Source organism: Coregonus lavaretus (genome assembly GCF_964263955.1).
Source record: "Coregonus lavaretus genome assembly, chromosome: 27".
Classification (NCBI taxonomy): Eukaryota; Metazoa; Chordata; class Actinopteri; order Salmoniformes; family Salmonidae; genus Coregonus; species Coregonus lavaretus.
Genome location: NC_140014.1, coordinates 22,731,033 through 22,791,980, shown reverse-complemented (window position 1 = coordinate 22,791,980; position 60,948 = coordinate 22,731,033). Strand labels below are relative to the sequence as shown.

The 60,948-nt window shown below is 46.5% G+C and overlaps 1 pseudogene across 1 annotated transcript; it reads left to right on the top strand.

The window, feature by feature from the left end:
• Positions 1-12,582: 12,582 nt before the first annotated feature.
• LOC311102634 (protein O-mannosyl-transferase TMEM260-like) lies at positions 12,583-49,510 on the top strand (annotated as a pseudogene). The gene is made up of 14 exons: positions 12,583-12,598; positions 12,910-12,990; positions 19,802-19,958; positions 29,908-30,055; positions 39,293-39,333; positions 40,492-40,577; positions 43,362-43,470; positions 43,580-43,751; positions 44,807-44,984; positions 45,153-45,280; positions 47,615-47,791; positions 48,669-48,722; positions 49,025-49,109; positions 49,256-49,510. The product of its transcript is annotated as a protein O-mannosyl-transferase TMEM260-like (transcript).
• Positions 49,511-60,948: the final 11,438 nt, after the last annotated feature.

Below are 60,948 nucleotides of genomic sequence, written 5' to 3'. Positions count from 1 at the left end.
AGCAGACGCTCTTATCCAGAGCGACTTACAAATTGGTGCATTCAACATATGATAGCCAGTGGGACAAGCACCTTTTTTTTTATGGGGGGGTGGGGGAAGAAGGATTACTTTTATACTATTCCAGGTATTCCTTAAATAGGTAGGGTTTCAAGTGTCTCCGGAAGGTGGTCAGTGACTCCGCTGTCCTGGCGTCGTGGGGGAGCGTGTTCCACCATTGGGGTGCCAGAGCAGTGAATAGCTTTGACTGGGCTGAGCGGGAACTGTGCTTCTGTAGAGGTAGGGGAGCTAGCAGGCCAGAGGTGGATGAACGTAGTGCCGTCATTTGGGTGTAGGGTCTGATCAGAGCCTGAAGGTAAGGAGGTGCCGTTCCTCTCACAGCTCCGTAGGCAAGCACCATGGTCTTGTAGTAGATGCGAGCCTCAACTGGAAGCCAGTGGAGTGTGCGGAGGAGCGGGGTGATGTGAGAGAACTTGGGAAGGTTGAACACCAGACGGGCTGCAGCGTTCTGGATAAGTTCTCAGTGACTTTCAACGTGGCACTGTCATAGGATGCCACCTTTCCAACAACTCCATTCGTTAAATGTCTGCCCTGCTAGAGCTGCCCTGTTCAACTGTAAGTGCTGTTATTGTGAAGTGGAAACGTCTAGGAGCAACAACTGCTCAGCCGCGAAGTGGTAGGCCACACAAGCTCACAGAACGGGACCGCCGAGTGCTGAAGCGTGTAGCATGTAAAAATCGTCTGTCCTCGGGTGGAACACATGGTCTGGGGCTGTTTTTCATGGTTCGGGCTAGGCCCCTTAGTTCCAGTGAAGGGAAATCTTAACACTATAGCATACAATTACATTCTAGATGATTCTGTGCTTCCAACTTTGTGGCAACAGTTTGGGGAAGGCCCTTTCCTGTTTCAGCATGACAATGCCCCCGTGCACAAAGCGAGGTCCATACAGAAATGGTTTGTCGAGATCGATGTGGAAGAACTAGACTGGCCTGCACAGAGCCCTGACCTCAACCCCATCGAAGACCTTTGGGATGAATTGGAACGCCGACTGCGAGCCAGGCCTAATCGCCCAACATCAGTGCCTGACCTCACTAATGCTCTTGTGGCTGAATGGAAGCAATTCCCAGAAGAGTGGAGGCTGTTAAAGCAGCAAAGGGGGGACCAACTCCATATTAATGCCCATGATTTTGGAATGAGATGTTCGATGAGCAGGTGTCCACATACTTTTGGTCATGTAGTGTATGTCACATTTGTCATTATAATTGCCCCACTCTCCCCTATTCAGCATATGCCTATTAGAACGCAAAACAGACCCAACCTCATTAAGAAGACCTTGACTTTGATTATGACCTTTGAGCTGTTATTGTGCATAGGCCTACTCTGAATGTGCATTTTTGTCATCAACTAAATTTGTTTGGCGGCAGATGGCCTTTTTTCTTCTGATTTTACCCCCACCCCCATTCTTTCTCTTCTCTGTCTCTCCCACCTTCTCCAATTTCCTATTTTGTGGCAGCTGTGGTGGATAGTCTACTCATCCCAACAAGGGGACAAATTACTTTAATTACAGAGTAATTGCAGAGTCGTGTGTTAATTAAATCTTTATCAGTTTAAGTAAGTGGATTGCTCCCACATGGAAGCCATGCTGTGACGTTCCGTCTCTCTCTCCCTCCTGTTATTTCTAAATTCTCCACACCGCAGTCCTAGACCATCTTATTTCCTTTATTCTTATACTCTCACCCCTCTCTCCCTCTCCCTGTCTAACTGCATTGTGTAGTGGGATTAGTGCCATGTTGGAGGGGTAGTTTGGACCAACTGTCAGTAGCCAGCTGCTTTTCTGAAATGCCATAACAAACATGATAGAAACCAAAGTAAGGGAGTGGCCTTCACTGCAAACTGAGATACAAGATTTATCTTCAGGTTCCTGTTGTTTTGCAAAATTGAATCCTCTTATTTTAATTGGTCTCCATTAGGTGTATTGCTCTGGGCGATTGGAACAAGGGCTCACTTTGTTGTCCTCTGTTCTCCCAACCCCATTGTGTTCCATTGTGCAAAATGTTGATTATGATTTGTTTTATCCTTTCCATCTAGCTGTCTAGTTTAGAAACATTTTGTAAACCACATGGTGCAAAGGGAAAACAGCTAGCTTTAGTCTACAACATCCTTGTCATTCAGTTGATACACAAGTGGGTTGGGACCAGCGTGTATTTGTGTCCCCTGTCAACAGACTTAGATTGAGAGTGGTACCTAATTTGCTTTTTGAATCACAACAGGATCTGTGAGAATCCTCAGTCTGAAATGGCTTTGCCACCTGCAGTGTTTAGACCACCTATCAGAACACACTAGGAAAGACTCAGTATAGGCCTAGGCCTAGTTATCACCTCTGGATGATAGAAGATGAGTTTCTCTGGTGTAGTGATACATCTCTGTGCAGTTTTTGTGTTGTTTAAATGATCACTATGCTCAGGGTGCTATATAAAAGCAGCTGCAGCAGAAAGGTATGAGGATCATATCAACAGCAAAGTATGAGGCCGACTTTCTGCTTGTTTGCATTTGATCTCTATGGATACACACAGTGTCTGAATCCTGGCAGTAGGCCTGTACTTGTAGACCGTATCATTTAGTCTGTGTGTGCAACTGTTTGGTGGGAGAATGAACAATTCTATTAGGACTGTGAAGCATATTTCACAGGGGCTTTAGTGGATTACATAGGGTTTGCAGGATACTTAAGGTAAGATTACAACATATATTTATTAAATCACAGTAAGAGGAGGGAAATCAGATCAAATAGATATCTTTTGGTAGCCATTTGTCTGTATGAGTGTGTAGTATATAAGCTGTGTATGTGCATTTGTCAATGTAAGACATATACACTGGATATTAATTATGGGCTGCACTCTGACAAGGGCAGGGAGAGCACCAGTGTCATCAGGTTGTCCTGAATACTTACCTTTGCATATACAATATTCCTCCAGGAATTGGAAAAACAACATGATCAAGTCCTCATGTAATACTATCAAGAGTGCTCTTTCCATTTTCAACATATGGATCTTTGTCACATAGAGGCCATTGATTATTCCATCCTAGTGAGACTTTAGAGCAGCTTAGAATGTGCCCAATGAACATACTGTACAAGCGAATGGTGCTATAACAAGATAGACAAAACCCCACATAATTACAGTACAGATGTCCTACTTTATCTAGGTCCCGTAACCACCACTACCATTTAAGGTGGATGCCCTTTCCCTATCACTGCACTTTACAAATTCCCCTTGCTAACACATTAACTTTCTCTCTACACACACAGGCAAAGATAATGAATGTAATACCACAGCCATTACAGAGTAGCAATATTTGCTAATATGGAAGCAGGGCATCTTTGGACAAACTGTCAATAAAAAAGCATTGCATTTTCAGCAAGCATGGGGGTAGGCCAGGGATGCTGCATAATCCCTCAGGCTCTGGGATGAGTTCTCTGAGCCACTAATGTGGCCTGCCAGCCTACCACATACTGTACAGACATGCCTCTGTACTTTGTACATGCAGTTGAATTTGTAGCTACACTACCAGCCTAGCATGGTCTGTATACAAAGATCATAAATGCAACATGAGACAAATAGAGGTGAGTTGTTATGGTGTGTTGGGCCAATTTGGGTTTCCTGGCCAACAGAGACATTTCAAATAACTAATGTTTTAAGCTAAAGAAAATGGGAAAATACAGAGTAGCAGCAGTTCTGTATTGTCCAACGATCCCCTTGGAGAATTTCTCTGTTGACAACCCTGTTGTTTGGGGGAGTACTGGAATCTGTGTGTATGTTAAATACACCACAATTCATCTGTGCAACTATACGGTCTGCCGTAAATCCCCCTTTTCTATGTGCTGGGATTTGTGAGGGTAATGGAACAGGGAGTTTAGAAGGCATGCTTCCTGGTGTGCCTGAACGCAGCCCCTCCATCCCCCATCCTCCTCATATCCCTCTGCCAGCCCAGCGGATAACCAACCGTGGATTAAGAGTGACATCACAGTGAAGAGATAGCTGAGCTGAGAGTGAAGAAGGGTGTGTGTGTGTGTGTGTGTGTGTTTAAGACTGATTAGACAGAACCATCTCTGAGTTCTTTAGGTGCTGACACCACTCCACCTCGCCAAGTGCTCAATTTACTGAGGGATCAGACTTATTTATGATAGTACTGGGATTATTAGCAGTTCAATAGGGCAATTTCTTTATTAGGGTAACCCTTCAACTTGGGAACGTGGACACTTGTGAGACATTTAAGGATGCATGTACACCTCATTTCAGTATCATTGAAAGGTACAGTATATTACTATGGCTAGTTGCGCATTAGCCCACATTTAACCTATACAGAGATGTAGCTGGACTTACAGAACAAGGGATCTAGCTATGCAGCTATAAAACATAGAGAAAGTACAGTATATAATTTACTCCCTAGAATTATGTGGCTACACTTAAATTTTTACATTTTAGTCATTTAGCAGACGCTCTTATCCAGAGCGACTTACAGTTAGTGAGTGCATACATTTTTTTTTCTTTCATACTGGCCCCCGTGGGAATCAAACCCACAACCCTGGCATTGCAAGCGCCATGCTCTACCAACTGAGCTACACAGGACTACACTTCCCTCCCAACCATGATTTAATGCCTAAAGTGAACTAAACACTTGATTATTTTAGTACATTTTATGAACAGATTTGTAGAACTGTTAAAATGAATCTGCACCATCTACATTCTACAGCTGTGAAAATATTATTTGATCTGAGAAGATGCTGACTAATTATCGTCTGCTGTATGTTACACTGTCATTGTGCATATATTAGTGGCAATGCTAATCTCTTCTCTCTCCATCATTTAACAAGAACTTAGAGCCTTTTTCAGCTTGACTGACTGTATCAACATACTCGTTAGGGAAACCATTCTTTAACACCTCACAAGGTTTAAAGGGGGCTTGGATGACCGTGACGTATAGCTTCTTTCAAAAGGCTCTAAATCCGATAAGGCGGCCGGCTATGTTTGACTTTAGGTTTACCTGGTTTGTCAACATTCTTAAGCTGGCCCGGTGTATGGGCTCCCTTGTAATGCATTGTGCTTCCTCCTCTGACTTGTACAGAGTAGTCCATCATTGAGCGTGTGATTACAAGCTCAAAATCAGGTTAAAAGGCAGGGAGTAATGGTCCCCTTTCTCAGCATATTGAGCAAGCTACAGGACAAGCTAGTCTTGTTCTATCCTTCCTTACTCAATTTCCCTAAACACCTTTGTTACAAACATCTGCAATCTTCAAATTTTATGGAGCCTTATGATTATCATAAGGGGAATTATTTAGACCACACAGAAAGAACATACCTAAATATAGGTTAAAATAACTTTTTACCTTCAGTCATACATGGCAACCAAAGTGGCTTTATCCAAATCTGATAGCCACTAATCACTCTGCAGGGACTGGTAAGGGATAAGGGAGGTGGTGGGTGATTGGTGTCTGTATTTTAGTAAAGAGTATCTACGCTATAAATGGATGTGGTTTGCTTCGTTTCACATAAAGACAATACATTTCTATACTTTTTTGCTCTAGGCTACTTTTGGTTTCCAATGATAAATAAAATGTTGATTCCACATAAGGCTTGCCTGGGCTCGATCATCAACAGGCGATAACAACCGACTGACTGACTGCAGGTGGTTGCCTTAATGGTGCCAAATTATGATCATCAACAGGTGAATGTGCGTAACGGCAGAGACAAAGACGCTATAGAAATCTGGTTCGGCATTTGATGAAGCGCTAACAAACTGACATGCCTGTCTAATTAGCCAGTTTATTCTATAGACGCTTTTAATGGTTGGGCCTTTACACATGTAGATCATCAGCAATGGCAACAGCCAAAACAACTTCCTTGTACTCGAGGCTAATGGTCGGTCGATGACACTCCTCTTTTGCCAAAATAAATATCTAATTTGTTACCTCAGGTAAATGGGGCAATGGGCTCACATCTGTGTGACTCAGTTTGGTGATTCAACCAACTTGATCTCATTCTCTTGGAGATAGGCCTCATTGGCGTATCAGGTAGGCCACAGTTGCTCGCAGATCTGCACACCCTCATCCATACCCACACATGCAGTTAGAGCCGGCCCTTGCCTTTTGGGGGCCCTAACTGACATTTTGTTTGGGGGGGGGGGCTCTCCCACCTTGTGAGCAAAACATTTTAGCGGCCCCCCTCTTGACAGCGGAGATTTTAAAAATCATGTTTTAAAGTTAATTTCCTGGAATTCTACACATTTTGCCACGGGCGGAGAGAAGATTTTTCAATGTTATAACTAATTTCATGCAATTCTACTCATTTAGCCATAGTGTGGAGAGAAATGTTTGCAGTTTTGAATATGATATCTGAGTGAGAGTGACTAACGAAATCAATGGGGGGCCCCCGGCAGTGGTGTAAAGTACTTAAGTAGTACTTTAAAGTATTTTTACTCACGCTGCATTCGGAAAGTATTCAGACCCATTGACATTTTCCACATTTTGTTACAGCCTTATTCTAAAATTGATTAAATATTTTTTTTCTCCATCAATCTACACACTACCCCATATTCACAAAGCAAAAACAGGTTTTTAGAGATTTTAGCAAATGTCTAAAAAACAACAACTGAAATATAAGATTTACATAAGTATTCAGACCCTTTCCACAGTACTTTGTTGAAGCACCTTTGGCAGCAATTGCAGTCTCGAGTCTTCTTGGGTACTTTGCTCCATTCATCTTTCCCTCGATCCTGACTAGTTACCCACTCCAATTTGCATACCACCCCAACAGATCCACAGATGATGCAATCTCTATTGCACTCCACACTGCCCTTTCACACCTGGACAAAAGGAACACCTATGTGAGAATGCTATTCATTGACTACAGCTCAGCGTTCAGCACCATAGTGCCCTTAAAAGCTCATCACTAAGCTAAGGACCCTGGGACTAAACACCTCCCTCTGCAACTGGATCCTGGACTTCCTGACAGGCCGCCCTCAGGTGGTAAGGGTAGGTAACAACACATCCGCCACGCTGATCCTCAACATGGAGGCCCATCAGGGGTGCATGCTCAGTCCCCTCCTGTACTCCCTGTTCACTCATGACTGCATGGCCAGGCACGACTCCAACACCATCATTAAGTTTGCAGATGACACAACAGTGGTAGGCCTGATCACCGACAACGACGAGACAGCCTATAGGGAGGAGGTCAGAGACCTGGCCGTGTGGTGCCAGGTTAACAACCTCTCCCTCAACGTGATCAAGACAAAGGAGATGATTGTGGACTACAGGAAAAGGAGGACCGCGCACGCCCCCATTCTCATCGATGGGGCTGTAGTGGAGCAGGTTGAGAGCTTCAAGTTCCTTGGTGTCCACATCACCAACAAACTAACATGGTCCAAGCACACCAAGACAGTCATGAAGAGGGCACGACAAAACCTATTCCCTCTCAGGAGACTGAAAATAATTAGCATGGGTCCTCAGATCCTCAAAAGGTTCTACAGCTGCACCATCGAGAGCATCCTGACTGGTTGCATCATTGCCTGGTATGGCAACTGCTTGGCCTCTGACCGCAAGGCACTACATAGGGTAGTGCATACGGCCCAGTACATCACTGGGGCCAAGCTTCCTGCCATCTAGGACCTCTATACCAGGCGGTGTCAGAGGAAGGCCCTACAAATCGTCAAAGACTCCAGCCACCTTAGTCTTAGACTGTTCTCTCTGCTACCGCACGGCAAGTGGTACCGGAGCGCCAAGTCTAGGTCCAAGAGGCTTCTAAATAGCTTCTACCAACAAGCAGTGGCGGCTCCTGAAAAAATTCTCAGGAGGGGCAATTTTTCTGATGATTTAGGTGACCTACACACATTTTAAAAAAAGATATGTCCAGCAACAACATGAAGACAGGGGCAGCATATAAGTCAATACCAGAAGCATTTATTGACTGATCTCAAAAGTGTTGGCTTACCAGGGTTGGTGGAGCCCTCAGTTTCATCTTTGCCTCGCAAAGCTAACTCAAACACTCCGCAAAACTTCACACACTGGATTAGCCAGCTGAGGATGTGGCGGTTCTTGCTAATGTCGTAGTAAATATATTTGTTATAGTGAATATGGAATATGATATGTTGAGTAAAATGTTGTGCTAAGATCTATTTAGGTCAGGAGCTGGTTATAAGTTCTGTTCCTATCCAATAACAATGGACAAAAGGGTCCTATCTTGTCAGCCTTGTCAGCAGGTGGCCAAGGACAACACCCACGCCATAGGCCTCTCAGTTCTTCCAACTCACGAGTTCTTGCTCTGAGGACACACACACACACAAACACACACACACACATCATCACTGTTAAACACACACACACACACACACATCATCACTGTTAAACACACACACACACAAAAATCCCCTCTCTTAGGCTGAACATTTGAAGACAGAGAACCCGACTCAGAGCCAATGCAACAGTGACAGTAGCCTGGAGGTGACCTCGCCCAACTCATCAGGACCAATCAGAAGATCAGAACTACTAGATTGAACCTACTTCATTTATTGCATAAAATGTCTGCACACAATGTTTCGGGGCTCTCTTCAGATAATAATAATAATAATAATAATAATATGCCATTTAGCAGACGCTTTTATCCAAAGCGACTTACAGTCATGCGTGCATACATTTTTGTGTATGGGTGGTCCCGGGGATCGAACCCACTACCTTGGCGTTACAAGCACCATGCTCTACCAGCTGAGCTACAGAAAGTGGATACTCATGGATGCGCATTGCAATTGTAAAATGTCAACACAATTGGAGACACCACGTCATTTTTGGAGACATGTTATTGACAGTAAACTATTGTAGATGCGACTGCTAACTAAATAAAACATTTTAGCTGGCTAGCTAATCATCTTAGCTAAATGTGGGGCAAACAATTCAGTTATTTACCGTTAATTTGAGGGATTGGGGTGAAAGAAATCGAGTTACATAGTGATACTTTACGATATACTGTATTGACAATATCGCAATATTTTAGCGCTAGTTGGCTGTACCTGCACCAAAACACCATTATTGTTCCTTCATAGCTTGTTCTCAATCTTTTCACATTGGGAGCCAATTAGTTTTCAGCACTTTTATTTCCATGACTGATCAAAACTCGTTCTCATGGCTTTCTGATCCCTCTGCAACAGACATATGGTGCGCAATAAAATCACAGTATCGAATCGCAATACGTATAGAATCATGAGACTCGCAATGCTGATGCATATATCTTATCGTGAGGTTCCTGGCAATTCCCAGGCCAAGTTCATTTGCCACAACAAATCTCTTCGCTAGCAAACGCGATGTCTTCTCCAAAACGACAATGTGTCTCCAGCAATGTTTACTTTTTTGATGTTCTATGGCATCTCCACTTTCCAAGCATATATGACCACATGTAATATTTTGGTAAGTGATGCAAATAGTGAACTATGTAGGGCCAGGATGTAAAATATATGTAGCTGCAGCAATTTCTCTTATCTGATATGGTAAGTAATGGTGCTTAATTTATAGCTCCCTAAGAGTTTGACGAACGGGTCCGTGAACGCGATTCCAGATATATTTACCTCTGAATAAACTGCCTTTATTACACCATATCCACATCCAGTAAACTTGTGATTATCAACACTAACCTCATCGTTGTGGCGGCGGACAGCTAGCCTGTATCCCTCGTCATCCAGTTGAGTGAGTGGCAATGTCTTTTTTCGTTCGTACCAATTTTTGGAAAATCCTCGGGTGTAGGACTTTCCGCCTTTAGTAGAAACCTGTTGAATTATTAAATTTGGTCTGGTAGGTCCTAATTGTTTCGTTGCCAATTTATCTTAATTTGTTCGCCGACAAAAAGGAACTTCTTTCAAAGACACAATCGAGTTGGACTGAAGCCTAGCCATTTTGATAGTAGTAGTGAATTGATTGAGGCTGCTACCTGGTCTTTTCTTAGTTACGTTCATTCGTGGTTACGTTATGTATGACGAAAGCGCGTAAGTGCAAGCCCACAGACACCCATAGAGAATGTATTGAAAGCTTTGAAATGTGAAAAAAATAGATTTTACATGACAGGCTATGAGAGACTTCTGGGCGATTTTCAACCTGACTGAAATCGCCCAAAAAACGGGCGGGGCCATTTGAAGCACGACTTTAGCCTGATTTGACATTTAGTGGCTGTCAGATCAGACGTGAACACTGATAACTGCTGTTGCCGTGATATAATTTTTTATAAATTTATAAAAAAAAATAATAATTTTTTTTTTATATTTTTTTTAAATAATTGATTAGAAAAAAAATCCCTTCCTTTTCCCGTTTGGCAGTGCGTCGCCCATATCGCCCTATTGAACAAGCCGTCCCTGCCAACAAGCCATGAGACTCCTGAACATCTAATCAAATGGCTACCCAGACTATTTGCTTGCCCCCCCGTTAATCAATCTTGAAAAATAGCAGGCCAGCTGTTGTTACATTTTAAATTAGATATGCAAGATGTGTGTGTTTTCGCCAAATGTTGACATTTTAACAGGATTACCAATTTGTAGCAGTCTCTGGTAAAATGTTAGTGATCACGCAAGCACTCTATTCCCTCTTGGATGTGACATAGGCTAACCCTAACCCACTTTTTCTAACAAAATCTTAATCTGTCAAACTGCAGTTCTACTGCAATTTCCTCTGTTTGTCCCCGTCCCTTGGAGAATGCTGCTGATTGGGAAAACCATGAAGTGAAATTAGCAGTGTGACTATTTGGAGGAATAACCTGTTGTGGACCATGCAATTACTTTTTGGAAGCAAGCTATTGATGTATTTTCTTACAGTAAGACATTTCATCAAAAATACTTAATAGGCACGAGCCTGTGTTGAGGAGCAATAGAATGCACGTGGGTCTGGGGTACAGATGTGTCAATGAATAGGCTACCTGGCTAGCAACCATAGTTGGCTAGGTTACGTTAGCTAGGCTGTGTTTTAAATATAAAAATAGCTACTTTGGCAAAACAATTGATATTTGTAAATAGAGGTCGGGGTGTTAGCGTTGAAACACAAAGCTAGCTAGCTAGCAAGCTACTCATTGTTTCAGTGATAGCCAGCTAGGTTAGCTTTCCGGTTAATTGTGCATGCTTGCCTACCTAGCTAGCTAGTAAACAATTCGTGTTTGTTTTCGCTATCTGACTAGCCATGGTGGTGGAGCAAAGAAGCTGAGTGCTGACTGGCGCCTGTGTCGCGGCTCGTTACCTGCCCTGCACGCAGTTTATCAGTGACTGGTGGTGACGTATCATCTACCCGTGATCTGACTAATTATACAGGTAGTACTGCCCTGGTTAAGGATAACAGTTATTCATGGTGTGTGAGCAAATAACCTTTGCATACACCTTTTCAGTGTGCATGCAGAAGTACTGTAGCTAATGTGAGTTGAGTTCCCTACGTTTTGCATTCAAATGTTCTCCACTTATCTATATAGGCTACTCCGATACATCCAGAAAGTTTCCTATTATATTCATTGTACACCTTTCTGGTAGTGACATCCCAGAGCGTTGAATCTTCTCATTATATGAGCTGCCTGGGTGCAGCGCTGTTCAGTGGCGGTTGTGCTGAATTGGCGGTGAAGTCCGTTGATGCTGTACTGTCCATGGTGCTGAATGTTTTTCATGCGTCCATGCAAACATACTGTACAAATCTATGCAGTTTTATAGGCCTACTTGATAAAATGTGCAAGTAAAATTCTATGCAATTTACTACTTAACAAATTGTGCCAAATCTGCTATTTGTGGTCAGAACGTTGTTTTGTTTCTCTTGTGCTCCCTCTGTCTCTTTAGGTGCTTACTTTTAAAAACGTTACTATCCGAGGGGATTATTTTGGCATAACGTGAAGGTTGGCAGTGCATATTCATTTGGTGATAAAGTACATTTTTCATTCTAATTATGACAATGAAGCGACAAGGAGCTGCGTCTAAAGTTGTTCAGTTATGTATTCAGCAGGCAGAGGTGTCTCTCTGCTTGCCTGCTGACTGAGACGGGGAATTACTTCAGTGTCAGGATTACTGACGCGTAGATGATCATGGATGGGGCACTGTGACATCTATTATTCACGTCTGCCACAATATTTTTGTCATGCTTTAGTGTCAAAAGTCTCCTCTCTTCCACCATTTGCATTGTTATTAACATAGTGCAGGTATATTTATTTTGATAAACTGCATTTCCTTCAAAAAACTCTCAATAAGAACAAGATCCAAACATTTCTCTCTGTAAGAAAAACGGTTTTGTGTTGTCTATTACTTTACCAAGTTGAACATTTAACCTTGATGTACAGTAGCTACTAAAATGCGTCATTATATGCATTGTTGTTGCAGAGAGCAATTAATGGTTGTTTAGTGTAGGTAGGCTGTAGTTTATATGTTGTTGCAGGGATAATTGCAGGTACTCTTGACGCATGGTAACAAATGTCAATACTAAATCCTATTTTTATTATGATTTCATGAAGTAATGCCCTGTGAAAGTAGGCTACAGACTGTGCTTAGAAAGATCATACTGGTAGGTTCAGAGACAGTGAAAGTGGACTTGGGGACATGAATGCTTTGCTCAGTAGGTTTGTGTAGTCCTGGCATACGTTCTGCAAAGGGGAAATACATTGAAACTGCATTTTGCAAGATGGAACCATTTGAAAAGCCTGGGCCAGATATGGGGGAGCAGGGGAGAGCGCAGGAGAGAAACCCTGAGTAGCCCTGCTGGTTGTGCTGCTGCAGAGCAGCCGGGGACTTTGAAAAAACGTCCAGCCCCTTCTCCACAGCATTTAGGGACGGTGCTGGATGCCCGCTCTGATAGTGCCAGCTGAACACCCTTCCCAATTCTCCAGGTCTCTGTGTCCTAATCTCTTTAGGTGTGATGCGCCCCAGAGAGGCTTGAGCGCAGCCCCGCAGGAACGCTGTTGTCTATGAATGTGGAGTGTGGAAATGACGGGGATTATGGGAAGACTGGTGTGGGTGCCCATGCTCTGCTATCACAAAGACTCTTGGCACCCGTGCTGCTACCCCGTCAACTCATATATTTTCCCATTTTAGTAATGGGGCCGTAGCAGTGCATCTCTGTGCATCTGCCACTCTGATGTTCTGCCCTTATATTTGTTAGAATTTGATGTTGGTGTGTAAAAGTGTACAATATGGAATATGTCGTTTTGTGTGAAATTGATGGAGGATGAGAGAATGATGAAAAATTATGGCAGGAAGTTCTCATGCCAGGTGAAATGGACCAATGGAAGTATTTGAGCTGTGCAGTTGAAGAGGGTTGTGGTTTCATGGCCTATTAAACTGATAAGAATAAATCAAATCAAATCAAATCAAATTTTATTGGCCACATGTGCCGAATACAACAGGTGCAGACATTACAGTGAAATGCTTACTTACAGCCCTTAACCAACAGTGCATTTATTTTAAATAAAAAAAGTAGAATACAACAAAAAAGTGTTGAGAAAAAAAGAGCAGAAGTAAAATATAATAACAGTAGGGAGGCTATATATACAGGGGGGTACCGGTGCAGAGTCAATGTGCGGGAGCACCGGCTAGTTGAGGTAGTTGAAGTAATATGTACATGTGGGTAGAGTTAAAGTGACTATAAATAAATCATTAACAGAGTAGCAGCAGCGTAAAATGATGGGGTGGGGGGGGGGGGGGGGGGGGGGGGGGCAGTGCAAATAGCCCGGGTAGCCATGATTAGCTGTTTAGGAGTCTTATGGCTTGGGGGTAGAAGCTGTTGAGAAGTCTTTTGGACCTAGACTTGGCACTCCGGTACCGCTTGCAGTGCGGTAGCAGAGAGAACAGTCTATGACTAGGGTGGCTGGAGTTTTTGACAATTTTGAGGGCCTTCCTCTGACACCGCCTGGTATAGAGGTCCTGGATGGCAGGAAGCTTGGCCCCAGTGATGTACTGGGCCATACGCACTACCCTCTGTAGTGCCTTGCGGTCGGAGGCCAAGCAGTTGCCATACCAGGCAGTGATGCAACCAGTCAGGATGCTCTCGATGGTGCAGCTGTATAATTTTTTGAGGATCTGAGGACCCATGCCAAATCTTTTCAGTCTCCTGAGGGGGAATAGGCTTTGTTGTGCCCTCTTCACGACTGTCTTGGTGTGTTTGGACCATGATAGTTCGTTGGTGATGTGGACACCAAGGAACTTGAAGCTCTCAACCTGTTCCACTACAGCCCCGTCGATGAGAATGGGGGCGTGCTCAGTCTTCTTTTTTTTCCTGTAGTCCACAATCATCTCCTTTGTCTTGGTCACGTTGAGGGAGAGGTTGTTAACCTGGCACCACATGGCCAGGTCTCTGACCTCCTCCCTATAGGCTGTCTCATCGTTGTCGGTGATCAGGCCTACCACTGTTGTGTCATCGGCAAACTTAATGATGGTGTTGGAGTCGTGCCTGGCCATGCAGTCATGGGTGAACAGGGAGTACAGGAGGGAACTGAGCACGCACCCCTGAGGGGCCCCCGTGTTGAGGATCAGTGTGGCAGATGTGTTGTTACCTACCCTTACCACCTGGGGGTGGCCCGTCAGGAAGTCCAGGATCCAGTTGCAGAGGGAGGTGTTTAGTCCCAGGATCCTTAGCTTAGTGATGAGCTTTGAGGGCACTATGGTGTTGAATGCTGAGCTGTAGTCAATGAATAGCATTCTCACGTAGGTGTTCCTCTTGTCCAGGTGGGAAAGGGCAGTGTGGAGTGCAATATAGATTGCATTATCTGTGGATCTGTTGGGGCGGTATGCAAATTGGAGTGGGTCTAGAGTTTCTGGGATAATGGTGTTGATGTGAGCCATGACCAGCCTTTCAAAGCACTTCATGGCTACAGACGTCAGTGCTACGGGTCGGTAGTCATTTAGGCAGGTTATCTTAGAGTCCTTGGGCACGGGGACTATGGTGGTCTGTTTGAAACATGTTGGTATTACAGACTCAGTCAGGGACATGTTGAAAATGTCAGTGAAGACACTTGCCAGTTGGACAGCACATGCTCGGAGTACACGTCCTGGTAATCTGTCTGGCCTTGTGAATGTTGACCTGCTTAAAAGTTTTACTCACATCGGCTACGGAGAGCGTGATCACATAGTCATCCGGAACAGCTGGTGCTCTCATGCATGCTTCAGTGTTGCTTGCCTCGAAGCGAGCATAGAAGTGGTTTAGCTCGTCTGGAAGTCTTGTGTCAGGGTGCTTCATGCGCCAGAAACTCAAACGTGATGATGCACTGTGTCACAGAGGTTAAATGCAGAAAAATTAGGAAGGCGGCCAACTGTTTGAAATTATACTGCAATGTTCTGTAATTTTGGTATTGCATCAAAACACCAGTTCTTGCAATTCAATAATTTCTGGTAATTATAGCATAGACCTGGAATAACTAACTTTTTACAACTCTATAGCCTACTGCTTTTTATTGCAGATTGACCACATTCAATACCATCAATACAATTACATATAAACATTCTCTACAATATTTGGAATGACTCTTATCCACAGTAATGCATTAGTCAAGTTATATTTCATGCAAAACCGTGATGCAAAATTACAATTCTCATTTTTAAATGTAGAAAAAATAATGTGACTGAACTTTTGCACCCCCCCCCAAAAAAAAATAATATATATAGATACAATGTATTCGGAAAGTATTCAGACCCCTTGACTTTTTCCACATTTTGTTACGTTACAGCCTTATTCTAAAATTGATTAAATCGTTTTTTCCCCTCATCTATCTACACACAATACCCCATAATGACAAAGCAAAAACAGGTTTTTAGAATTTTTAGCAAATTTATGAAAAATAAAAAACAGCAATATCACATTTACATAAGTATTCAGACCCTTTACTCAGTACTTTGTTGAAGCACCTTTGGCAGCGATTACAGCCTCTAGTCTTCTTGGGTATGACGCTACAAGCTTGGCACACCTGTATTTGGGGAGATCGGGTTCAAGTCCGGGCTCTGGCTGGGCCACTCAAGGACATTCAGAGACTTGTCCCGAAGCCACTCCTGCGTTGTCTTGGCTGTGGGCTTAGGGTCGTTGTCCTGTTGGAAGGTGAACCTTTGCCCCAGTCTGGAGCAGGTTTGTATCAAGGATCTCTCTGTACTTTGCTCTTTTCATCTTTCCCTTGGTCCTGACTAGTCTCCCAGTCCCTGCCGCTGAAAAACATCCCCACAGCATGATGCTTCCACCACCATGCGTCACCGTATGGATGGTGCCAGGTTTCCTCCAGACGTGACGCTTGGCATTCAGGCCAAAGAGTTCAATCTTGGTTTCATCAGAGCATCTTGTTTCTCATGGTCTGAGAGTCCTTTAGGTGCCTTTTTGGAAACTCCAAGTGGGCTGTCGTGCTTTTACTGAGGAGTGGCTTCCGTCTGGCCACTCTCCCATAAAGGCCTGATTGGTGGAGTGCTGCAGAGACGGTTGTCCTTCTGGAAGTTTCTCCCATCTCCACAGAGGAACTCTGGAGCTCTGTCAGTGACCTTCGGGTTCTTGGTCACCTCCCTGACCAAGGCCCTTCTCCCCCATTTGCTCAGTTTGGCCGGGCGGCCAGCTCTAGGAATAGTCTTGGTGGTTCCAAACTTCTTCGATTTAAGAATGATAGAGGCCACTGTGTTCTTGGGGACCTTCAATGCTGCAGACATTTTTGGTACCCTTCCCCAGACCTGTGCCTCGACACAATCCTGTCTCGGAGCTCTACGGACAATTCCTTCGACCTCATGGCTTGGTTTTTGCTCTGACATGCACTGTCAACTGTGGGACCTTATATAGACAGGTGTGTGCCTTTCCAAATCATGTCCAATCAATTGAATTTACCATAGGTGGACTCCAATCAAGTTGTAGAAACATCTCAAGGATGATCAATGGAATCGATCATCCGAGTCTCATAGCAAAGGGTCTGAATACTGAATAATTAAGGTATTTCAGTTTTTTATTTTAAATACATTTGCAAACATTTCTAAAAACCTGTTTTTGCTTTGTCATTATGGGGTATTGTGTGTAGATTAGTGAGGGAAAAAAGAAATGTAATACATTTTAGAATAAGGCTGTAAAGTAACAAAATGTGGAAAAACTGAAGGGGTCTGAATCCTTTCCGAATTCAGACCCATTGACTTTTATATTTGTGTGTGTATATATATTGCACCAGCAGAGGGTGTTGTGTAGGACCCACGCATTTATCAATTTAATCTGAACAGAATTTCAATTTTCATGAGTGGGAGATGCAAACATTGGGTGAAAAATCAGTGTAGTTGGAAGCGCTTTGGGTGTATTCTGGCACAAATGGGTTTGTGTCCAAAATGATCTGAGGCGTCCTTAAATAGCATTTAGTGGGTTGCATGCAGTTTACGCTGCACCCCTCACAGAGGTAGAGACAGTCAGAAACCTTGCAACCAGCTCTTGTGGCCTTAAGCTTACCTCATCATGCTCTCATTGTCACCAATACTGCCCCTGTCTCTGTTTCTGTGTCCTCTCTGGACCAAAGGAGAGGCTGGGAGTGTGGGAACAGAGAGAAAGGAATAGAAAGAGAGGAAGAGAAGGGACCTGGTGCATTGGGAGGTTGGGACTGGGAGCAATACTCTCAGATCAGCCTACGTGTGTGCCTGTGTGGCAGAGCATTGGGGAGGGAGTGTTATGGTGTGTTTGTGTGTGTAAGTGTGTGTGGCGGAGATGGGAGTAGTGTTGCTGTGTATGTGTGTGTGTGAGAAAGGGAAGGGGGGGGGGGGGTCAGGGGAGAAGCGAGAGATGAAGAGAATGAGCGTGCTGCTTTAGGAAATGTCACACTGGGAAGATTTGCAGGATTTGATCCAAGCAAATTAATGCAAAACCCCAGTGCAAGTATTTGATTTGGGGAAAACTTTGGAGCAGACTTGTCTCTTAATAATAATGATTAGGTTTACATTCATTTCCTCCCCTATTCTCTTCCACAGGAGAGCTGATCACCGCTGCTTGTGAGCTGGGGGTAAGCATTAGCCGTATTGTTTAATCAATTCACTCATTAACTCTTATAAGCATTAAGGGAGTTTAATTAAGCATGGGCAGAAAGCAGATTAATTTACTTTCAGTCCACAGGTTTTTTCTGTTATTTTCTATACACTTATTTTAGAAGTAGAGAATGCTATAATTTGCAACCCGTTTAAAAAATCCAATTAAAGTCAATGGTAAGGCGATGGCTTTTGTAGGCTTTGCCTTATGTAGGGTATAAGGCTTATTATATCCACCCCTCTTTTTGTGTGTGTGTGTGTGTAAGCCGCAAAGAATGAACTAAATCGGGTTAACAGTTATAATAAGTTGTATTATTTAATAAAGTTTATTACGCCGCTGTGATCCTTTTAGGGAGGCTGTGTCAGTGTCACTATGCCAGTAATCCTGCCGTTAGTGCCGCAGTCCGTGTGGCCTGCCTGTCTGCCTGTCAGGCCTCCCCAGGGTTTGGAGGGCCTCCCTGGGCCCGGGGCCGCCGGCCCTTCCCTCCGATCCCGAGAGCTCTGGAGCTCTCTCTGCCCACAGCTTCCAGTGGCCTTGGTACCCCTCCGCTGTTTAACTATGAGCCTGTCTGTCTAAATCTGCCCCCACATCCCCTCTTTCCTACCTCCACCTCATGTTCACCTGCCTGCCTTTCTGACTCAACCATCTGTTTACCAAAATGGGATTTTTGAATGTCTTCCCTTATATTCTCTCTCACTTTCTCTCACTCTCACCCTGACTCTCACGCGCTCTCTCTCTCTCTCTCTCTCTCTCTCTCTCTCTCTCTCTCTCTCTCTCTCTCTCTCTCTCACACTTTCCTTCCTTCCTCTCTCTCGGGCTCCTCCTCTTTCACACTTCCTTTTTACCACGCACTCATCCTCTCCTTTGACCATTCCTTTTACCTCCCTAGCTTTAAAAGCTCCTCCAGTCTCTCCTCACTCTCCTCAGACCTGGCTGGTTGTTGTGGACATGGCCAGGGGTCATTGAGTCTCGGCAGTGTCCGTGATGATTGGTGGGGTAATCACCCTCTCACCTCTCAGTGGCGGCTCCATTTGAAGAGCTGCCCCTGCTCCCCGGCTGGCCCAGCCTTATCAGTGCCAGGCAATGAGTCTGTGTGTAATGACTGAGCCCTTATCGGCCTGGAGGAGACTTAACGGCTAATTGCAGTGATTTCTGTGATCCCCTGGGAGGGAGTGGTTGCGGCTCCGAGGTGGTTTGGGCCCAGGGCTGGCGGGCACCACGTGCTTCCGCACGGACCCCAAGAGAGGTGCCTTGTCCTTGGGAAGTGATGAGGGGAGGAAGAGGAGGAGGAAATGGGTTGTGTAGAGAGAGAAGAAAGAGGTTTGGGAGTCCGTCTCATTGCAGAGTCAGTCAGCGGTCAGGTCACATAGTAACACTATGGCTGTCTAGGCCAGGCCTGCCACTCCATCCATCCCTTCACCTCTACCACCGCTCCCCCTGGGTCACACACTCACTGCAGACAGAGGTGCAGCTCACGTACAGCACTGGTGGAAGTGGGGCTCATTAAAATGACAGGCTTTCATTACCCTTCTACCCTCTCTCCCTTTCATCCTGCCTCAGCCCCATGCCCCCTCTCCTTCCCTCTCTGTATTCTTCCACCACACTCATTTGATCATTTTGCACTCCTCAAACTCTTTAGCCTGATATCCAGGGCCAGGAGTATTTCCTGAACTGACCAGGAAAAACGTTGACCTATACCCCGATGTCCTCAGTCTGGAACTGATAGCTGGCTCTCTCCGGTCTCTCTCTTCATAATCCCTCCCCTGTTTACTTACGTGTCTTCTCTCTCTGTGTTGGTCGGGGCAGTAGTCCCAGTCTTCACCCTGCTGGCCCGCCTGGCTCTGGCCCTGCTGCCCTGCCTCTCCCTCTCCTTGTCTCCGGCCCACAGTGTCAACCTGCTGAGCAGCCTGCTGGGGGCCGGGGCTAGCGGGGATAGCGGGGCCCTCTGCTTCACTGTCTGCAGGTAGGACTACAACTCAACCCCAAGGTCAGGAATTCTCCTGGTCAGGGCACCTAGTCAGTGAAAACTCCTGGTCCTTCTCATCTACTCATTATAATCAACATGGTTAGTCTGCTGCATCCAACATTGCTGTAATTCTGGTATTCTGCAGTTACACGTTTGTTAATGTACCGGCGTGACAATAGTAGGCTTTGGTTGAAGCTCAATGTTAAATTAAAATCTCCCTACCATCATATCTAAGCCAATATGACACCAATGTCGATGAAAATTCGCAAATCACCTTGATTGGAGGTTCACAATACACTCCCTGCCTCTCGTCATGAGCCGTCCGGCGGTTACCAAGAACCAGATACTGTAATTTTAACAGGGTCGTAAGCATTAGGAATAAGACAATTTCTTGCCCCAACCTAGCTCAATATCTAGGCGTTGGATAAGAACGAGACTACAGCATCCATAAAGTGACCATTAGACTTGCCACCTTTTGGACTGAATAAGTTGATAAATTGATAATTTATCGCTCTCACCTGCCAATAGAAAACCAACGATGTGCTACCTTTTTGTAGCATTTCTGACAAAGCTCATATCTTTTTCAGGCAAAGCTCAGAGTTCTAACATAGCTTGCTAGTCTGTCTGACACATTTCAATGTCAGAAAAGACAACTCAAACAGAGAATTGCTAGTTAACTTTACATGTAAACAGTGCCTTAGTTCTTGTTACGGTTCTCTAAGACCGAACCCAGAAGCAGACCAGGACAAGGTGAGTTGAACGAATGTGAGTGTTTATTTACAGATAAAAAGATGCAGAATAGTCCAGGAGACGGAGCGGGTGGCGGAGATGAGTAGGTGGTGGTGAAGTGGCAGATGAACTGATGGCACGGCAGGGGTTGGGTGAAGGTTCCGGGAGAATGACTGTAGACAGAAAAAACTGAGGTAAGTACAAGGCAGGTCAACAAGGTGCAAAAAACAACAAAACTAACGCTAGTACTCAGAGGCTGATACGCTGGCAAAACATACTGTTTATGGCTAACGATCCGGCAGGGAATGGATGTCAGGTCAGAGCTTATGAAGGGGTGATGATCAGGACCAGGTGTGCCGAAGCTGATGAGAAGCAGGTGCGGGTAATCGAGAGATCACCCGCCTAGCAACGTCGCCCGGCAACCGGACAGGGTGCGTTCAGGCACCTTCGGGAAACAGGAGATTCAGAGCAGAAAAATGGCAACACAGGCAGGAACAGACTCAGGACGCAGGGTTCATGACAGTAACCCCCCTCCGACGAACGCCACCGGGCGGACTACCCGGAGCGCCAGGATGGAGGCGGTAGAAGTCACGAAGGATCTGACGCCGAGGAATCCAACTCCTCTCCTCAGGACCATACCCCTCCCAGTCCACGAGATACTGGAAACCCCGGCCCCGCCGTCTGGAATCCATGATGTGGCGCACCGTGTAGACAGGACCTCCTCCGATCATCCGAGGAGGAGGAGGAGGAGGTGGAGGGGGCAACAGAGGGCTGAGGAAAACAGGCTTGATGAGGCAGGAGACATGGAAGGTGGGATGGACTCTGAGCGAACTAGGCAACTTGAGTCGAACCACAACAGGATTAATCACTCTCTCCACCACAAACGGACCAATGAACCTCGGCGACAGTTTCTTAGACTCAGTCCGCAGAGGAAGGTCCCGTGTAGCCAACCAGACCCTATCTCTGATTGCATAAGCGGGGCTGGAATACGGCGACGATTCGCCTGGAGCTGATACCGGTCAGAAACTCTAAGGAGGGCCTTTCTGGCCCGATGCCAGGTCCGGTGGCAACGACGAATGTGGGCCTGGACAGAGGGAACCAAGAGATCTTTCTCCTGAGAAGGAAATAAGGGGGGTTGGTAGCCGTATAGGCACTGGAAGGGAGACATCCCAGTGGCAGAAGTAGGGAGAGTATTGTGAGCATACTCAACCCAAGGCAACTGAGAGGCCCAAGAGGTGGGATTGGAGGAAACAAGGCAGCGCAGCGTGGATTCCATCTTCTGGTTGGCTCTCTCTGCCTGTCCATTAGATTGGGGGTGAAATCCAGATGTGAGACTGAGTGTAGCTCCAATGGCCAAACAGAAGGATTTCCAGACAGCAGAGGTGAACTGAGGGACACGGTCTGAAACTATATCACTGGGCAATCCGTGGACCCTGAAAACCTCCCTAACCAGGATCTTGGACGTCTCAGAGGCAGAGGGAAGCTTGGAGATGGGCACAAAGTGGGCGAACTTGCTGGATCGGTCCACAATAGTCAGAATGACCGTGTTCCCCTCAGAAGAGGGCAACCCAGTGACAAAGTCCAGGGCCAGATGCGACCATGGTCGCCGGGGGATCGGTAGGGGGTGAAGAAGTCCAGAGCTGGGCCGATTGGCACTCTTGTTCTGCGCACAAACTGGACAGGCAGCAACAAACCTCAGAGTATCTTCTCCCATGGCAGGCCACCAAAATCGTCTGCGTAGAAGCGCCATCGTCTGAGCCACGCCAGGGTGACAAGCCATCTTGCTGGCGTGGGACCATTGTAGGACAGCCGAACGAACCGACTCAGGCACAAACAACCGACCGGGTGGACCGTTACCGGGGCCGGGCTGCGTCCGAAGGGCCGCCATAACCTCCTCCTCAATCCTCCACATAACGGCTCCCACGACAAGGTTCCGGGGAAGAATCGTCTCAGTCTTGGCCCCACTCTCCTCCGTCTTGGAGAACATCCGGGACAAGGCGTCCGCCTTGCCGTTCTTAGACCCCGGTCGGAACGTCAAGGAAAAATTAAAGCGTCCAAAAAACAACGACCACCTGGCCTGACGGGAGTTGAGACGTTTAGCCGATTGCACGTAAGCAAGATTCTTGTGGTCAGTCCAGACAACAAACGGTTGCTCCGCCCCCTCCAACCAGTGGCGCCACTCCTCCAAGGCAAGTTTCACCGCAAGGAGCTCCCGGTTACCCACATCGTAGTTCCTCTCCGTAGACGAAAGACGACGAGAGTAGTAGGCGCAGGGATGGAGTTTACCGTCAGTGGAGCATCGCTGGGACAGGATGGCGCCAATCCCCACATCAGACGCATCCACTTCAACGACAAACTGACGAGCAGTGTCAGGTTGAGAGAGAATCGGAGCGTTGGTGAATCGCCTCTTCAAATCCAGAAATGCTCGGTCCGCCTCAGGATTCCAACTGAAGGTTCTGGTACTAGAAGTCAGGGCAGTTAAAGGAGCGGCCACACGGCTGTAATCACGGATAAATCTATGATAGAAATTCGCAAACCCCAGAAACCTCTGGAGCTGCAATCTCGTACCGGGCTGGGCCCAATCCAGAACTGCCCTAACCTTCTCTTGGTCCATCCTAATCTCTCCCCTGGAGATGATGTACCCGAGGAAGGATGTAGTGTGGGCGTGAAATTCACACTTCTCGGCCTTCACAAACAGGCGATTCTCCAACAATCGCTGCAGAACCTGCTTGACATGCTGGACGTGGCTGGAAAGCTCCTTAGAGAAGATTAGAATGTCATCCAGGTAAACGAACACAAAAAGACCGATCATATCTCTCAGGACGTCATTCACCATACTCTGGAACACTGCTGGGGCATTGGTCAGTCCAAACGGCATCACCTGATACTCGAAATGACCCATCGGTGTATTGAAACCAGTCAACCACTCGTCCGCCTCTCTGATCCGGACCAGATGATACGCATTGCGTAGGTCCAGCTTGGTGAACACAGTAGCACCCTGTAAGGAGTCGAAAGCAGAGCTCATCAAGGGTAGGGGATACTTGTTCTTGACCGTGATATCATTCAACCCCCGATAATCAATACAAGGTCGAAGAGAGCCATCCTTTTTACTCACAAAGAAGAATCCTGCCCCCAGGGGTGATGACGAGGGACGAATGAGACCAGCAGCTAGGGACTCCTTTATGTAGGTCTCCAAAGCCTCACGTTCAGGTCGGGAGATGCTGTATAACCGTCCCTTGGGATAGGCAGCTCCAGGGAACAGGTTTATGGCACAATCATACGGTCGGTGGGGAGGGAGTGACAGAGCCCTCTGCTTACTGAACACTTCCCCCAAATCGTGATATGTCTCGGGTACCAGGGACAAATCTGGGGGGTTAGCCTCAATAACCTGACTGGGAACAGAATGGGAACAGGCAGTCTTGAGGCAGTTAGCATGACAATCAATGCTCCAACTAGTTACCTTGCCAGTCACCCAATCGAACGTGGGATTGTGTTCTTTCAGCCAGGGGTATCCAAGGACCAGAGGAACATGGGAAGAAGGCAGAATGAAGAATGAGATAACCTCAGAATGATTCCCTGACAACAGCATCTTAACCGGTTCAGTCCTCATCGTGATACGTGCCAGACTACTGCCGTTCAGAGTGGTAGCTTCAATGGCTTCCGGTAATCGCTCCTTGGACAGCCCCAGCTGTTCCACCACGTTGGCATCAATAAAGCTTCCATCGGCACCTGAATCGACGAAAGCGTTAATCGCTAAACTCTGATTCCTGTTCATGAGGGTAGCCGGGAAACGGGGTCTGACAGGGGTATTGAGAGGTTGAAACTGGCTCGCTAAAAGTCCTCCCAACTTTAGCGAGCCGAGCAGTTTGACGGCCGCTGGGAACAAGTGGAGATGTAATGTCCCGAACTACCACAGTAGAGGCAGCGGTTGGTCTTACGTCTATGTTGGCGCTCCTCCTTGGTTAACCCGTGCCACCCCACTTGCATGGGTTCAGAATCTGGAGGCAGGACCTCTCCACTAATCCCGTGTGGTGGACAATGATCGACGCATTCTGTTCCACCTCCTGACCCGACTGGAAACTGAGAAGCTGATTGATTGAACGGGCCCCATTGCTTCTCCCTCCTTCTCGCTCGAACTCTGTTATCCACCCGAATAGACAAAGCTACCAAACTGTCCAGGTCACTAGGCTCCGGATAGGAGATCAACTCATCCTTGAGTTGCTCCGACAGCCCCTGGTAAAAGGCCGCTTGCAGTGACTCCTCATTCTACCCACTCTCCACAGCCAATGTCCTGAATTCGATTACGAAGTCGGCAACGCTGCGAGTTCCTTGGCGAAGAGAAAACAGGCGCTTAGCTGTGTCCTTACCTCGGACTGGATGGTCAAACAGCTTCCTCATCTCTGCCGTGAACTGCTGGTATGACGCCATGCAGGTGTCCTGTCGTTCCCATACGGCTGAAGCCCACTCCAGGGCTCTACCACACAGCAATTCAATAGCAAAGGCTATCCTAGCCTTGTCTGTGGCGTAAGAGTGGGGCTGTAGATAGAACACTAATCCACACTGCATAAGAAAGGAACGGCATCTTCCCAAATCCCCTTCATACTTCTCAGGCGTCGGAACCTTCGGCTCACGGAAGGGCACAGCTCCAGAAGCGGCAGGCGAGAGAGGTGAAACCGGCGGTGGATTCTCCAACGGCAAACTGAGCTGAGCCTGGATCTTCGTCAGACTGGTAGAAAAGTTCCGAACCGATAACGCTATCTCCTGTAGCGCCGTGCTGTGTTGTCCCAACATCATTTCCTGATGGGTAATGGCATGGCGAACAGAGTCCAGGTCTGCTGGGTTCATTTATGGCCGGATCGTTCTGTCATGGTTCTCTAAGACCGAACCCAGAAGCAGACCAGGACAAGGTGAGTTGAACGAATGTGAGTGTTTATTTACAGATAAAAAGATGCAGAATAGTCCAGGAGACGGAGCGGGTGGCGGAGATGAGTAGGTGGTGGTGAAGTGGCAGATGAACTGATGGCACGGCAGGGGTTGGGTGAAGGTTCCGGGAGAATGACTGTAGACAGAAAAAACTGAGGTAAGTACAAGGCAGGTCAACAAGGTGCAAAAAACAACAAAACTAACGCTAGTACTCAGAGGCTGATACGCTGGCAAAACATACTGTTTATGGCTAACGATCCGGCAGGGAATGGATGTCAGGTCAGAGCTTATGAAGGGGTGATGATCAGGACCAGGTGTGCCGAAGCTGATGAGAAGCAGGTGCGGGTAATCGAGAGATCACCCGCCTAGCAACGTCGCCCGGCAACCGGACAGGGTGCGTTCAGGCACCTTCGGGAAACAGGAGATTCAGAGCAGAAAAACGGCAACACAGGCAGGAACAGACTCAGGACGCAGGGTTCATGACAGTTCTACACTGACTGCAGTGTGCAAATGCATGCTTTTTAGCATTAGAAAAACTCACCAGTTTCTAGAATCCATAATAAATTCCAGTGCGCTCCTTCACCTGTCTTCTTGAAATTTTAATCAAAATGTGTGCTGATCAACAGAGCCAAACTAGCAACTCTGTCATGTGTTGGATATTTGTCAACAACTCTGACATGCACGGCCATTCCAGTGTCACGGCTCTAGGGGTGGGGGGAGGGGGCTAGGATTATATAATAATATAATAATAATAATAATAATATGCCATTTAGCAGACGCTTTTATCCAAAGCGACTTACAGTCATGCGTGCATACATTTTTTTTTTGTGTATGGGTGGTCCCGGGGATCGAACCCACTACCTAAGCGTTACAAGCGCCGTGCTCCACCAGCTGAGCTACTGTATAGGATGCAGAACTCTGCAACACTTTAGGCTAGAAACAAGCTGTTAAAGGCACAAGAAAGACACACCTCTGGTGTAAATGGGGATATCTTTGTTTAGTCTCTATGGCTGAGTTATATGACCTTCAAAAGTAAATAACTTAAAACAATTTTCTTTTTACTTTCAATGGGAATTTTGTCATATTTTACAATGTAAGACTGTCACAATCAATTGAGCGATCACCTTCTGAAAACTGCAGACAATTACTTTTGACTAACCATGGTAAATTCTACACATACTTTAATAGTTAGTTGAAAATGTATTTGAGCTATTAAAGTGCAACAGCCAGCAGACCAGGGTTTAAACCAGCAACCCTTGCAGTTATGCAAGCACACCACCTGTGCCATTAAGGTCCAGACCTTTTGTCAGATGCCGCATTACAGGTTACAATAGCACTGCCAATGACAGCCTTTTGGTTGCTCAAAAAAATCTGGCTTTGCATGTGGAAATGTTGTATAATGCTCCTTTAATAGAAAATCACCCTCCAGTGTAAAAACCATGGAAATAAAAAATAAACCTTCTTGTTTTTAATAGATAATGTATACTCAGGTTGGCCTAATTAACTAACCTGGACAATTACTAAATGTGCCAACAAATGGGTTTTTATCACAACATTTCAACCCCCAATTCTTCATATTATAATTCTGTAATCCCTGAACATTTTCCAACTGACGTTTGCATCTTGCTGCTTGGAGAAAGGGTTGGTGATATTTGTGGGTAGTCTCTGACATCCAGGAATGTTACTGATCCCCTGTTCTGTATTCAGAACAGAGTCCCACCACACTCCTCACCCACAAACACACCCAGCCTGTTTACCCATTGCCCACCCATTGTCACTGTGTGTGTGTGTGTTTGTGTGTCACACAGTCACGCCCCTTCAAGTGCCTGACCCCCCCTCCCATCGCCCTACATGCTCCCAATCCTGACATGGCACGATTTCTAATCTCTCCCCTTCTGCCCTCCTGGGTCTAAGACGGACAGGATCACCACTCCTCCCTCGCCCTCCCTCCCTCCCTCAATCATGAGCTCAGAATGTGTTATGTTACTGTGTCTCTGTACATTCCCATGCCACCCTGCCTGTGGCCCTCCTCCTGCAGCTCAGCCTACCTGCTGACCCCATCATGTAAGGAGTCTTTTCCACTCTCTCTCTTTGTGTGCGTTTATCTCACACTGTCGGCTGGCCTATCTTACATAACTGTTTTCTGATTGAGGTAGTTTCCTACGTGTATGCACTGTGCACCATTGGTGGCAGCTTACTGTGCTATTTTAAATATATACTGTACACTGTGTTTGATTTACCGTTCCATCAAATGAGTTGTGGCATATGTTAAAAACTGTTAGCACAGATTTAGCACAGATACAGAACCTATCAGCAAGCTGTTTTGGGCCAGAGAAAGCAGGTGATACAGGGCTGGAGCAGGGAGTGTCACTGCTCCCATGTGGGCTGCAGTAGGCTGGGTCCATTTCCTGTGTGCTTGGCCGGTGGTGGGCTAGGTGGCAGGTGTGCTGGAGGGGGACAGGGTACAGGGTACAGGGTTAGCCCTGCTGGAGGCTGGAGCAGGACAGGGGCTGGGGAGGAAGTGCTCTCCCCATGTGGACTGGCCCTCAGTCTGGACTGACTGACTGCAGCCTCAGCCGCTGCCCTGTCTCTCCCCTCCTCTCCTCAGAGGTGACTAATTCCTTTCCACTCTTACTCACTGCTCTGGAGCTGTTCTGTTTGTGATTTGGGCTTTGTGGATCTCTTTCTCTGGGTCTCTGTGTCTCTGATATGGACTCAACTCCGTTTTGGAATTTGTTTAATAAACGATCAATAGCACCATTTCACTGAACTCTGGCTAGCCGCTTCCATTCTGGGATTTCTGGAGCCAGCAGCTATGCATGCTGTCTGAAGATATTTGGACCATAGCGCATGCAAAGTGCAGCCCTGTTTGTAATCTCTAAGGATTTAGATCCAATTTTGGATTATAGTTAGACTAAGTGAAAAGTCATTATGAAGACCCCCCCCCACCCCCCCACTGGGCTGATGGGCACTGAGGACTTCAGCCAGAGCACCAACCCACACCCTGTAAGCTCTTAAGTATGTATAATCTACGCTTTTCAATTTGAAAAAATAGGCATAAAAGGTTTAAGTCATTATCTGTCTGGGGCTTGGTTTGGGTTTAGCCCGTGGCTGGAGTTCAGCTGGCAGACTTGGTGTGGTACTGGTAGGTTTTGAGGGGGCAAGGGGGTAGATGGTTTCTGGAATGGTCGCTGGGGGCCTTGGGTGCTTCGCCCGTGCCCGGTACGGTGGCAGAGATGGCATGCTACGCCCCTGTGGGGGTCCCTCCGGCCAGACCGTTCCTTCAGACTAAATGCCAAACCCGACCAGTCTAAACTTCCTACCTAGCCCTCTCAGGGCTTTTAGTTAAGCTCTGTAAGTTGAATTCTAGCAATACCTATAATATGGCTGTGATTGGCATTTCCCCTGGTTTGTATCCAATTTGCATAAGTTTTGTTTGTACCCCAGCAGCATTTTGAGAGTGGTTATGCAAGTCGTTGCACCAGAGGAATAGTCACAGTTTTAAATGCATAGGGACTTATTATCAATTGTCTGCAGACTTATTGCATTGAAGTTATTACATGTTATGCACTTTAATTTTTTTAGAGACTTGAAATGTTAGTTTCTCTCAAACAGTAAATTGCAAGACCTTGAAATTTGTCTGGAATATTCCCAACATAGCAAGCCTTTGATGTATCAATTTAAATTAGTTGGACAGATTGCCGTGTTTAATGTGGTGGAATGTAAGTTGATAGGCTTGGAATCCATTTCTCCCTAAACTGCAAGTTGCGTAAGTTAAACTGTAGCACTTAGCTTCCCTTTGATTTGCCAATTGCAGCGCACTTGGCTTGATCACATGGTTTGATGGTCAAATTGCACGTCTCATTATGTTTTCACACCAGGACTTGATAGGCCTTTGAGGATGGTGGCCATAATGATAATAATTAGTATCGATTGCACTTGAAACTTCATAGGAATAATATGTGGCCCTATCAGTCCTAGAGGATAATCCAGAGAGCTCAGTATTTGGTGCTCCCTCATTTCACAGTTTATCTGGTAAAGCTCCTCTGAATCTGTGCTACCTGAGAGGAATCTCTCTCACTTAATTCCCATGGTAATCCTGAGAGACCAGAGACAGACAGAGTACACTGACACAGCCAGAGGAGCACTAAAACAACAACAACATTGTCTGTCACCACCACTAACATCCAACAATCAGCACCTTTGACACGTCGTGTGATAGTAAGATTACAAACAACAGGATTCGTGAGGCGCACCAAATGGGACCCGTCCCCCTCCCTCCCTTGTCCCAAAGGCACACCTGCGAGACACTCAACTGCCAAGAGCGGGCCTCTGTGGACCAGCTGATAACTCTGTGGACCGGCACGGGCGAGCGGTGTGCCAGACCCTGCCTAGCGCCCAGTGCTGTGGCCCAGGCCCCTTATAAGGGCCGCCATCATATGGTCCTGATGCTGCTCCCCCTCCCTGCTCCCCACTGCTGCTCCCTCAGGTGGGTTGTTTTTCCACAGGGCTGGGGCTGCTGGAGGGACATGTGTGGCAGGGTCATCACTGGATCAGTCTGTGTATGTGTCTTTTTTGGGTTCTTATGTGTGTGTGTGTGAGTTTTATAGGGGTTAACAGCTGAACATCCCCCTCTATCCCCATCCACTACCCCCCCCCCCCTGCCAGTGGCCAGACAGACCCTCCCTTTCACATCTATTGTGGTCAGGTAGAATCTACATCAAGGTGCTCAGTGTTCCGAGCCATAGCTTCTCTCAACCATAGATTGAAGAGGGTAGTTGTATTGTTTGATTACCTATTTAAAAGCTACTACAGTTGAAGTCGGAAGTTTACATACACTTAGGTTGGAGTCATTAAAACTTGTTTTTCAACCACTCCACAAATTTCTTGTTAACAAACTATAGTTTTGGCAAGTCGGTTAGGACATCTACTTTGTGCATTTCCAACAATTGTTTACAGACAGATTATTTCACTTATAATTCACTGTATCACAATTCCAGTGGGTCAGAAGTTTACATACACTAAGTTGACTGTGCCTTTAAACAGCTTGGAAAATTCCAGAAAATGATGTCATGGCTTTAGAAGCTTCTGATAGGCTAATTGACATCATTTGAGTCAATTGGAGGTGTACCTGTGGATTGATTTCAAGGCCTACCTTCAAACTTAGTGCCTATTTGCTTGACATCATGGGAAAATCAAAAGAAATCAGCCAAGACCTCAGAAAAAATTGTAGACCTCCACAAGTCTGGTTCATCCTTGGGAGCAATTTCCAAACGCCTGAAGGTACCACGTTCATCTGTACAAACAATAGTACGCAAGTATAAACACCATGGGACCATGCAGCCATCATACTGCTCAGGAAGGAGATGCGTTCTGTCTCCTAGAGATGAACGTACTTTGGTGCGAAAAGTGCAAGTCAATCCCAGAACAACAGCAAAGGACCTTGTGAAGATGCTGGAGGAAACAGGTACAAAAGTATCTATATCCACAGTAAAACGAGTCCTATATTGACATAACCTGAAAGGCCGCTCAGCAAGGAAGAAGCCACTGCTCCAAAACTGCCATAAAAAAGCCAGACTATGGTTTGCAACTGCACATGGGGACAAAGATCGTACCTTTTGAGAAATGTCCTCTGGCTGATGAAACAAAAATATAACTGTTTGGCCATAATGACCATCGTTATGTTTGGAGGAAAAAGGGGAGCTTGCAAGCCGAAGAACACCATCCCAACCGTGAAGCACGGGGGTGGCAGCATCATGCTGTGGGGGTGCTTTGCTGCAGGAGGGACTGGTGCACTTCACAAAATAGATGTCATCATGAGGAAGGAAATGTATGTGGATATATTGAAGCAACATCTCAAGACATCAGTCAGGAAGTTAAAGCTTGGTCGCAAATGGGTCTTCCAAATGGACAATGACCCCAAGCATACTTCCAAAGTTGTGGCAAAATGGCTTAAGGACAACAAAGTCAAGGTATTGGAGTGGCCATCACAAAGTCCTGACCTCAATCCTATAGAAAATGTGTGGGCAGAACTGAAAAAGCGTGTGCGAGCAAGGAGGCCTACAAACCTGACTCAGTTACACCAGCTCTGTCAGGAGGAATGTCCCAAAATTCACCCAACTTATTGTGGGAAGCTTGTGGAAGGCTACCCGAAACGTTTGACCCAAGTTAAACAATTTAAAGGCAATGTTACCAAATACTAATTGAGTGTATGTAAACTTCTGACCCACTGGGAATGTGATGAAATAAATAAAAGATGAAATAAATCATTCTCTCTACTATTATTCTGACATTTCACATTCTTAAAATAAAGTGGTGATCCTAACTGACCTAAGACAGGGAATTTTTACTAGGATTAAATGTCAGGAATTGTGAAAAACTGAGTTTAAATGTATTTGGCTAAGGTGTATGTAAACTTCCGACTTCAATGGTATGTTTGGACCTTTGCCCTGGCTGTATGATATCTTACTGTCTCCTAGGACATGAGGTCTCCCTGCTCCTCTCACCCCCATCCTCACCATGACCAATAGTTCCCCCCAGGAATCATTCTGTAATGCAGTTAAACAGATGTTTAATGAAGATGTTATTCCCTCATTACTGGCAGTGGGATGGGGATAGAGTAGAGGGGGGTAGAGTGGGGTAGATAGACAGCATAACAAAGTACCAGTTTTAATATTCCTCTCGCCCATGGGCCTGAGATTGTGTCGGCCTCGGACGTCAATATTACATCCCTCACCCACCACAGGCAGTCTTAATAAGGCACCAGGCTAGAAGATGGATCAGACTCGGCAATTACAATTCAGCCAGAATTAGTTAATGGAATCTATAGAGCAACATTTATATATCAGTGGTGGCTGCCTAATGACTTTGTTAAAATAGCAGCAGCAGCGGTATAAAAATGGCTTTCTATGAATCGAATAAACATAGGATTTCTGTAATTAGTTTTTTTCTGTTTTGTGTAATTTTTGTGTGTTGGGCTGGAGATTAAGATGGCATTCTGGGAGAAATTGTCATGTCAGTGGCTGCATTGTTTGAGCAGGGTTATGGTGATTCATTTTGCACGCACTGTGTTCGGGCAGGCGCTCTCCTGGAGTAGGGGTGTCTGAGCCTCATTCTGCTCTCATCCTTTTTACCCCTTTCCTCATCTCTCTCTTCTCTCCTCTTCTCTCTCTTCTATCCTCTTCTCTCTCTTCTCTCTCTTCTCTCCTCTTCTCTCTCTTCTCTCTTCTCTTCTCTCTCTTCTCTCTTCTCTCCTCTTCTCTCTCTTCTCTCTCTTCTCTCCTCTTCTCTCTCTTCTCTCCTCTTCTCTCTCTTCTCTCTCCTCTTCTCTCCTCTTCTCTCTCTTCTCTCCTCTTCTCTCTCTTCTCTCCTCTCTCTTCTCTTCTCTCTCTTCTCTCTCTTCTCTCCTCTTCTCTCTTCTCTCCTCTTCTCTCTCTTCTCTCTCTTCTCTCCTCTTCTCTCTCTCCTCTTCTCTCTCTTCTCTCCTCTTCTCTCCTCTTCTCTCTCTTCTCTCTTCTCTTCTCTCTCTTATCTCTTCTCTCCTCTTCTCTCTCTTCTCTTCTCTCCTCTTCTCTCCTCTTCTTTATCTTCTCTCTCTTCTCTCCTCTTCTCTCTCTTCTCTATCTTCTCTCCTCTTCCCTCTCTTCTCTCCTCTTATCTCTCTTCTCTCCTCTTCTCTCTCTTCTCTCCTCTTCTCTCTCTTCTCTCCTCTTCTCTCTCTTCTCTCTCTTCTCTCCTCTTCTCTCTCTCCTCTTCTCTCTCTTCTCTCCTCTTCTCTCCTCTTCTCTCTCTTCTCTCTTCTCTTCTCTTCTCTCTCTTATCTCTTCTCTCCTCTTCTCTCTCTTCTCTTCTCTCCTCTTCTCTCCTCTTCTCTATCTTCTCTCTCTTCTCTCCTCTTCTCTCTCTTCTCTTCTCTCTCTTCTCTATCTTCTCTCCTCTTCCCTCTCTTCTCTCCTCTTCTCTCTCTTCTCTCCTCTTCTCTCTTCTCTCCTCTTCTCTCTCTTCTCTCCTCTTCTCTCTCTTCTCTCTTCTCTTCTCTCCTCTTCTCTCTCTTCTCTCCTCTTCTCTCATCTTCTCTCTCTTATCTCCTCTTCCCTCTCTTCTCTCCTCTTCTCTTATCTCCTCTTCTCTCTCTTGTCTCCTCTTGTCTCCTCTCTTCTCTCCTCTTCTCTCTCTTCTCTCCTTTTGTCTCCTCTTGTCTCCTCTTCTCTTCTCTCCTCTTCTCTCCTCTCTGCTGATGTTGCTGCCTCTGCCTAATTGGAGAGTTTAAACAGAAATGTGTGCACATTGAGGAAGGTTAGTTTGCTAGCTGCTGGAAGGCACGTACTAGGTATTATGAATGCATTTATTACGTTTTAATATTTATATATGTAGCAGCCATACTGTCATGTTTATGATCTACTATACATGTGTAATGTATGCTTTATAGGAGATAGTTAAATTGTTACCCCTATTTTTCCTAGCTTGGCCCAAAAACAGGGTTGCATGCCTGTTTTCCAAATGTGATACAACAGAGCACTAAGCCACAAACACTGTCATATTATCTAAAGAACCTCAGTGTTCAGCCCACTGTCCTGTCCTGGCCACAGCTAAGCCCTGGGGTGTCAGTGTTACTGAGCCAAGGCCAGCTGGAACCCTCTGTCACACCAGACCAGACCATGCCGGGACACCACTTCATGGGCTTCATCCTAGCCTCTTCAGGAATGTGTGATTCTTTTCCAGCCATGTCTCTCTCAAAGCGCCACTCTCTGGGTGAGGGAACAGTGGAGGGCCGATCTGCGATGGCACAGCTGTGGCATTATGTGGTCCCTGGGGTGGTGTGTGACAGTCCATCCCCTGGCCTGGCCCTTTGTGTTGCCTCATTCACTACACATTCACTACAGACAGCTGCTGCTGCTGGTGTGGCACTTTGTGTGGTATTATTGTGGCCAGCCCAGGCAGGCAGGCGTTTGGTGCTGGGCTGCAGTGCAGGGCTGGCAAGCCTCTGGCCCATGTTTAGGATCTGAGGGGGTAAATGAGGGAGTTTCTGCTTTGACTCTTCAAAGTGACAGGGGCAAGCTATTAGTGTCCTACTGTCTGTCCTTGTGGAAGACACTGGGAACTACAGTGCATTCAGAAAGTATTCAAACCCCTTGACTTTTTCCACATTTTGTTACGTTACAGCCTTATTCTAAAATGGATTAAGTTATTATTTTTCCTCATCAATCTACACACAATACCCCATAATGACAAAGTGAAAACAGGTTTTTAGACATTTTAGCAAATGTATTAAACATAAAAAACATAAATACCTTATTTACATAAGTATTCAGACCCTTCCATTGATCATCCTTGAGATGTTTCTACAACTTGATTGGAGTCCACCTGTGGTAAATTCAATTGATTGGACATGATTTGGAATGCCACACACCTGTCTATATAAGGTCCCACAGTTGACAGTGCATGTCAGAGCAAAAGCCAAGCCATGAGGTTGAAGGAATTGTCCGTAGAGCTCCGAGACAGGATTGTGTCGAGGCACAGATCTGGGTAAGGTTACCAAAACATTTCTGCAGCATTGAAGGTCCCTAAGAAAACAGTGGCCTCCATCATTCTTAAATGGAAGAAGTTTGGAACCACCAAGACTCTTCCTATAGCTGGCCGCCCGGCCAAACTGAGCAATCGGGGGAGAAGGGCCTTGGTCAGGGAGGTGACTAAGAACCCGAAGGTCACTCTGACAGAGCTCCAGAGTTCCTCTGTGGAGATGGGAGAACCTTCCAGAAGGACAACCATCTCTGCAGCATTCCACCAATCAGGCCTTTATGGTAGAGTGGCCAGACGGTAGGCACTCCTCAGTATAAGGCACATGACAGCCCACTTGGAGTTTGCCAAAAGGCACCTAAAGGACTCTGACCTGTAGCTCAGCTGGTAGAGCACGGCGCTTGTAACGCCAAGGTAGTGGGTTCGATCCCTGCGCGACCACCCATACACAAAAAAAATGTTTGCACGCATGACTGTTAGTCGCTTTGGATAAAAGTGTCTGCTAAATGGCATATTATATTATTATTATAGAAACAAGATTCTCTGGTCTGATGAAACCAAGATTGAATTATTTGGCCTGAATGCCAAGCGTCATGTCTGGAGGAAACCTGGCACCATCCCTACGGTGAAGCATGGGGGTGGAAGCATCATGCTGTGGGGATGGTTTTCAGCGGCAGGGACTGGGAAACTAGTCAGGATCGAGGGAAAGATGAACAGAGCAAAGTACAGAGAGATCCTTGATGAAAACCTGCTCCAGAGCGCTCAGGACCTCATTCCCAATTCACAAAATACAATTTCTTTACAGAATTTCTGTTTAGAATTCCTTAGTCATCCAGTTAATTACCCCAGTGATGAGACTGAGACATTCTGGCAAGCTGGATCAGTTCAGGGTAAAATACCGTCACTGAGAACATGTTATTCTCCTGCCATGTCTCAACCAGACAGCTATTGTCACTGAGCCACAACATTACAGCACAGCAGCACCCTGCACCACATTGAGCTTTGATAACAGGAAACATGGCCACAATGGTGTCATATCCCCTCCCTCTTCATCTCCTTACCATGGTAGCAGCCAGCCCCATCCCCAGCCAGCCCCATCCCCAGCCAGTCCCATCCCCAGCCCAGAGAATGAGCCACGGAGAGGCTGACTGGGACCCAGGTGGCCCTCTGCAGACAGACAGGTCATTTAAACCTGAGTGTACACACATCACTGGGTTCTAACACACTGACAGGCCCTGAGAGAGAGATGTGTCAGCCTCTCAGAAGGAATAAAGGGCCGGGGGACAGGAGAGTGTGTGTGTTCTAGACAGGCATGTCTTTAGAAGCCATAGCGAGCCTGGTGTAATATCCCCATTACTTCCAAGGACCCCCACTACCTCTCAGCACCCTGCTCTACCCTAAAACTAGCACCCCTGCTAAGCGTGTGGGCTGGGGGTTAATTGCCGCGTAGGGGGGTAGAATTGAGGGTGAGGGGCGTCCCTGGACCTCAAGAAAAGTCCCCATCTGCCCCCCACCCCCTTCTCCTACCATTCAAGTTACAGCTAATTCCTGGAGTGGTGCAGTGAGAAAGACGCTGCTATCTCTTACTAAGACTGAACCCCCCCCCACCCCATCAACACCCCCCACCACAATCCTGCATCACATAGAACACAGAGCAAAAAGACTGGCGGAAAGGAGAGGAGAGGGAAAAAATGAAGGAAAAAAGTCGGCAAGCAATACTTTTTTTTACTCTCCTCCCTCTCCTTTTTTTTCTGATTTACCGCTTTCCTCAGAAAGCTCCATTGTTCCTCTAGCCTAAGTCTCATCAGGCCTTTTGTGGCTGACTATCACAGCGGCAGGCAGAGAGCTGGAAATGTATAAATGGTATCATGCCTTGTGATTAATGGCGGTGCTTATGAGTCAGGTCTGATATCGGGCCTGCTCTCTACTCAATTTCAGATACCGTTAATGGAATCTGTCTTCTGCGATTGTAATGTGGGAGCGCCTAATTTGCTATGGAGCTTGAAGCTGTCACCGGCAAGGGATTGTGGGGTCATAAGGGACCTGGCAGCCGTTTGGCCTGCAGCTTGTATCTGCCGTGCTGAATAGAGCAGCTCTCTGCCTGTCAGTTAGCTGATAGGCTGATGAGGACTCTAAGCCACTCTACACAATGGCGGAAAGGGCCATACTGCCTGACTTCCCTAATTGTCGAGCCCGCTCATATTTCAGAGCCAGCATGCCGTGGACTGGGCTGCTTTTTTCTTCCTATTTTTTCCTCTCTCTCCTCCTCAACTTTTTTTCTCTGTTTTCTTCATTTCATCCTCACATACTCTCACCCCCAACTCTCACACATCTCTGTACTAATTTAGTTCCCTTTCCAACTTCTTCTTCTCCTCCTCATTTGTCGTCCCTCTCCCTCTGTGTCTCTTTTTAGTAAGTGGTGGGTCTCGCATATGACAGATTATCCCAAGTTTGCTTCAATTACCACTAAAGAGATGGAGGCAGGAGAGGAAGAAAGGGGGGAAACGTTTGTGCACACATTATTGAGGTAAAGGAGTATACAGTGCCTTGCAAAAGTATTCACCCCCCTTGGCATTTTTTATATTTTGTTGCATTACAACCTGTAATTTAAATGGATTTTTATTTGGATTTCATGTAATGGACATACACAAAATAGTCCAAATTGGTGAAGTGAAATGAAAAAAATACTTGTTTCAAAAAAATACATTACGGAATAGTGGTGCGTGCATATGTATTCACCCCCTTTGCTATGTGCAATCTAAGTGTCACATGATCTGTCACATGATCTCACTATATATATATACACCTGTTCTGAAAGGCCCCAGAGTCTGCAACACCACCAAGCGAGGGGCACCACCAAGCAAGCGGCACCATGAAGACCAAGGACCTCTCCAAACAGGTCAGGGACAAAGTTGTAGAGAAGTACAGATCAGGGTTGGGTTATAAAAAAATATCAGAAACTTTGAACATCCCACGGAGCACCATTAAATCCATTATTTAAAAAATTTAAAGAATATGGCACCACAACAAACCTGCCAAGAGAGGGCCGCCCACCAAAACTCACGGACAAGGCAAGGAGGGCATTAATCAGAGAGGCAACAAGGAGACCAAAGATAACCCTGAAGGAGCTGCAAAGCTCCACAGCGGAGATTGGAGTATCTGTCCATAGGACCACTTTAAGCCGTACACTCCACAGAGCTGGGCTTTACGGAAGAGTGGCCAGAAAAAATACATTGCTTAAAGAAAAAAATAAGCAAACACGTTTGGTGTTCGCCAAAAGGCATGTGGGAGACTCCCCAAACATATGGAAGAAGGTACTCTGGTCAGATGAGACTAAAATTGAGCTTTTTAATCATCAAGGAAAACGCTATGTCTGGCGCAAACCCAAAACCTCTCATCACCCTGAGAACACCATCGGCAGGGACTGCGAAACTGGTCAGAATTGAAGGAATGTTGGATGGCGCCAAATACAGGGAAATTCTTGAGGGAAACCTGTTTCAGTCATCCAGAGATTTGAGACTGGGGCGGAGGTTCACCTTCCAGCAGGACAATGACCCTAAGCATACTGCTAAAGCAACACTCAAGTGGTTTAAGGGGAAACATTTAAATGTCTTGGAATGGCCAAGTCAAAGCCCAGACCTCAATCCAATTGAGAATCTGTGGTATGACTTAAAGATTGCTGTACACCAGCGGAACCCATCCAACTTGAAGGAGCTGGAGCAGTTTTGCCTTGAAAAATGGGCAACAATCCCAGTGGCTAGATGTGCCAAGCTTATAGAGACATACCCCAAGAGACTTGCAGCTGTAATTGCTGCAAAAAGTGGCTCTACAAAGTATTGACTTTGGGGGGGGGGGGGGGGGTGAATAGCTATGCACACTCAAGTTTTCTGTTTTTTTGTCTTATTTCTTGTTTGTTTCACAATAACAAATATTTTGCATCTTCAAAGTGGTAGGCATGTTGTGTAAATCAAATGATACAAACCCCCAGAAAATCCATTTTAATTCCAGGTTGTAAGGCAACAAAATAGAAAAAATGCCAAGGGGGGTGAATACTTTCGCAAGCCACTGTATATTACAGTATCTTGGAGCTTTACCACAAACTCCAATGTGGGAGGGATGGTAGTGATTGTTGATGTGTTTCTTTCTTTAATAATTGACCCTAGGCCAAGACAGAGGGTACCGTGAACCTCACCATGATTCTACAGTGAGTATTATTAGTCATTGCTATAGCATTAATTTATGTTTTAGATTTTTGGTTGGCACAATTCACACATTTTAATTGAACACTTTGTTTTACACATTGTTTCCATTTAGTTGAGCTTTTAGGGTATTTTATTTCAAATAGTTTTTCTGGTATATTACATTAAATGTTGAATATTTAAGGTTATTTGTTGGATAATGTGATCTGTAGAAGTGAAAGAGTGGTTTTCTAATGCTTTTGGCTCTAGACATCACACAAAAACCCATCAGTTCTGTTCTGAAGGAGGGAATCCATCCATCGCCAGGACTGGAGCCTGTCTCTCCCTCTCTTTCTCCTCTCTCCCCGGCGTTTGTTCTTCCCGCTCCCCTCTCTCCCATCAAAGCAGAACTGAACCTGCTTAGAGGGCCAAATCTCTGTGTTCTGTTTCTCCAGCAGTTTGAAATGATCACTCAGCTCTGGTGTTTAAGCATGACAAGCTGTGATGACAGACACTGCAATATAGCTAGAGAGATTGTGTTTTCCTCCAACAACCCCCTCTATCGCTCCCCACCGTCATCCAGCTTTTGGTATTTTTCTACGGCTGACTACGGGCGGGGAGTGTGCGCTTCTTAAGACCCCCCACCACCAGCCCCCCTCAGCCCGGCCCCCACCCACTTCCATCACCCCCGCTGGTTGATGGACAAGCACACCTTCAAGACGAGGGAGAGAGGCGAACATGACAAGCATGTCACATTGGGGACGTAAACCTCTCTAGAGAAGCTGACACAGTCTTACACACATAACACACACACACACATCGGCCTACACTCCCCGATATAGAGACTCAATACGCTGTCAAAAAGAGATGGGTATTAAAGAAGAGGCAGGGAACTATCTCTCTGCTCTGGGGAACTGTCTCTGTGACTGACAGGCTCTCTGACAGGGGTTGGGTGGAGAACACATTCATTGGTGTCTGTCAATCGGATGGAAGTGTGCATACAGTCAACAGAGTTAGTCTGTTTGAATGGGGAGAGGGAAGTTATTTGTGTCTTCCAGTCGCAAGAAAAGGAAGTGGGAGGGTATTCAGTAATTGGTGTCCTTCAGTTTGATGGAGGTTTGAGGGATGCGGTCATAGAGACATTGGTGTCTGCTAATCAGAGGTTTTTGGTGTGTGTGTGGCAGGGTTCAGCTGGACCACTGTATGGCTGACCTGTCCCTCCCTGTGCTGATCCTGGCTGGACTGGGCCTGTCCTCTCCTCCTGGGATAGGTAAGCAGACAGACAGACAGACAGACAGACAGACAGACAGACAGACAGACAGACAGACAGACAGACAGACAGACAGACAGACAGACAGACAGACAGACAGACAGACAGACAGACAGACAGACAGACAGACAGACAGACAGACAGACAGACAGACAGACAGACAGACAGACAGACAGACAGACAGACAGACAGACATTCTCTGACAGGCACAATCCAAGTCCATATACACTCTATCTTCATTCCTTCTAGAGAAATAAAACCATTGCCAAGTGCTTTTAACATGAAAATAAACTATTCTAGCTGTCGTGCTGTCAAGGCACTGTACAATTAAAAGAAGAAAGGGAGATCTTGATGTATGTGTGTGTTTGTCTACTAGGTGTAATGATGTGTATGTGAATGCATGTATCTGTATGTAGCAGTGCTCTCTGATGCAGTAATTCATTACAGTAGTGCCTATGCTGGGGTCGGTTGGGTGCCACTGATAAGGCAGAGCAGAGCCAGGAAACCCATGAGCAGGGCTGTCCCCAGGGCACTGCCCACCCCCTGCCTCCCCCTGCCTCCCCTGCCTCCCCCTGCCTTCCCTGGGGGGCACCCAGACACACTTGGCTTCACACACACATGGAAACACAAGCATGTATGTGCGCGCAAACACATGCGCAACATACGTGGGTCATTCCATTGAAATTCCATGAAAATGTCAGCAAAGTTTTCTGAAATACAGCACAAATAAAGATGTAATTTTTTTCCACTTTTCATTTTCATTCACATATGTGTTTTGATTACCACTAGGGGATAGTGTTTTCTCATTATTTGATAAAACCATTTACAACCATCCTCTGTGCTGTCATGGTGATGTGAGGCAGAGTGGTAGGCCCCGTCACACAGTGACTCACACTCTGTCATCCAGACCCAACATTAGGAAAGTAATCATGCTGTGGGCTACAGAACATGTTAGCTGTGATAGTGTGTCTGTCTACAGGCGGAGTGATGTTATCTCTCCTGTACCTCGATACATTTGGGAGGGAATTGCACTGCATGTACTGTATTTTCATGTACCTATTGGGAGGTTGAAAATAAATGTGATTTGTTAAATGAACAGATACCCTGCACATACAGTACCAGTCAAAAGTTTGGACACACCTACTCATTCAAGAGTTTTTCTTTATTTTTACTATTTTCTACATTGTAGAATAATGAGCACTTGTTGGCTGCTTTTCCTTCACTCTGCGGTCCGACTCATCCCAAACCATCTCAATTTGGTTGAGGTCGGGGGATTGTGGAGGCCAGGTCATCTGATGCAGCATTCCATCACTCTCCTTCTTGTTAAAATAGCCCTTACCCAGACTGGAGGTGTGGTGGGTCATTGTTCTGTTGAAAAACAAATGATAGTCCCACTAAGCCCAAACCAGATGGAATGGCGTATCGCTCTAGAATGCTGTGGTAGCCATGCTGGTTAAGTGTGCCTTGAATTCTACATAAATCACAGACAGTGTCACCAGCAAAGCACCCCCACACCATAACTCCTCCTCCTCCATGCTTTACGGTGGGAAATACACATGCGGAGATCATCCGTTCACCCACTGCGCGTCTCACAAAGACACGGTGGTTGGAACCCAAAATCTCAAATTTGGACTCCAGACCAAAGGACACATATCTACCGGTCTAATGTCCATTGCTCGTGTTTCTTGGCCCAAGCAGGTCTCTTCTTATTATTGGTGTCCTTTAGTAGTGGTTTCTTTGCAGCAATTCGACCATGAAGGCCTGATTCACACAGTCCCCTCTGAACAGTTGATGTCTGTTACTTGAACTCTGTGAAGCATTTATTTGGGCTGCAATTTCTGAGGCTGGTAACTCTAATGAACTTATCCTCTGCAGCAGTTAACTCTGGGTCTTCCATTCCTGTCACGGTCCTCATGAGAGCCAGTTTCATCATAGCGCTTGATGGTTTTTGCGACTGCACTTGAAGAAACTTTCAAAGTTCTTGAAATGTTCCGTATTGACTGACCTTCATGTCTTAAAGTAATGATGGCTGTCATTTCTCTTTGCTTATTTGAGCTGTTCTTGCCATAATATGGACTTGGTCTTTTACCAAATAGGGCTATCTTCTGTATACCCCTCCTACCTTGTCACAACACAACTGATTGGCTCAAACGCATTAAGAAGGAAAGAAATTCCAGAAATTAACTTTTAAGAAGACACACCTGTTAATTGAAATGCATTCCAGGTGACTACCTCATGAAGCTGGTTTAGAGAATGCCAAGCGTGTGCAAAGCTGTCATCAAGGCAAAGGTTGGCTATTTGAAGAATCTTCAAATATAATTTTTTTGTTGATTTTTTAACACTTTTGTGGTTACTACATGATTCCATATGTGTTATTTCATAGTTTTGATGTCTTCACTATTATTCTACAATGTAGAAAATAGTAAAAAATAAAGAAAAACCTTGGAATGAGTAGGTGTGTTCAAACTTTTGACTGGTACTGTATGTGAATTTGTCCCAACACTTTTGGTCCCCTAAAATGAGGGGACTATGTACAAAAAGTGCTGTGTTTTCTAAACGGTTCACCCGATAAGGATTAAAAATGTAAGCTGACAGTCTGCACTTAAACCTCATAGTCATTGTATCATTTCAAATCAAAAGTGATGGAGTACAGAGCTAAAACAAAACAAAAATGTGTAGCTGTCCCAATAATTACGCAAGGCACTGTATATGGTATTTCTATATACAGTAACTATTGTAAATCCAGTGGTCTTATTGTGATAAATGCCTGTCTTTCCCCTTCAGGAGGCGCCGTGTTGTTCCCTGGCTGCTGATGGCCATGCTGCTACTCTACTCCCTGTTCTTCGCCTGGAGAGCCAACCTGGACACCAGCAGACCCCTACTGCTGGGAGTGGTGAGTGTTGAGCCATGGGGCTTAGTTAGGGCAGGGAGGCGACTGGATGGGCCTGAGTTGGGCTGCCACAATCTCCTCTGGCCGTGTTGTGTGTTTGGTCTCTCTGCAGGTGGAGTGGTTCTGGCTCCAGAGCGATGCTGTGGTGTGTGTGCTGGCTGGGCTGGGCCTGAATTGGACATACACAGGCCTGGAGAGGAGGCTAGGACATGGGAGTCTGTGGAGGGCCAGATGCCGGCTCTTCACTGTAGGTCTCCTGGCACACATGGCGCAATCAACCATCGGTAAGCATCATATCTAGTAAAATGAACATCAACTGACTTTGGCTTGATGGCACCATCCTGTGTGTGGTGTTACAACACTGTAGTATTTTTACTGGCACCAACTGATTTCAGGATGACAGACAAACTAGAAAATAAATGTTGACTTGTAGCTAGAGCACGTGTCAAACTCAAGAATATTTATTTTGCGGGAAATAACGATCTCAGTCGACATGACTTAAACTAAATCCAAACTGTGTAGAAATGATAATGACCTGCATTTATGGTCTCCTCACTCTGTCCAGCTTACTAACAGTCATCAAATGAAAGCTTGACAGTCAGGGAGCATCGAAAATGTTAAAAGCGATGGATAGAGGACTCTTTTTTTGCAGATTTAGACGGCAAGAAAATATAATCCATTTTAAGTGCGCTCCTCCGGACCTCGATGGAGACAGAATGCGGCCCGAGGGGAAAATGAGTTTGACACCCCTGAGCTAGAGGGTCACACACAAAACATCTTGAGAATTTTACTGACAAAAATCTCTCTGCACTTGTTTCACCTGAGCTATCCCAATCATTTTCTCTGTACTTCAAACTGGGGCCCTGCACTCCACATGCCAGGTATTTCATTCTCCCGTCTCTCCTCACCCCATGGTAGGGGCTAAAAAGAGGCACGGTTAGCACATAGATTCCACTGTGAATGCTGAGTGTGAGATGTTAGCCATGAGAGGCAGCAGATTACACCAGTGTGGTGCTGCGCTCTGCCAGGCAGACTGAGGGAGCCATCACACAGCTGCTTTGATCAGGGGGAGAGCCTGTCCTACGCTGTCAGACCCATCGCACCTGTCTACCCACGATTAAATAGACAGAGCTGGGGTGGGGGGAATGACAACTTACCACAGAGGCACTTGAAAGCATGCATACAGTACAAAGACACACACACACACAGAGACCATCCTCAGTAGTGGAGATGTACAAACAGAACTTCACTAAAAGGAAATGTACACAGACACACAGTTGTAAGAGAAGATATGTTAACTCCTGTTGACTTGTAAAGGTTTGTGTTGCATCCCTCCCAGGGGGTGTGATCAGAGCAGTAACAGTGTGGTGGAGCGGTTTGGGCGGGAGCTTCTGGTCCCTCCAGACTCTATCATCCTGACCCGGGGAGACCTCCCAGGGAACTCCCTGCGCTACCTCCACTACTGCCAGGGGGTCCGGCCTGATGTATGCCTCGTTGACCAGGAGTTCAATACTTTGCCACTTAGGGTAACTTGCATTGGTTTTAAGTCCAGGTCAGGAATTCCATTTATTCAGCTTTATGATAATAGCTTTGTAAATAGAGGTCATACATGATAGACAATAGATGATCCTAGTAAGGCTCCTGTTTGTTGACCTCTCTCTCTGCTCCTCCAGATGATGACGTAGAGCTGGTACGTGGCCAAGCTGGGCCAGCATCACCCTTTGGTTCACTTCCAAGGGCGCTGGTGGGACCCGGTCTACACTGAGGAGAAAGACACCTTCAGTCTGGAGCAGTTCCTCTCTCACAACACATAGTGAGTCACTGGGAGAGAAGGGAGGGAGAGGGAGAGAATACCATAGAGATACATACGGTGTCTTTCTTTATGGAGAATGCATGGATTGACTGAATGGATGAAAGGATGAGTGAAAAATGAGAGTGAATGAAGAGGACAACAATGGAATGAGTAGAAAGTGTGAGGAATGGTGAGATTGAAGGAGAGCACTGAGTGGTTGATACAATGAGGAGTGCATGGAGGAGATAAGAACTACAGTATTAAGGACTATAACACCAGGCTACTGCCCCATGAGGAGTCATAATACTTCGTCCATGTCTGTGAAAGACTGTGGAGAAAGACTGAAAATAAATATATACAGTGCATTCTGAAAGTATTCAGACCCCTTGACTTTTTCCACATTTTGTTACGTTACAGCCTTATTCTAAAATTGATTTAATTGTTTTTTTCCCTCATCATTCTACACACAATACCTCATAATGGCAAAAAACGGAAATATCACATTTACATAAGTATTCAGACCCTTTACTCAGTACTTTATTGAAGCACTTTTGGCAGCGATTACAGCCTCAAATCTTCTTGGGTATGATGTTACAAGCTTGGCACACCTGTATTTGGGGAGTTTCTCCCATTTTTCTCTGCAGATCCTCTCAAGCTCTGTTAGGTTGGATGGGGAGCGTCGCTGCACAGCTATTTCCAGGTCTCTCCAGAGATGTTTGATCAGGTTCAAATCTGGGCTCTGGCTGGGCCACTCAAGGACATTGAGACTTGTCCTGAAGCCACTCCTGCATTGTCTTGGCAGTGTGCTTAGGGTTGTTATTCTGTTGGAAGGTGAACCTTCGCCCCAGTCTGAGGTCCTGAGCGCTCTGGAGCAGGTTTTCATCAAGGATCTCTCTGTACTTTGCTCTGTTCATCATTCCCTCAATCCTGACTAGTCTCTCAGTCCCTGCCGCTCAAACACATCGCCACAGCATGCTGCTGCCACCACCATGCTTCACCGTAGAGATGGTACCAGGTTTCCTCCAGACTTGACGCTTGGCATTCAGGTCCAAGAGTTCAATCTTAGTTTTATCAGACCAGAGAATCTTGTTTCTCATGGTCTGAGAGTCCTTTAGGTGCCTTTTGGCAAACTCCAAGTGGCCTGTCATGTGCCTTTTACTGAGGAGTGGCTTCCGTCTGGCCACTCTACCATAAAGGCCTGATTGGTGGAGTGCTGCAGAGATGGTTGTCCTTCTGGAAGGTTCTCCCATCTCCACAGAGGAACTCTGGAGCTCTGTCAGAGTGACTATCAGGTTCTTGGTCACCTCCCTGACCAAGGCCCTTCTCCCCCGATTGCTCAGTTCTGCCGGGCGGCCAGCTCTAGGAAGAGTCTTGGTGGTTCCAAACTTCTTCCATTTAAGAATGATGGAGGCTACTGTGTTCTTGAGGACCTTCAATGCTGTAGACATTTTTTGGTACCCTTCCCCAGATCTGTGCCTCGACACAATCCTGTCTCGGAACTCTACGGACAATTCCTTTGACCTCATGGCTTGGTTTTTGCTCTGATATGCACTGTCAACTGTGGGACCTTATATAGACAGGTGTGTGCCTTTCCAAATCATGTCCAATCAATTGAATTTACCACAGGTGGACTCCAATCAAGTTGTAGAAACATCTCAAGGATGATCAATGGAAACAGGATGAACCTGAGCTCAATTTCGAGTCTCATAGCAAAGGGTCAGAATACTTATGTAAATAAGGTATTTCTGTTTTTTATTTTTAATACATTTGCTAACATTTCTAAAAACCTGTTTTCGCTTTGTCATTATGGGGTATTGTGTGTAGATTGCTGAGAATGTTTATTTATTTAATCCATTTTAGAATAAGGCTGTAACGTAACAAAATGTGGAAAAAGTGAAGGGGTCTGAATACTTTACGAATGTACTGTATACAGTATATTTATGTTTTATCCATCTGACTATATTACTTGAGGGATACAGAGAACAAATGGGTTGGACAGGACTCCTGTAAATGCCAAGCCCACCAGGGGGCAGTGTTTGCTTGGCCAACAGGGGGGCAACACTGACCAGTGGGATCAACCCTCAGGGCACAGCATAGGAGAGTGGAGCAGTAGGAATGGGAGAGAGTTGAAAGGTGTGCGTGTGTGCACATGCTTGTGTTTGTTGGGTATGAGGTGGAGGCACATATGCTTCCCATGTATGCTTATTCAATTCTATCAGAAGTCACCTGGGGTGAGAGTGAGTATTGTTTGAGGGGAGATAGATAGCTGAGGGTAGTTCCCTTTAGGGGCTCCGGCACTGTGGTTCAGCTCTGTCCACCTCAGCAGCATGGTCACAGTGCCTGCCTGGTCTGCAGGGGGGCTGTGCTGGCCTGCATCAGGCTGCCTGACGGGGACCCCAGCTGGGAGAGGAGCTTCTCTCGCTGGCCCCTGGGCGTGTGTGACCACTTGGTGCCTGTCCAGGAGCCCTTCCACCCGGAGGAGTGGGCCTGCCGCACCCACTACATCTACATCTGGACCGAGCCACACAACAGATACACAGTACACTACACATACAGCCCAGAGGGCCCTCTGGAGGGGTGGGGGCCCCGCTCAGCAGGAGAAGCTTACAGTTCATGGGGAGTCTGTGGTGTTCTGCTAGCTGCCATGGAAATGGTCATATTGTATGCCATAGCATGACGAACATGCTAGGCAAGTTAGTTAGGAATCCAGTGATCATACACTTCTATAGCACAATAGGAATCTTCTGTTCAGTGATACTCTTTGGTGTTGACTTCTCTATGTGGTCTTTCACAATACTGGCAGAGACTTAACGGACGTTCCTACAGCAAGGTTTCCTCTGTTCTCCGTGCTCTGATCCAGCAGCTCTTTCTGCGTTATACCAAAGCAAGACATTAGGCCTTCAGCCATTTGAAATGAGACTGAAGATGAAACATAATGAGTTTCTTATTGCGTTTTGTCAATAAGTGTGTCAAAAGTGGAATTAGTCAAAGCTCCGTATTCTGTTGCCGTTGCCAGCAGTCCCTCATTCACTGCGATAATCATGGCTGAATACTGTGACATTATTTCCTTTGCCCTCACTACAAGCGTGTCCGTCGATGCCCGCAAGCCAAATATTAGCTCGGAACCCTGCTAAAATATTATTTTGAAGAAGAGGTCGTGTTTATACGCAACAACATGAAACAGGATATATGGTTCCTTCCATGTCTAATGTGTTGGTATTATTGTTGCTCAACAGTACTGTACTGTATATTCACATTGGGTTTATGAAAACCTAAACCTGCACACTTTGAACAATGTATATTAACATCCATAATGATACAGAATTAATATGATTGTGTGGAAGGAATGATGCATAAGAAAAGCCCTAGGGGTGTTGAGATAAAGAGCTGTTTTTGTGTCTGGTTCCAGTTTCCACCCAGGGTCCTGGGAGAGGGTGGCTAACGAGGAGATGTGGCAGGCCAGGTACAGTAAAGAGTTAACATTGAAAACACTGACTCCCTTTTCTCTTTTACGGTCACTGTATATATGTATAGTTTACAGATAGAGCCTCTATGACAGATCACCCTAATCTGCTAGCTAAAACATCTACATAACCCACTCTGGTGTGGTAGAGCACCAGCTATTCTACATGAAATGCTGTTGTGTAGCTAGCATCTACATAAATCACTCTTTTCTGCTAGTGCATCTCTGTGGATAAATCTCCACGGTTCATCCATCCATCCAGCACTTAGCCCTGAGCCTGTGATATGTTCTGTTTGTTTCAGGATGAAGACTGCTTTCTTTCTGTTTGACCTAGCTGAGAGGATCCAGGGAGAGGGGAAAGATCGCCTGTTTGAGCTCTCCTACACTGTGAGGCAGTCCTCCCATAGCAAATAAATAGGAGGATGAGCATGAACCATAATCGCATAGCTTAGAAGTACAATATATGGTCAATAATTGTATATTGGTGCTTGTTATGGTCATTGTATACAAGTTGTGTTCTTTGTGATTGACAGCTGTATAAGGAGATCGTGGAGAGGCACACAGACTACCCTCCCAACTGGGATAGGAACCTGGCCCTGGCCAGCGAGAAGCTCCTGCGCTCGGGGAAACAGGGCCACAGCCCTGACAGCCTGCTGACCTGCAGCATCCAGCACTTCAGCATGTACCTGGACAAGGAGCCCACGGACTCCCAGGCCCCCGCCATCCGCACCGCCGTCTCCCACCTGCTGCAGGAGAGGACCAGGGTCCGGCAGAGACGCACCCCCTGAGGGAGGGGAGGGTTAGATGGAGCAGGCACACAGGGAGTGGGCTTCTACTGTTACTACAGGACACTATTGCCATGGAGACTCTTAGGAGAAGAGGTCCTCACAACTCATTGTTGAAAGGAGGTTCCAGTGTTGCAGCCAGGGGACTTTGACTGGTGCTCTAGCCTCTTGTGGTTGGGCTAAAGGGTTTTCTCAAGGGTTGAACACACCCAGTAAAGTGGAGAGTAGACTGGGCTCTCTGGAGGTGTTTGGATACAGGTTTACCTGCACTCATAGATCATGTAACAATGTATGTATGACGACCTGCACCATTCTTCCATGAAGTAGGTCATGAAAAACGTCCCTTGTCAAAGACTTGGCTAGAAAATGGTACATAATATGGAGGTGGTGTTGTTGGAGGTAGTGCTGGCGATGAGGCTCTCTGTGATGGGGTGGGGTTGTCCAGACAAACAGGACCCTGGCTGCACCTCACACTGCGGGAATGTTTTCCACTGGGGACGTTACATGACTTTTGCAGCCTGGACTGAACCCAATCAAGTTGTTCATGTCTCCCACACACACACACTCTTTTATTGACTATTTCCCTGCCTCTCTCTGCATCTCTTCCTCTCCCTCTCTCACGACTTTTAACGTTGTGATTATGTGGCCTCCTGCTGATTTAGTTCTCTTTTTCTCCCATTAGGAGGGTCAGGCTGAGATTGAGGGAAACCCAATTTGTGCGCAGAAATGGGGGATTAGAGCAGGCTCTTAATCTGGGACAGACTTGTGCAGTGCCACGCTGTCCTCTGGGATCTTAGCACGACCCCGGCTCCCAATCGCCACCACTGCCCACCAACTATCCATCCATCTGAGATGGTCCTTTAAAAAACAAATGGATTCAAGGAGCTTTTTTTCTCCTTTTGACGGCAGAGCTATAATCCCTCACAAATTTAAATGAAATATTAAATGTTACACTGCCAGGGACCCTTTTAGAGGTGTGTGTGTGCTCCTCCTGTGAAACACAGACATGCAGAGAGAAACACACACACCGAACATTGGAGCGCTTTCATCTCCAGAGAGACATTCCGTTGCGCAGACATTGAGAGTCATAACTACAGTCACACAGACACTCAGAGACGTTGCGGACAGACACTCAGAGACGTTGCAGACAGACATGCAAAGGTCCTCAGCAGCACGACCCAGTCTCCTAGAGAGATGGACCCAGTCACTTGAGGCTGGTCTGAGAGACATGATGGCATGCAGAGCCAGTGGACAGAGTACACTTGATAACATCTTTAACTATCTCACCTTTCATTGATACCTTTCCCTTTCATTCCCTCTTCCCTCTGTTCTTGCATAGACCTTCTACCTCGCTTACCTTTCACAGTCTCAGTCAATGAACACGCTATTTTTTCTGCTGTCCACAGATTAAAATACTCTAATAAAGATTCACTTTTCCACTTAAAATGTTCTCAGAGCTTTTTTCTACTGTGTTTATTTTTCCTATGAGACATTTTATTTCTGGTGTATGTATTTACTGATGTATCAAATATGACAAATTAGTATTAAAAGGAGATGCAAAAAAAATCGATGTGAATCTATAGTAGAATGTACAGCTGTTTGATATATATGTTGTGTTTTTCGCTCACTTTCTCACCTTACATTATAATTTGCCTTTTCTCGTGTCCTCTCTTCTACTTGAATCTCCCTCTCTGTCCTCTCCCTCTTCTTTCTCCCTCCCTCGCTCTCTCTCATCCCTCTCTTACATCCCTCTCTCTCCCTGTCTCTCCCCCCCCACCCCCCTGTCTCTGAGAGTCAGTTGCCCACCCCAAATCAGCAAGCTGCCGAAGGATTGTAGGAACCCATGGAATCGCCGTGACCACAGATGCAGGCAGGGAGCCACAGCAACGCTGGAATGTGGGGCGTCTGAGGAGATAAGAGCTGTGAGCCCAGCCAGGGAGAGAGGGAGAGGGAAGGGATGGAGGGAGAGGGGGAAAGAGACAGAGGGTGAGAGAGAGGCAAGCCTGTGAATGGGAGACAGAGAGACAACACTATAAACAGCCGGAGAAAGAGAATAGCGACAGAGCAGAAAAGAGAGAGAGGGGGGGGGGGGGGGGGGGACATGGGGGGGGGACATGGGGGGCACACACTGGAGATGGGAAGCCAGCCTTATTCGTCTTTGCATTTCATTTACATCCCTGGCCGTATCGACCAATCGGATTGGGAGCAAAGCCCAGGGCTTAGGAGGGGAATAAAAAGACAAAATGCCTTTGCTGCTCTCATCCCTCCCTGATAATACCCCTTCTGTTTTTCTTTTCTCTTTTTCTCCCGTCTATAAGTAGATACTGTCCGAAATGCCAGCGGAAAAGCGACACCTCCGCTTGCTGTGCATCTCAGATAGACCGAAAGGGAGCAGGGGCTGAAAAGACAGCTTTAGCGTCTGGGCCTATCTCCTCTGCTCTCTGGCTGGATGGAGAATGTTGGGGTAGAGGGGGTGGTGTTTGGGAACAGAATGGTGGGTGGAATAGGCATAATGTACTGAGCTGGCCACAGATTTTGCATCATCTTACACTCTGAAAAACTTCCCTGCAGATCAGTTTCCTAAGCAGGTAAACCTGTTTCAAGGGTGTTTACTCTCATTTCTGTGATCCTGGCCAATGACCGCGACTGAACTTGACATATTTTTAGCACAGGATTGTTCTTGTTATTCATCCATACTTGTAGGTTTGTGTAATGCAGTGGCTGTTGATGGTTGGTTTTGCACTGTAGGTCTTATAGATGACAGTGTGGAGTGGAGTGTCCCCATAGTAGTGCTGGGGCTCCAAGGTGCCTTAGCACCAGCAGACAAGCTGGAATATCCAAGGTGTTTCCAATTTTTATCATTGGTTGTTTTTCTAGTGTAGACCCAACAAGCCAAAAGTCTAATAGAACATGCATGGGACCAAAGCACGTTCCTTTGTGTTATATGGTTATTTTACTCTTGGAGAATGACTATGTTGACCTGTTGTAATGCGTGAGTTGCCATGCTTGCAGGTTGAGTTTGCCATTGCCTTGACGAGTGTGTGTCTCAGTGTGTGACGGCCATTGTTTGAGACCCTGCTGGTACAGTGTGTTTGTGGGTTTACGGAGAGTCTGTTTGTACAGGTGCTAGCAGCTCTCTCCATTGTCTTTACTGTATATTTCTTTGTGTTGGTTTGTTTGTCTCCTGTTGTGCGGAAAGTCTAAATGTGTATTCTCCGCCTGTGTTTTTAAAGGGACAAAGTCATTGTGTTGATGAGAACTTTGTCCCTGTCTTGGTGTAGGAATACAAGGTCTATTGTGTTGTCACATGACCTTGTGTTGTTGCTGCTGCTGATATAGAGCTTATTGAAAGGACTTGTTGTTGAACAGATGAGTATCCTTCACAACAGGGACCTACAGCAAAGCATGTAGACACAGGGAGGGAGGCCCTGTTACCTGCCTCCACCAGACGCCTGGGGAAGATGGTCACCTCAGGACCCCCTACTATACCTCCACAGCATCCTCCTCCTCGTCTCTTTTAATAAAGCCCTCAACAATAGGGACAGATATGGGAGGGATTAGGGGTCAGGGGGTTGGGGGATTTGGCCATCTACGTTTTCAGGATCAATCTTGAACCCTTGCTAATCTCTGGCCCCAGCCCCTACATACCTCCAATGGGCTGCCTGGCCCTAGCCTGGGTGAGGCCTGGCCCTGCCTGGCTGTGCTGCTCCTTTAGCAGGACATGAGAGGTGGGTGGTGTCTGGCTGATAGGAAAGGAGCCATGTTCCTCTGTCCAGGTTGGGGAGGTGGTTGAGGGATAAGGACTTTACCCAGGCAGCCAGGGGCATGGAGGACCACAGGGGATGTATGGACTAAGGGTTTTTACCCTGTCTCCATAGTACACCTCCGCCCTAAATCTCGACTGACAGGTTTGTGTGTTTTTTCAATATGTATTACAGTATAGTAAATGTGAAAACCTCTTGGAGTTATACTTGGCTAAGTTAATTTTATCCTAAATTCCCGTTGTTATCTTGTGTACACACATTTGTTTATTTGATACAGCCCCTCTGCACCACTGCACTTTCTTATATCAAAGACAGCAGTGCAGAGCATAATTCAAAATGGCTACTGTGGAGAAAGGTCTCGCTCCGCATTACTATGGAAAGGCAGAAAAAGCCCCTTTCTCCGCTCCCTTAGATCTATTTAAATAATTGAGGAGTAAACTGACAAATTAGGCACCTTTATGGACGCCCCTGGACCCTCTCAGGGGTCTCTCTGTTTCCCCTATACAACAGAGCGCCACTGGGCATGTGATAATATCTCTGTTGGTTTTGAGAGGGGGTGAGGGAGTGGGCCAGAAGGGGTTTCACCAATCAAGCAGGCCACACTTCCTCCCTCAGGTTCTAATTTTGTGCGACATTAAAGAGCTCGGCCTCCATTTAGGACACAGAGAGGCATTTTCATAATTTGCCGCGTCTCTCAGCTCGCTTGGGGGGCCTCTTTTTCTATCTCTCTCTCTCTCTTCTGTCTCACTCCGTGTCTGAATGAGAGGCCTGGGGAAGAAGAGAGATTCATACCCTTGGTTTCTGTTGGCTGACTGTGTTTCTGCATAAATAAACTGGTAGTAGGTGAGGATACAGTAATAGTATAAAACAATCTCTGTTTAGACCTGAATCATGTCAGGTGTACATCACTACAGGTGTGTATCATTTACAACTCAGAGTAATTAAATATGCAAATAGTAAAACAACATGACCCTATTAGAAATCAGCTCACATTGTTCCTAAACACATGTATTTTGATTGTTTTCCTTTTGCTCGACACCACCACTCACAGCACAAGCATGAGTAAGCATTGATTCACATGTGATTGGTCACATCATTCACTGTCTCATGGGAGCATTTCACAGCTGACATACAGACAAGCTAATCTAAAATCCCCCAATTTACAAATGGAAATCCCACCATTCAATTGAGCTAATAGAGGGACTTGAATGGGGTAATGAGATGTGGTGTAATACTGTGTAAAAAGGCTGTAATGTTGTGTTGGTGTATGAGACTGTGTGACTGGGTGTTTGACTGTGTACAGTGATTAACGGGGCCTGCGGGGCTGACGGCGGCTCCGTGGCTGGGAAAGGGTGCTCCTCTCTGGGCAAGCAGATATGCCTGTCTACCGCTGGAGGTGGAGCCCTCTGTACCAGGACCAGAGGTGCAGGAGTGAAAGTACTCCCTGTGCTCTCAGTTCTTCCTCTCTCTCGCAACGCTGCTGCAGTGCTTGCAGATGTGCACAAACAAGGGAGGATTAAAGCAAAACGAATCTAAACAGACAAATGGAATTAGAGTGATGGGTGTCGGTGGGCTGGTTTCGGAGTGATAAACATAATGATGCTGTGTGTGTGTGTTCCAGTGTCTAGGGGATTATCTGTGGTTAGGTGTGTATGGCTGGGTGACTGCTTCTGGGTGTCTTTCTGTGTTTGCCTATCCGTCTGTTTTTGTAATTATGTGTGTATATATTTACTCAGTCTTTACTTGTATATGTGACAAATGTGTTACTGCAACTTGCCTCACAAACATCAGTCTGTGCCCTCTGCTTGTGACGATGTGTATGTCTCTCCTCTTCCTGTCGGCATTTGTTGGGATCATATTTTATTTTTGTTTATCACAGTACGTCTGTGTACAGCTGTTAATCCCAGACAGACAGGACTGCTTTTGTCTACTGGATATACACTGAGTGCACAAAACATTAAGATCACCTGCTCTTTCCATGACATAGACCAGCGGTACTCAACTCTTACCCTACGAGGTCCGGAGCCTGCTGGTTTTCTGTTCTACCTGATAATTAATTGCACACACCTGGTGTCCCAGGTCTAAATTAGTACCTGATTAGAGGGGAGCAATGAAAAAATGCAGTGGAACTGGCTTCCAGGTCCAAAGTTTGAAGGACATAGACTGACCAGGTGAATCCAGGTGACAGCTATGATCCCTTATTGATGTAAGTTGTTAAATCCACTTCAATCAGTGTAGATGAAGGGGAGGAGACAGGTTAAAGAAGGATTTTTAAGCCTTGAGCCAATTGAGACATGGATTGTGTATGTATGCCATTTTGACGGTGAATGGGCAAAACAAAAGATTGAAGTGCCTTTGAACGTTGTATGGTAGTAGGTGCCAGGCGCACCGGTTTGAGTGTGTCAAGAACTGCAACGCTGCTAGGGTTTTTACGCTCAACAGTTTCCCGTGTGTATCAAGAATGGTCCACCACCCAAAGGACATCCAGCCAACTTGGCATAACTGTGGGGGAAGCATTGACGTCAACAGGGGCCAGCATCCCTGTGGAACGCTTTCTACACCTTGTAGAGTCCACGCCCTGACGAATTGAGGCTGTTCTGAGGGCAAAAGGGGGTGCAACTCAATATTAGGAAGGTGTTCCTAATGCTTTGTACACTCAGTGTATGATGTGTGTTAATGTGTAGGCCATCTTCAGTGTCTATGTGCACTGATCATATAAACACATAACATGAAGTTTCCTGTGTCAATGAAAATATGAACGTTTCCGAAAGTGTACAATATAAATTGTAATGTCTCTGATGTGTTCTTGTCAATGTCCAGCAGTTGAAGACTTGTTGTTTTCCTCTGGTTTCTACAACAGGCTATGTGTGTGCTGGGGAGTAGAAGAGGAACGAAGAGGGACCAATGGGGGGTTCTGATCAGCAGCCTGGGGCTCCCCTGCTGAGGGGCTCTGGGATTAGGGCTAAACCCTGCCCTGCCAGATGGGCACCAGCACCACATCAATCCCACCACCACCGACCTTAGACCTCAGGGCCAGGCGGAGCCCTGCTCCCTGGCCTGCACTTGGCCCTGTGGACTGGACACTAGGGAGATGGAACCCCTGGGGTAGCTCGGAGTAAATGGTTCTCCTCAACACAGGGAGGTAATGCTGATAATACATTATTAAACTTCAACTACCTCAACTAGCCGGTGCCCCCGCACATTGACTCTGCACCGGTACCCCCCTGTATATATAGCCTCCCTACTGTTATTTTATTTTACTTCTGCTCTTTTTTTCTCAACACTTTTTTGTTGTTTTATTTTACTTTTTTATTAAAAATAAATGCACTGTTGGTTAAGGGCTGTAAGTTAGCATTTCACTGTAATGTCTGCACCTGTTGTATTCGGCGCATGTGGCCAATAAAATTTGATTTGATTTGATTTGATTATGTTGATTGTAATTACTTTTTTTTTTAAATATGTATTTTACCCCAATAGCTGTGGCCTTAAGCCCTGGAACTGTCCTACACTGCTAGCCTACAGGACTCCTACTGTACATGCAAATAACACTGGAGGGAAATCTGTTATGTTGTAAGTTTGTGTGTGTGTGTGTTGTTCGAACATTTTGGCTCAGGTGTGTATGTCGAGTGCCCTCTGCACCTGCTTGGAAGTAGCAAAAAAAAGAACGTACCCCTTTTCCATGTGTTAGTCTGGGTTTCTACTTTATTACTTTAACCAAAGAGTCAAATAATAAATTATTCAACTGGTGTTAAATCAGACTAATTGGAGTAATTGGAAGTATTATTAAGGGACAATAGGAAATATTAAGACTTCAAAGTCATTCCTGGCAAGCACACAGCTCTAAAATATCTACATTGTAGTATTTCCCCACCTGGATCAGTTATCCACAGCCTCTCCAGCAGCGTTACTTACAAAATATTCTCTGAATTACTAGAAAGCAAATTACATGAAAGAAGTGTACAAACAAATAAAAGATTACAGGCTGTGAACATGTTCAGTCTAATGCCCTTTCAACAAGCAGTGCTCCACACAATGCCTTTCTCTCCCCAAGCTAAATGTGGATTTCTCCCTAAATACTAGCCCCTGCTGGCCAGCCATGTGCTCCTCCAGGAGCTGTGAGCAGTGAATCTGCAGCACCTCTGTAATGACAGTGTTCCATGCCACTGCCCTGTCTCCTTAACTGGTATTAGTTAGGCTTTGGAGTTCAAGTGGCTACAAGGTTTAGACGCAGATTTTCAAAAAGGGAAGAAAGAGAGTCTGGCTGTTGTTCTTGAAAAGCTGTGTTTATCCAGGATTAGAGACACCAACATGTTAATAATTGTTTCTCACAGAACTGCAGAGAAGTACTTTCCTGTAATCCCCTAATCAGGCATTACACCTCTGAGCGAAGCCACAACGCAGGCGCATGCTGGCTGTGACACAGCACACCCACACTGTATAAAACACCACATTTTCTCTAACTCATCACATCCACTTTACAGACACCCACCACCACACTTCTTGCCTCATGTCTTAAACAGTACAACGTGAATTTCATATTAAGTACAATATACTGAGAATATGATTTTGTGCATCTTGATGGATGTGGTAAAGGTGATAGACTTACTGAGTACTCATTCCATCACCCTGCTGCCACGCTATTGGTCACAGGGGTCAGACATGAGTGTTAGACAAGCGTTATTGCCTCATAGTACAGGACGTCCCAGAGACATGCTGACATGAAGAGGCCAGAGCGGGGTGGTCCGTCTGTAGACTGGCTGTTCTGACAGCCCAGCTCCTGGTCCTCAGAGGGTGGTCTACAGTAAGTAACCACAGAGGTCAGAGGTAAGGCCCTCTTTTATTTTTATTTTATTTAACCTTTATTTAACCAGGTAAGTGTCAGTAGGTGCTGTAGGTGGGTGTGGTGTGGAATCAGGCGCAGGACGCAGAAGTTAAGTCCAATAAAGACTTTTAGTAGAGCACACAAAAATACAATCCAAACAGCCCGGAGGCGAGAAAATGCGCACACAGGCGTAAACAAACGGGCGCACTAAACATGTGCGAAAATCCTCTCCTAAAATACAAAGGAGGCAAGCTACAAATAGCGCACCGGAAAGGGTAGCGCACCAACACGACAATGGAAACAATCACTCACAACACCTGACAAACACAACGAGAACTTATAGGACACTAATGACACTAAACGACAACAAGTGTACAATTCCAGACAAGACCAAACGAACATAGAAACATACAACGGTGGCAGCTAGTATTCCGGAGACGACGAACGCCGAAGCCTGCCCGAGCAAGGAAGAGAGGCAGCCTCGGCCGAAACCGTGACAGTACCCCCCCCCTTGACGCGCGGCTCCAGACGTGCGCCGACTCCGGCCTCGGGGACGACCAGGAGGACGTGGAGCAGGGCGCGTCGGGTGACTACGATGGAATTCCGTCAGGAGAGACGGGTCCAAAATGTCTCCCCTCGGCACCCAGCACCGTTCCTCCGGGCCGTACCCCTCCCACTCCACCAGATATTGGAGACCCCCCATCCGACGTCTCAAATCCAAGATGGACCGCACTGAGTACGCCGGTGCCCCCTCGATGTCCAATGGGGGCGGAGGAGTCTCCCTGATCTCATTTTCTTGGAGTGGGCCAGCTACCACCGGCCTGAGAAGAGACACATGGAACGAGGGGTTAATACTTTTATACTCAACAGGTAGTTGTAATCTGTAACACACCTCGTTCAATCTTCTCAGGACTTTAAATGGCCCCACAAACCGCCGACCCAGTTTCCGACAGGGCAGGCGGAAGGGCAGGTTTCTGGTAGAGAGCCAGACTCGATCACCAGGTGCGTACACCGGTCCCTCACTGCGGTGGAGATCAGCGCTCGCCTTTTGACGACGGAGGGCCCGCTGCAGGTGGACGTGTGCAGCGTTCCACGTCTCCTCCGAGCGCCGCACCCACTCATCCACCGCAGGAGCCTCGATCTGGCTCTGCTGCCAAGGTGCCAGGACCGGCTGGTAACCTAACACACATTGGAAAGGGGTTAGGTTAGTGGAGGAATGGCGTAGGGAATTCTGGGCCATTTCTGCCCAGGGAACGTACCGTGCCCACTCCTCCGGCCGGTCCTGGCAGTAAGATCTAAGAAACCTACCCACATCCTGGTTCACACGTTCCACCTGCCCATTACTCTCTGGATGGTAACCCGAGGTGAGGCTCACCGAGACCCCCAACCGCTCCATAAAGGCTCTCCAGACTCTGGAGGTAAATTGGGGACCTCGATCAGACACAATATCCTCGGGTACCCCGTAGTGCCGGAAAACATGGGTGAATAGCGCTTCGGCGGTCTGTAGGGCCGTAGGAAGGCCCGGCATAGGGAGCAAACGACAGGCCTTAGAGAACCGGTCCACAACGACCAGTATAGTAGTATTCCCCTGTGAGGGAGGAAGGTCAGTGATGAAATCCACCGAGAGGTGAGACCATGGTCGTTGTGGAACGGGCAGGGGTAGTAACTTACCCCTAGGCAGATGTCTAGGCGCCTTACACTGGGCGCACACCGAGCAGGAGGAGACATAAACCCTCACATCCCTCGCCAACGTGGGCCACCAGTACTTAGCACTAAGGCAGTGCACTGTCCGGCCGATCCCAGGATGTCCAGAGGAGGGTGACGTGTGAGCCCAATAGATCAATCGATCCCGAACCTCGAGCGGAACGTACTTCCGACCCTCCGGGCATTGAGGTGGACTAGGGTCGGTGCGCAGCGCCCGCTCGAGTTCAGCATCGACCTCCCACACTACCGGTGCCACCAGACAAGACTCCGGCAGTATGGGAGTGGGCTCCACGGACCTCTCCTCCGTGTCATACCGCCGAGACAGCGCGTCTGCCTTACCGTTCTGTGACCCAGGGATGTATGTGATCTTAAATATGAACCGGGTCAAAAACATATTCCACCGCGCCTGGCGAGGGTTTAGTCTCCTAGCTGCCCGGATGTACTCCAGGTTACGGTGGTCCGTCAAAATGAGGAAAGGGTGTTGAGCCCCCTCAAGCCAGTGCCTCCACACCTTTAGGGCCTGTACCACGGCTAACAGCTCCCTGTCCCCTACGTCATAATTTCGCTCCGCCGGACTGAGCTTCTTGGAATAAAAAGCACAGGGGCGGAGTTTAGGTGGCGTGCCGGACCGTTGCGAAAGCACGGCTCCTATACCGGCCTCTGACGCGTCCACCTCTACCTGAAATGGTAAAGAGGGATCCGGATGCGCCAGCACCGGAGCCGAGGTAAACAGGTCCTTCAGCCTCCCAAATGCCCTGTCCGCCTCGGCTGACCACTGCAGACGCACCGGACCCCCCTTCAAAAGAGACGTTATGGGAGCTGCCACCTGTCCAAAACCCCGGATAAACCTCCGGTAGTAATTCGCAAACCCCAAAAACTGCTGCACCTCCTTCACAGTGGTTGGCGTTTGCCAATTACGCACGGCTGACACCCGGTCTACCTCCATCTTCACCCCGACGCAGACAACTGATAACCCAAAAAGGAGACCGACTCCTGGAAAAACAGACACTTCTCTGCCTTGACATACAGGTCGTGCTCCAACAGCCTCCGCAACACTCGGCGCACCAGTGCCACATGCTCGACTCGGGTAGACGAGTACACGAGAATGTCATCTATGTACACGACCACCCCCTGCCCCTGCATGTCCCTGA